At 36.4% G+C, this 67,988-nt stretch overlaps 1 protein-coding gene across 3 annotated transcripts; it reads right to left on the minus strand.

Annotated features, from left to right (window-relative positions):
- Positions 1–33,165: 33,165 nt before the first annotated feature.
- Positions 33,166–52,100, minus strand: LOC149775903 (uncharacterized). Of its 3 annotated transcripts, XM_089944521.1 has the most exons (6): positions 51,982–52,099; positions 51,376–51,419; positions 46,340–46,532; positions 41,128–41,399; positions 37,059–38,050; positions 33,166–35,704 (listed from the first exon to the last, which is right to left on the minus strand). In XM_089944521.1, the coding sequence occupies exons 3-6, from the start codon at positions 46,503–46,505 to the stop codon at positions 34,714–34,716; spliced, it is 2,421 nt and encodes an 806-aa protein (XP_089800647.1). In that variant the 5' UTR covers positions 46,506–46,532; positions 51,376–51,419; positions 51,982–52,099; the 3' UTR covers positions 33,166–34,713. The 3 variants fall into 3 exon arrangements, with proteins under 3 accessions (XP_089800647.1, XP_089800648.1, XP_089800649.1); XM_089944522.1 differs by lacking the exon at positions 51,376–51,419 and having other exon boundaries at positions 51,982–52,100; XM_089944523.1 differs by lacking the exons at positions 51,376–51,419; positions 51,982–52,099 and adding an exon at positions 48,529–51,347.
- Between the last annotated feature and the right edge of the window lie 15,888 nt (positions 52,101–67,988).

Here is a 67,988-nt window from a genome sequence, read left to right on the forward strand (position 1 = left end):
TATTACCTGAGGTTTACGTTACGGTTGCTTTATAAGAATCTAATCCTTTCATAAAGCACATGATTCAGTCAACATATGTAAAGGGTGGTGCGTTTCACATAGAAAGTGATGAAAATGTTATAAAATCATTTTGATATAAACAACTTATAATGATAGCTGGGGGAAATCGTTATAATAAATGGTAGTGTTAACTGTATTATGCTCTCTACAGTGATATTTAACAACGGTTGAATATTACGGTATATCATCATCCTGTATAAAGGCATGTATACACAGATTTCGATTAGAAGTTAATAAATAAACAAAGCACCTATCAAAAACTAAGGAAATCGCAAAATCGGATGTCCTAGATGTCCTTAACGAACCGAGTAATCAGCCAGGACTCCTGTCCTAGATGTCCTTAACGAACCGTGAAATCGGCTAGGACTCCGGTCTCTTGCTAAATAAAGTATAAATAACATTCAATCTCTAAAAACATTAATAAATAAATTACTTAAAGAGGCAATATCTAAAAACTTATAAATAACATAACGTAGGAAGCACACCCTAAACACCTCGACTAGTAATACCATAATAACCTTGAAAATCTCTCCTCATACATGATTTCTGCTAACAATCTCTATAAACAGCATAGAAAACTCCCCGCCCCCTTATTTTAGAACATTTTAAAAAAAAAATAAAAAATCGCAAGAAACACCAGGCAAATGCAACAAGAAACCAGCGATGTAAAGCAACCAGGACTGTTCCCGAGCTCTCCCTCCCACTAATGACAAGCCAACCATTCAACTGTAAGGGACCTTTATGGACCCACAGATTGAGGACAAACTAAAGGTCCCACAGATTGAGGACGAACTATCAGGGTTCCTTGAACCCATAAAAGCCTGGGGGAGGTGGCGCCATTCCCTTCCCCAGGAACAACTAGCAGGCTGCGGTGCAATCAGAAAAAGTGGCACATGCACAATTGTGCGCACGCCACTATAATTAAACTCAACAACAACAAAACAACAAGTGTGCATGACGTCATGACCTAACTTTGAACTTGTGAAAAGTTTCGTCAATTTTGACATCATGACATCGCATCTTAGAGTTTTTAATAAAAGCGTTTGACATTGACATAAATAATTACGAAGTCCATTGAAATACTTTCGATGTTTCATTTATATATAAACTCTGCATTCGGAATACGAGTATCCATTGCGAATGAAACACCTCGATGACTAACCTGAAAGACATCATCCATAAATTTGGATTTTTTAAAAGTTATTGACAGCTGTGTCAATTTTATTGTACTAAGCAGTGCCAAATACATTTAATAATGATGAAAAGTACATATCACAGTGATTATTCGTGGATTTTTGCACAAGTATCACCAAACAATGATACTTATTCTTTCAGTTCTATTTTTTTCTTTCTAAAAATCACCCTGAAGTTAATCGGCCACTGCGTCTTACCGTTTTATTGAGCTGTCGCATTCAAATCCTAAGAGGGAGAAACATTGCTTCTGTACGCAGTTATGGTTGGACAAGTCCACTAGGAAGAGATGGTTCGGTTGCTTTTGTAGCTATTTCATGCGATTACTGTGATGTAAATTTCATGCGATTACTGTGATGTAAATTTCATGCGATTACTGTGATGTAAATACTGACTACTGTACCTCTACGTATACATCCAAAGGCACATTTCGCAGAATCTGGCCTACCATCTTCGTTAGCCAGAGGTCATAGATCTACATCGATACTGGTCATATGTAGCAGCCAAAACGGCATCTGTAGTTTCGCTGCGTGAATGGATGAAGGTCAGAGAAACTGGCACAATCCGATTAAAAGATACATTTACTTATGAAAAAAACTATGGGAAAATTATAGCAGCATTTGTAGACCATGACACATGTCCCGTGCGAATTTCACCAATTTAAACCTGCCAGACACGATTTGTTTCTCAAATCAATCAAGTTGACATAATGGTAGTTATCATATTCAGAACCTGAAAGGACAAGTAACAATGTCTCTGATTAGTTAATTCGTTTCACTTTATATTGGCAGCATTGTTTCACTGGCGGGGTTGGGGTGGGGTAGTGGCGATTGTTCAAAACACTATTTTAGCTACGGCATGAACCAATGATTGATGTGGAACGAACTGGATTGATTATATATTGCATACATGTTGGTGTTGACTTGCTGTTGCTTGATGCTATGAAATCAGTTAAAATATATCACCATTTTCATATATAAGTTGTCAAGGCTTGTGAAGTAGCAAGAAAAGGTCCCTCTCAGACAAGTTAAAATTGAAATTAAGGTATGATAAAAATACAAAGGAAATGACTTTTCAGCCCGGTGATGGAATTCCGGCTCTCTTACCAAAAACCTCAAATTCCTATTCGGGCTAAATTGTATGGTCCTCGTACAATTAAAAGGAATGTAATTGACTTGATGCACATCATTACCACGCCTGGGAGGCGAAAACAGAAGCACTTTTGTCATATTAATATGTTAAATGAATATTTTTTTAGAGATACCCAGTTAATCATTCAATTAATTTAGTTGTACCTTCCCACGCAGAAAGGACGTCAACAATGAAATACAACCGGACAGTAGTGGATTTAGTGTAACCAATGCTCGTAATTCAGAAATATGAAACAATCTGGACCAGAAAACTGTCACGTCTTCAACCACAGGAAACTATAGAACTAAAACAGATATTAGATCAATATCAACGCTTGTTTCCTGATGTTCTAACACGAACAAATAAAATATACGAGACCTTGAGATTGTAGATCTTTTAGCATGATTTTATAGAATCAAGTAAAAGTAATCGATATTCACCATATATTATTGTGCCTAAACCAGATAATACATTCCGTGTGTATATTAACATTAGAAAAGTCATCGAAACAGATTCGTTTCCAATATCAAAGTTATATTACTGAAATGACATAATTAGAAATGCAAGTTCTACCTCTTCAAACATTTCTGGCAAATCTATAAAAAAAACAACAAATAGACAAGCTACAGAAAAAATATTCCACAATCGAGCATGAATGTTTGGCTTTGATACTGGATTTGCAACAGTTTCAATTGTATATTCAATTTTACTTTTTGTCCTGTTAATGATATTTAGTAATCATATCCTCAATACGTTAAATAACACAATGAAAAACAACAATAAGAGATTCTTTACGTGGATATTGATGCTCCAGGTATACAACATTGATATTAGGTACATCAAGGAAAAAGATAATGTAATTGCAAATGCACTGTCACGTGTATATAAGTACTATATTACTTTATTTGTGTTTAGACAGGAAAGAAACTAGCGATGTGACCTACATATTGTTTCCTCACATCTTATCTCTTAATAAGCTCTTCTCTCTCTCTCTCTCTCTCTCTCTCTCTCTCTCTCTCTCTCCATGTCTATGTGTGTGTGTGTGTGGGTGTGTGTGGGTGTGTGTAAAATCTCGATTGTCATTCTCAGCAGCCATGTGAAATTCTTTAAACATCAACGTCTCATAATCTCACTTAGCTTTCAAATTTTTATTTCTGAGTGTATCGCTAACATGCTTGTACAGACTACATAGATTTCATGATTCATTGTGCGTGGTCAACCTTTTTCAACTTGTACGGTTTTATATAGTACGGTACAAATGCTATTCTGGGGCCCCGAGTGGCCGAGTGGTCTAAAGCGCTTTCCGTTTCGGATCACTGCCATCTCACCTCTGTCTGCGTGGGTTCGAGTCTCGGATTCAGAAATTGTGGGTATGTGAGAAAGCTTGATAGTAGGTTCTCGTGGGTCGGTGGTTCTTTCTGGGGTTTTCCTGGGTTCTTCCACCACCATTAATAATGGCCGCCATGTCTAGCCTATCGTGTGCTGAAAAATGACGTTAAACCCTACAACAACAACAACAAATGCTATTGCAGGAACATACCATGTGGCTGTATGCAACTAATGTCATCACGTTTATAATCACTGTGAAGAAATGTTCAGTTTCATCGGGTGTACAAATTTGTATGTTTATGAAACTAACTACGGTACACATCTACGTACGGCTGATAACACATTAACGCTTGAATCAGTACTTTATGCTACGACCGTAAACTAATGTGTATTTGGGACTTTGTACCGCTCCGGTGGCAAAGCGATTAGAGCGTCCGCCTCGGGTGCGGGAGGTCGTGGGTTTGATCCCTGGCCGATTCATACCAAAGACTTATAAAATGGTACAAACAGCTGCCTCGCTTGGCGTTCAGCGTTAAGAGGTTAGTGTTAGGACTGGTCGGCCTGGTGTCGGGATAATGTGACTGGGTTGGACATCATGTTACATGTCTGCGGCATGATGCCTCAGTGCTAGACATCACTGTAAACTGCCACATTGCAGACATCGTAGCGATATGACTGAAACATTGTTAAAGCTACATTAAAAAAATCCAGATCCAAAATTTGGGACTTTATGTGTGACAACCGGTAGTTATGGCACTATATCCGTGTCTAAAGTTTTATAAGTTTGAAATCTTATATTTTATGAATATTTGGTTTCGTTTTAAAATAAAATGTTGACAGCTTTTTCAAAAGCATATGCGACCTCTCTAAATATTTCCGACACAATGAGACGAAGAAGACTCAACTCGTTATTAAAATTGCTAGATCATTCCGCACTGACATTTCTTGTGCATTGGATTTTAGAGATGTTCGTTTATATCGGGTGTTAATTCAGACATGAAAGTATGGTCATACTTTGGCGAGTATTCGTCCCATGTGACTAACAATGTCACGATACAACGTCTGTATTCGTATAAACATTGGCAGGGCTAATTAATAAGACCGCCTGAGTCGTGATGTAGCAGAAGTCTGGATTTTCAAACACACCGCATAACTATACTCAAAATACGAAATACACTTGTAGTTCAAAGATAGCGTTTTGAAGGCAATTATTGCAGCTCCTAGACTTTCCGTTTGCTTCTAGCAGGATTAAATTTTGAACGACTTTGAAATAAATAATAAATACCGTTTTAATGAGCCGTTTCAAGAATTTTAATTGAACTCCTAATACAACTGCTGTTTTCAGATCACTGCTTTGTCATTACCAGACTGTTGTGATATGATAATTAACAGAGGATGAAATTACACCTCCAACTTTCGGAAACATTATGCGGACTCGTAGTAAAAATAACAACGAAAATAAGTAATACTATTGTCTCTATCAGTATATGTTTATTTCTTTCTGGAGTACCGATAACAGTATTTACCCACCCACCCCAACCCTAACCCCCCAAAACATAAGATAATTGCAAAATTGCATTTTGGTTTATTTAACCAATTAAATATTGTTTTGGATGATTTGAAATAAAAGACACTATGAAATGCAAAGACTAGGTGTCAAGATTAATTTATTCTTAGACTCGACGTGAAACTAAAAGTAGCATAGTGTTTTCAATGTTATACAATATTTGAATGCAACACAAAAGAAACATGTTGGTGAAAGATAAATTGAAAAACAAAAATTAAAATACCGGACTATCTGAAACACAGACAACCACAAAATAGGTACAAACGCGTGTATATGGCCCAGAGTAGCTCACTCGACTGATGTCCATGGGCAATTCAGATATTGGATTAAAAGACATTTATGCCAAAATATTACACATTTCTACCACCATATGTATCATAGTCTTAAACCAACACATATTAAGCATGCGCAAGGGAAAACTTTGGTTTTCGAGTTAAAGAAGTCTAAAGATCGCACTGGGTTTGCCATTAAAAAGAGATAAATCGGATTAAAGAAAAAATTAGGGTTTTTGGTACATAATAAAATATGACATATGCGACACACTTTATAAAAGCTTTAAAGACCTAAAACACTGATGACATGCATATAGACCATGAAAGGGACACAATACCGTGCTTGCTTACACTTGGCGTGCCCTATAACATATTAGTTCTTCAAGAAAAAGAAATGAAAGATCCCCGTATAATCTAATAAACGGGCAAGTCTGGATGATGTAGTTACTTGTTGTAGGTAAGAAGTGGTCGGATAGTCTGGCTTATTCGACAATGACTTTATACTAGTTAGCGTTAACAATCTCAAGGAAAAAGGTGCTACATAGATTCAGCAAATAATTGTCTTGCAACCACCGGTCCAAGTGTAAGCGATCCATTATGTCTTAACTATCTTTTTGTTCGTCGTAAAATCCTACAGTGTGAAGATCGTTATCTTCTGTCAGTTATATGTTCCTGATCGAGTCAAGTCTTCGCAGCAAACAAGCATCTAAAGTAAGTTCTTTGCTTTTTTGTCGTGCGTCATTTAAAATTCTCTAGGTATATTATGATAGGCAAGCGGCGATATTGTTGCAGACTGAATTTCTTATCTGATAGAAATCCACTTGGTTGAACAAAAAATATATGAAAGTGTTCATGGACCAACTGTCTGGATTAGTACTGTGGCTTGTGACGGTCCCAATGCATCATCTCGTTGCTCTAGTCAAGAACTAGTGCATGGATTAGCGACAAAAAGCAGAACGCGGAGGGGGGGGTAGCTCACTTTTCTCAAGCATGTCAATTCCTTAGTCCTCGTATTGCTCAGAGACTTTACAATCGTCCTCGTTATCGAGACCCGTGAGCAGGATATCTTTAAACAAATGTTTAGATTCGGGCGGCTGTAATTCGTGGTTATGCACTATCTGGTCGAAGTCGAGAATGCTGGAGAAGTCTCAGGTCATGTCCAGGCCATAGCTACCTGTACCATTATTTCGTACCGTCTCCAGAAAAGGGAAGCATTTATTCTGTGGGAACGTCTTCCGTGTCAAGCTTAGCCAAACGAATGACTGTAGGATCGGATACATTGGGGAAATCACTTTGAGGATCTCCTGCATGTGCACGTTGGTGTTCATCAGTTAGAGTGAAGTCTCGTGGTTTTGGGTAAACGGCACTACCACTGCTGCCACTGTACGGCGCAGATGAAACGGTTCGGTTTCGACCAGCATTGATTCAGAATGTTGGACGTTCGGGTCTAGTTTGGACAAGCCAGAAGGTAACCCACTGCTAAATACTGAAAATCAGGTTCCCGTTTTACAGAAAGACGTGGATGGACGTGCGTTCACCCACGGAGACAAGCCCCATGATACATATTGTTGTGTAGATATCTAGACCATGATCGTCGAAACTTTGGAGGGGTGTATGCGCTTGGCAAATTCGTGTAAACAATGTTTGATATACTAAACCCTATTACTGTCTTATAAGATGTTTTGGACTACCTGAGTACGTTAGAAAAAGTAAGCAGCCAGCAACCGGAACGCACGTACGTATAGAAAGTGCCCTTCAGTTCCTGGATAGCAGGTAAGCTCTGTGTGTGAGATAGCTGAAAGGGATAGTGGAGATCTAAGGCAATTTATCAACTAATTTTCAGAAATACAGAAATACAGCTGCGTTCTGTGTTTTTGTTTTCTCGCTTCTTTAAGGACGATTGATGTTTTAGGGACTCCAAATGTGGATATCAGATGCATCATCAGATTTTATGGAGCTAAACTGGGGTGGTGGTGGAAATAGGGTATCCGCAGGGGTGTTGGAAGCCTCAGTGGACACTATAAAACGTGATAGATGACCATACAGTATACGTGCTTCAGTATATTCTTGCACGAAAGAGGCTGAGATCTGTTGCGGACCCTATAAATTGGTATGTACGCCCCCAACCACCGTGCTGCTCACACGTATTTGCTTGCTAAAATATTCCGAAACATCCAACTACATTTGCTAAATAAATAAATCAGAGAAAAATATATGACTGCATAAACTTTGTGTACAGATCTTCAAACGCTTTTGCCATTTTATTCTTAATCAGGTCAATGTGAATATGAACACTCTGAGTATTACAAGCCATTGTACCATCAGTTGTCGGAAGTCCTTGATGCATCAGAAATGGAAGAATATCTGAGATGGCAAAGAATCAACACCTGTTGGAAGATTCAACAATGGATGCAATGCTATCTAAAATGCTTGCAAAAGACAATTTGCTAATTGGTGAATTAAAGAGACTACAAGAAGAAGATTCTCCCCGTAACATAATATGCAGGTATGCAAAGGAGGAGTTCGTGCGGAGTTTGCCAGATGGTGAGGTAGAGTTCGTGCTGAAACGGGGTATCTTGTATCGATACGCCCGAAAAGGATCTGAGAGGCTAAGCAAGTGATTGTACCTCGATCTAAGAGAGAAGTGCTTACTTGGTAGTCACATAGGCGTGGCAAAGACGAGATATAGGTTAGTGAGGGAACTTTAATGGCCAGGTGTGTATGGGAATTAAGGAGGTTTTGCTGTCTGTGACAAGTGTCACCGGGTTTCACCTAAGACCTCACATCACCCAGTGCCGCTAGGAGCAACCCCACTGAGCAACCTTTCTCGAGGGTGGTGATGGACCTAATAGGTCCGATAAAGCCTGCGTCAGTAAGTGGTAATCGTTATGTGTTAATGATTGTTGATTATGCTACCCGATACCCTGAGGCCGTTGCGTTGAAAAACATTGATTCAGTTACGGTGGAGATGTGGCTTTGTTAGGAGTTATATTCAGAATTAGTGTTCCTGAAGAGATGCTAACTGACCAAGGGACGCAGTTGTTTAGCCAGGTAACGGAAGAAGTGAACCTGACTACTATCACGTGTCACCCACAGTGCAATGGTCAAATAGAGTGTTTCAGTGGGACGTTGTTCGAAGGTAGACCCAAGGACGGGGATCTATACCTTCCCGCGATACTTTTCGCGTACCGCGCCGTACCCCGAGCTAGTCTAGGATTTTCACCTTTCCAACTAATTTATGAGAGGGCATTGAGAGGACCCAGGGCTGTATTGAAACGGTTATGGACGGATGAAAAGGCATCCGAGATAGTATGAACAGCGTATCAGTTGATCTCCGTAACAAGCTGGAGGAAGTTTGCAACTTGACCTTGAAGAATATCCGTGACGCACGGGAACGTCAAGCCAAGTAGTACGACAAGAGGGCGAAGGAATGGAAGTTTGAAGTGGGTGACAAGGTGCTGTTGTTGTTACCGGTGGAGCACAACAAACTTCAAGTGTCCTGGAGGGGACGGTTCATTGTAACGGAAAAGGAGGGTGGACAGAACTACCGTATCCAGGTGGGAGATAAAGAGAAGTTGTACCACGTTAACCTTCTTAAACAGTATTGTGAAGGGGAGACACCCACTGGCTGCTACAATTGTGAATGAAGAACCCGACGATAACGGAGGAGTGGCGGAAGTACTTCCTAGTTGTCAGTTGACGATGGATGAAACTAACGTCGACTTTGTCCTTGACGCAACGTTAACGTCAGAACAATGTGAAGAGGTGGAGGAGATAATTCACGACTACTCAAGTGTCTTGACAGAAAGACCAGGCATGACGAACTTGGAAGTGTTCAGTTTAAAGTTGCTGGATGAAACGCCAGTAAAATTGAAATCCTATCCACTACCACATGCGAAGTTAGAAACTGTACGGGACGAAATTAGACCTTTGATTGACTTAGGGGTCGTTGAACCAGCCGAATATGCATACAGTTCACCAGTTGTTTTGGTCCAGAAGAAGGATGGTGAAAACCGCAATTGCGTCGACTATCGAAACTTAAACAGGATCACAGAAATTCAGATCGAAATGTTAACGGATCCTGAGTCCATATTTGCCGGAGTAAGGAACGCCAAATATATGCAAAATAGTCTTGTCCAAGGGATATTGGGAAATTCCAGTTCGTAGGAAAGACCGTCCAAAACTTGTCTTTGCAACAACAGATGGGACATACCAATGGGATCCAAAATGCACCCAGATTTTTCACCTGCAAAATGAGGAAACTGCTAGAACCTTTAAGAGCGACCGGAGTTTTAAATTTAATGGACGATTTGTTATTGGCGACACCTACTAAGGAAGAACACGTGGTCTTACTGAGAAAAGTCTTGGAACAATAGAGACAGACAGAGCTCACTGCTCGACCATCTAAATGTCACATAGGATTTCGGAGACTGACTTATTTAGGACACACACTCAGTGAAGGTACATTAACCCCAGACAATGCTAAATTCGACCAGCTTCGGAACGCCGCACGTCCAACTACGAAGACAACAGTTCGATCACTTTTAGGACTTGTAGGTTATTATCGCACGTATGTTGCAAACTAATGCTAGTCCGTTGACTGACTTGACAAGGAAGAAGGCTCCAACGAAGGTTATTTGGACAGGCGCTTGTGAAAGAGCATTTCAGACGTTGAAGGGTAGGTTGAGTCAGACGCCGTAGTGAGACAACCGAACGTGACAAAGGACTGCTTCTGACAGGGGTCTTGGTGCAGTTTTACTGCAGAAGCATGATTGGAACTTATTTCCGATTGCTTCGGTAGCAGGAAGTTGTCGTCAGCAGAGCGTAATTTATCTGTCACCGAAAGAGAATGCCTAGCGATTATCTTTGGGAGCTCTAAATTCCAGCGCTATCTGTATGGGTGAAAGTTTATTCTGGAAACTGATCAACAACCACTTGTTTATTTCGCCCCAGGCTAAATTGACAAATGCACGTTTAATGAGATGGCCATTATTTCTTCAGCAATATCAAGTTCAAATGCGTTACATTAAGGGAAGCGTCAACATAGAAGCAGATTGTTTGAGTAGACCAATTGATTCTGAGGTGAAGGGGTAAACAATAACTTAAAATGCAACTTCAAAATTCGGAGAGCAAAATCCCAGATTTTACTCTTATGGGGGGAGGGTATGTAGTGTGTCGAAGTTTGAATAGCATTAAACCTTAAAGTTGAATGCATTGAGTAATTTAATGTTATCACATTTAAGCCAGAAAAGTCTTTGTGAAAGGACCTTTCTTCTTTTCTCCCCCACCACCATGTCAGTGTTAAACTTGAAAGGCTAACATCAACGACTGATTGAGTTTGACCGGGGCATCGCAACGCTGTACTGAGAAAGTAAACATTTGAGTTACCAACCATTACCGCATGACAGGCACCCATGTAAAATAGTCATTTTCATAGGGAATTTGATAGACAACGTAGTCCCGAGATTCTAGGCTGTCCAAAATTTGACGAAAGAAATGATTATCTTGGGAAAATTTAGGAACCGTTACGTACGATTATCACAGTATATCAAAGGGTACACTTTAGAAGTAATACGAATTTAAAGTGACGACTTTGGTCGAAATTCTTTAGTCCGAAAATTACTGAGAGAGGAAGCCTACAAAGAATAGTGCTTTCCTCGTTAAACAAGAAAAAGGGACCAGGTTCTTGTAAGAAAAGACAGGTATTAGTGCTAGGACGCACAATTTATGAAAGAGAATAGTATTAAGGTACGAAAATTTAACTTTTTACATAATTTTCTATTTTCGAATTTTTGTTTTATGAAAATGCGTTTGATGACTAGGATCAATATTATGTATCGTTTATTCAATTTCATGGAAATCTTTTGATACTAGAGTTGTTTTGCAATTTATCTCCTTAAATTTACGGCTACTAGTTCATTGATAAATTTGACGGATTGCGTGCTATCCAAATTTTCATATGTGTAGGATTTCATAGGGTTATATGAAAGAATTTCCTTTATCTGTTAGGACAATACTGATTATCGTGAGTTAACGATTATCGTAAATTTGTATCTGATTCTATAATGATTAATTAATCTTGTAGGTTAAGGATTGCTGTGAATTAGAATTTTGTGAATTTTGTGCAATAGTAATATAGCTTGTGGTAGCGCAGGTAAAGAGATACGATAATGTTAGACAAACCGCTAAAGTGTTAATTTATGGTCGGTTGCTGTGAAACGAGAGTGATGATCTATCGAATTAGGTCAGAATTTATGCAGTGTTCGGATAGGTAGTTATACTTCTGAGTAACGTTAGTGAGAGAATCTTATGTACGTATCGAAAGTGATCCGTATAGAGATTTAGGGGTAATTTTGTCCTTTAAGGAAACAGCTTTCTAAGAGAGACGGGACAGTTCGAAGACGGAATTCTTGAAAGAGATGAAGTGTTCAGAATAGAAGACTAGGAAGTTCAGAAAGAGATGAAGCGTTCAGAATAGGACGACAAGAAAAAATAGGATGCCGTAAGGTGCACGAGTCAAGAGAGGAAGGTGATGCAGTCAATCGTGGACATTGTGCTCTTTTCTCCACCTGTTATTATGATGAGACAAATCCAAATTAGACACTGCTATTAAATTCCGTTGACGTAAGTTAGGATGAATTAAAGTTGCCGCTATTAATTGTTATTGATTAAGTTTTGTTATTTTTCATGTCTAGTGGGCTCGGACTGCATTATTTCTTCCCAATAGTCTTGCTGAGATATCTGTTGATGTTCTATCCACTCACACCGGGCTACAAAATTGAGGGAGGTCATCCCTTAGGTAACGCCAGCCAAATCCAACCAACCACCCCTCTTACTAAGAGGGCGACGTTACACACACACACACACACACACACACACACACACACACGAACTGTCGGGCATTTCTGTTCCCCTAAGGTTTCCGTCTCCAATATTGAAGCAAAACGCATACCTAATTCGTCCGATTGATGAAAATCAAATACTGCAATTCTTACCATTTGAAAACAGGCAATTGTCACAGAATATTCTGTTCAAAATAATATTCATTTTGGACACACGGGATACCTCCCCTGTGTTTTCACTACTCACAATATGTCGGCCTATTCTGCGCACAGCTTTGAAAAGATCGATGTTTATCCATCGGGCTACAGAAATAAAATATATTGGTTTGGACTGTTTCTGTCAGCATTTCAGTCGAGTAATTATGTCAGGTTTATAGCTAGTTTTACAAAATTCAACGTGACAATGTCAATAAGTGGCAAGAGGTATTAAGCAAACTAAACCGATCTTGTAAAAAAACAAAACAATTAGTAAAGTTCAACATTTTATAAAAAGTGGTTATGTGGAAGAGAAACAACAATGAATAGGATTTAATGTGTATACAACGTCTTGTTTATGGGGAAATATTTACTACAGAATCTAGAGACGGACTATACGCCGAGGAATTTCTTGAGAATTCCGGTCTAGCGGCAAGTTGACATGTTGTGTAGCAGACGATTTTGCACGTGTGGGACAGCTTCTTCTTGCAATGTATTTATTTGTATGATTCTTAAAGGTATATAGTATATAAGATTTTCTGGGTTAAAAGTTCAAAAGGTCATGGATAGGGTCTTCATGTTGACATTTAGAAATCACATTTTCGCATGCATTTTGAGTCGAAAAGTGGGATATTTTTGTTCACTTTATCAATATTACTTTCTTAATTAAAGTACGATCGTTATTTCTTGATTCAAAATGGATTGTGACCCAAAATATCACGTGATCCAATGTTTACAGAAATGAAGTATCGTTGCACAGAATTACCCAACGCGCAGAAGTGGCCGACAGGGTGGTATATATATATATATATATATATATATATATATATATATATATATATATATATATATATATATATATATATATATGTGTGTGTGTGTGTGTGTGTGTGTGTGTCTGTGTGTAGATGTATGCTTTATCATTGATATACCATGATACTGTAAATATATTTCTTTAAAAGGAAACGAGGCATACCGAGTTCGCTTTTTAATAAAGAAATATACAGCGAGTGGTATATCAATGATACGGCGTAATACTCTAAAGATAACTTATTTATATCACATATAATTGCAGTTGCATCAGTTGATAAATGTTGGGAATATTTTCATTGGTCAAAACATAAACATGTGATCATACCCAGTTTTGTTTATTTATGTATAAAACTGTAAGAAGGACTACTTTATACTTCTATAAATAGTGACACGTGCAAAGCACCTAATGTAAATACTGAATCGGAAGGCATACACACTGCAAACTTTTTAAAATGAAATAAAAACGGTGGGTTTAAATGTTATTTAGAACATTTACAAAATTTATTTAACAGAATCAGAAAAAAATCTTTGTAGTTTTTCTAAAGATAAATAATTCCTTTTTTGATTAGGTTTGAAATAAAGCTGGGGAACTCCAAATCTACCAAGAAGAAAATTGGGGCTATATTGTACACCACTTTCAAAGCGGCACGTTACAAATGAATTTTAAACTGTAGGTAAATAGATTTAGGGATTGGTTGGAGGGGGGTTCAAATACTAACATTATAATGATTGGGTTCACAGTACCAAAATGCAAGGCGGCAGACCTTGCTAGATATGATATGGTGGGTGGGGGTAGGGTAAAAACCCGCTACTCCGTGTGCTAACTGTCAATGCCAATGTCTTGCTCTGTTTGATTATTGGACCCCATCACTATAACCTTTTACCTGTAGGTAGCCTAAAATGTTAATGAACACAAAGATAGATTTAAAGAAGAAAATATTGGTTGCTCACGTGTCTGGCAATAAACGATTCGGCCAATGGACAATGTGCATCAAATCCAAGAGTCATTCATATGTGAAACAAAATAACTCATCATTTGCTCTAAATACAGAACGTCTCAGATCACATATGCCAATTTAAAGAAAAGATGAAGACCATGCCTGGAATGTTCAAAACCTTAGATCGTCTACCATTAGTAGAATTATTTTGTTTGCTGTTGACGTAGCTATTACGTTGCAGATGGAGAATTCCGTGTTCTATAAATAGCTACGTATTAGACGTCCTCAACAATAATTCATACGCTTAAACAAGACTCTAAAATTGATAGGAAATGTCTTTAAAGTCAACAAACAATAAAAAATAAATGACAATGGCAAAGAATTCTAATTATAAGAGTTTAACGTTGTTTACTCAAAGTTTTTCGCAGTATAAGCTGTCAGTTGTCGACTCACACGTCTTACACAACGCCCTTCTGACGTAATTTAATGTGTGAGTCGGCAACAAATAGTTTATACCACCAAAAACTCAGAAAAAACCTAACATTAAACTCTTAAATAAATATACATACTAGCACTTCCAAAGGAGTTAAGACGACTACAGCCAACTGTTTACTGACGGAGTTAATGCACTCTTTTTATTCCTGCTCAGTGAACCTGATTCAAAATGTTTTTCTTTGAGTTTTTCGGCTATACACAATTGTCTCTGCAAATTGTTAAATTGCTTCAGTTTTTCTAGTTTCATTGCTATTTATTAAAAGTAATATTAGACACACTAATTATTTAAATATGAAAGAAGTTTAAATAAAATAAGAAGAGCACTATAAATACAGCATGGTTAAATTACTGAACACTGAACATGCAACATTCTATTTACCAGCGAGTATATGGAAACGAATGGGGAAAACAATGAAGACGAACTGACGAACCATCCAGAGGTAATTTGAAAATTTAAATGTATGTACAGCTAACTGAAGTCATCATTATGACTTAATTAACATTGTTGCCAACCATAGTTGTTTTTATATTCCATTTCTCTCTTTCCCATTCTTTTGATCAGTTTATCCCTAAATTTTACCACGATATATCGGTCCAGAGATATTGTCGCAAGGCACAAGGAAAAATCTAATACGCTCATTTCTTTCTGTTTTCGTAGATTTTCGCACGTATCTCACTTAGATATAAGAGAGAGAGAGAGAGAGAGAGAGAGAGAGAGAGAGAGAGAGAGAGAGCAACCAACACAGTGAGTGAGACAGAGGTGGAAAAGCAAACATCTGAACTTGCAATATTTAAAAATAATGTTTCTAAACCTTTTAGGTTTTTACAGTATGGGTGTCCAATCTTGACAAGCTCTTGCAACTTTGCATTATTGGTATTGTGCAAACGTCTGATAAATCTCATTGAAGGTGTAGACATACCGTTATGTCTTCCTAGATTATTGTAGGTTACTTGATGTAAGTTTCAAATGTTTCATCAATGCCGAATTCTTTTCCTCTCTCACTCCACAAGTTTGCACTTAATTTTCCCTTACGCATCGGAGAGAGAGAGAGAGAGAGAGAGAGAGGGAGAGAGCAGGTGTATTTTCAATGAAATCGTGTAGCATATCTAACTCACGTAAAGAACGGGAGTTATTAATATTTTTCTCGTTTTTTTCTCTATGCCATTACCGATTAATCAGCGGACATTCATCAATGGTCTAGAGAGTATTGAAGCAATTGTCTACGGTTTAAATCATGTTTATATATGCATATCAATGCGCCATTGGTGTGCCTTGGTGTGACGTTGGACAGATCACTGACATTCTACAACCACCAAGAAAACTGCAGCAAAACTGAGCACTCAAAACAACATACTCCGCAAACTGGCTGGCTTAACCTGGGGCGCTAGTGCTCAGAGACTCAAGACATCAGCACTGGCCCTCTATTATTCGAGAGCCGAGTATTGCGTTCCTGTCTGGGCTCGATCGTCCCATACCAAATTAATTGACGTCCAACCCAATACAACAATGCGTATAATCTCAAGAACACTACGTCATACTCCTTTACCATGGTGGCCGGTACTCGGCAACATTCCTCCTCCACATCTCCATCGCCAGGAAGCAACTACAAAATTGCTGGCTAAGTTCTTTGCCACTGAGAAACATCCACTCTACGTGGACATCACTTCACATCCAGCAGTTCGCTATGCTTTGAGACATTCAATCTGGTAAGGACCGTTGTCGAAGGATATGACAGCTATTTTCGGCATGGAGTGATGAGTTTTCTTCAACAGATGTTGTAAACCACTACCTCGTAGCTGAGCCATATGTCTACCCTCCTGGCTTCAACCTTTCAAGACATATGTGGACCGCAGTGAACCGTTTCCGGGCAGGATAGAGGCGTTGAGCAGTCAACCTTGTATAATGGGGCCAGGCAAATGACTCTTCCTGCAGCTGTGGAGATCTGCAGACAACGTCACACATTGTGAACAACCCCCACTGGCAAAATTCCCTGATGGACTGCATGCTCAGCACCTTGCTGACGATGGTGACGTTCAATGACTGTGCATGCACTGCACACAATAAATAATATAGTAACAATAATGCGCCATGTGCTGATCACAATTTGATATACCAGCCGTATTGTCATATCATATTCCTTTATACCAACGCTTTAAAAGCCAAATTATGTTAACCTATGTGGTATAAATATGCATCATGCAAAGAAGACTGTGAATTGCCGAAGAAGATAGAAAAGTATGTTATGAAAACAATACAGGGAGCAGAATATAGTTCTGTAACGTTGGTGACTTTCTGATACTGTTACATTTGACATTCCGACAAAACGATAATCTATATCATAATTTTAAGTCCAGGAATGTTTGAATTTTGCCACAAAAGCTGTGCCATCAAGCGCTAGTAATACATTTACATTTACATTAAATTAATTGTATTCGTATTTTGAAAACCAAGCGAACAATATGATAATTTAATAATTTCCTTTTCGTGCTTTTATATTTATTCATGACGACTTTACGTTATTTCTATGCACTGATGCTTTGAAGAATAATATATTTTCAACAGAACAGCATTAGCTGTTGACATATTCTTCAATCTTTGTTTAATTCCTCCTTGTTTCTTGTTGTTATTTCTTTCTGTAGTCTGTATAGTCTACAGCTGTAACACTCTTGGTAATTTACTTTAATATTGCATAATGCGTTAAAGAGTTGTAGCACTCTTGGTAATTTGCTTTATTGATGCATAATGCGTTAAAGAGCTGTAACACTCTTGGTAATTTACTTTAATATTGCATAATGCGTTAAAGAGCTGTAACACTCTTGGTAATTTACTTTAATATTGCATAATGCGTTAAAGAGCTGTAACACTCTTGGTAATTTGCTTTAATATTGCATAATGCGTTAAAGAACTGTAACACTCTTGGTAATTTGCTTTAATATTGCATAATGCGTTAAAGAGATGTAACACTCTTGGTAATTTGCTTTAATATTTATAGGTTGCGTAAAAGAGTTGCAGCATGGAGATCAGCTCTTATAACCCTCCATTATAAAATGTCGTCCATTTGGCTGTCGTAATTCGTGCATTCCACAGCAAGAATTTATATTTACGAAAGAAAAAAAATCAATTTATCACATTTTATGTCACACAGAAAAAGTGTTAATATATACAACTTGAGATCCTAAGATAACTTCCATTTTATCATTAAATGAATCTGATTTTGTATAAAGTCACACTACATGTCTATAGTGATGAAAGATACAAAATATCCATTATCGTGTTTTCTACTTGTAGGAAACTTAACAAAATTCTTACCAAAAGCTGCAAGCATATAAGGGATTTTATACGTTTATTATTTCGTAATATATTATATAGAAGACAGAAACAAGAGATTATTAAGAATGAGAGAGAGAGAGAGAGAGACTTTGACATTAAAAAACATAAAACCATGCAGAAATAAGATTTGTAAGAATTACATAGGTTTATCAAATATATAATACAAAAAAGAACCAAATAAATATCGTCTTAAGATATACGCTGCACACGAGACATTGACAAAACATGTCAGCATTGCCATTTATGTGAAACGTTTTCCGTTCACCTTTTAATCTCTTTGCACTAGAACATGTCTTACTGCACATAAGCAAATATATCTGAATTAAGGAAGCCCCAATTGTACTTGTCATTAACAGAATTAATGATTAATTTATGCTAAAACACTTCAACCTTTGAACGTATATCTTAATTTGCTATAATTATGTCACTTAGTTCATGCGTTTGTCGTTGATTATAATTATGTCACTTAGTTTAAGCGTTTGTCGTTGCTTATAATTATTTCACTTTGTTCATGCATTTGTCGTTGATCATAATTATGTCACTTAGTTCATGCGTTTGTCGTTGCTTATAATCAGGTCACTTAGTTCATGCGTTTGTCGTTGCTTATAATTATGTCACTTAGTTCATGCATTTGTCGTTGCTTATAATTATGTCACTTAGTTCATGCGTTTGTAATTGCTTATAATCAGGTCACTTAGTTCATGCGTTTGTAGTTGCTTATAAACCCTTTTATCTAATTATGATTACCATTTCACACACGTTTGCAACAACTTGTTTTTGAATGCGAAAATTGCGATGGTATTGGTTTGCAAATGTGTCTTTTCGTTTATGGTGATCTAGCAAACAACAGTTATAAGTTTTATGTTCTCAGTACATCAGCAAATTTTAGAAATTTATAACGCTCCAATATCGCATAGTTCGAGTGTTAGTTGTGCTTAAAAGCAGAATGAATTCATTATGCTTTGTGAAGTGTTATTTTCTAAGCACGGCTTTTAACATAATTTGAAGTCTACTTACCATCTATTTACCCGACCGTCCACTTAGCTGTCGAGAATTATCTTACCATCAACATCATGTTTCATTTCACTTTTTAATCGATGTTATGTAACACGGCCATATTTTCGTTTGTGACATAACCACCTAGAATACGAATCACACATGATTTGTTACCATCATCTATTAACTCTTTGTTCTCTAGCATAATGAAGTAAGTACAATTTCATCTGCATCAGCTTGCTCAATAAAATAAACAGCTGTATCGTGATGTAAGATTTCAGTACCACCAGCCTAATTCATTATATTTTTGTCTCTTGCAGCATTTTTCTTTCTTTCAAGAAAAAGCAAGACAGCAAACCACGCACTGCATGGTTTCCAATAGTTCATATAATCAAATTTGAAGTAAAAAAAAATCTTTCCCATGACTTACCTGTCACGGAATAATTTCTTCTTAATGTACATTATACCAAAACTAAGATGTGCTCGTGTTTCGTTTTCGCGTACAGCGTCGCGCCATTGTAGCTTACTTACCTTTTAAGTTATTTCAGAATACTAAGTTATGTTCACCCAGTTCTTCATGAGTAACGTGCTTGCAACGAGAAAACTGATTACCTTAAGAACCGTTGCTATGGATTTACCATCAATAGGGTACGTATTGGGTCATGTCAGAAAGTAATATCACGACACAGTAAGTTTGTCAGGAAGCGGTCCACCTTTGGATGGATTCATGAAGAACAAAAATCTGTAAGACAAAACACTTAGCAAGCAAGCTCTGCCCATCCAAACCAGATATTGATTGTAGGTTGAGAAATACATACACAAAGAACCTTTACGAGAGCAGCCTTCAGCTGTATTGGTATGTGAATTGCACAATTGCATTTTTTCGATATCCGTATTATGTATTAAAATTCTTGATCCATTTGTATGTTCCAGTCTACTCGAATATATAGAAAATCCGCGTCTGCAGTATTCAGAGTTCACGATTTCTTCTTTACAGATTTAGTTCTTTATTAAATCAGCCAATATGCCACATATAAAACAGCACACATGAAGTGATAACGTCCACAATGTTTCTACATTGGTCCCAAAACAGAGATAAGTGAGGGCTAATGAGGCACTCTTTAGAAACGAAGAGGAGAGACAATTTTACACAAAACATCCTCTTTCTAATAAAGGTTAACCTGTATGGAAAATGGGCACATCACGTGATTTCACGACTTCTCCAAGACTTAAACACACTGACGACCACTCCAAGACTAACACATGCTGCTGATTAACTAAATCACGTAAAGCTTGGATGGAATTAAACTTGTTTTGCAGTAAAAGTAGGAAATGATTTCGAAGTATACAGCTAATATGTATATTCTATGTTATGACAATTATGTAGCAATTTCATTCATTACATACACATTGCCGTGGAGTTGAAGCACCAAGAAAAACAAAAACTCTCCTAAAACAGCACGTGAAACCCGTTATTGCAATACAACTTACTTTACAGAGGGAACAAGTCAAACCGGCTGGAACCTGTCCTTTTATGTAAGGCTATGGAGCAATATCTAGGCTGAGAGAATGTGTGAAATAAGTTACAGCAAATAAAGTGTCAAATAATTTCAGAAAAGAGTATAACGTTTAACGTTCTCACATGGCTGGCGTTAAAAAATATTCCGCATATTTAATTACAAAAGGCCTTGTGAAAACAGAGCAGTACATTTATAAATGAGTTTTAAGAACACGGAGAAAATAGTTAAATTTCGACGACTTAGATTAAATTATTCGAATACTCGGAATAATTGGAATGATATGCTCAGTGTTAGCATGATACACAAAATTTCCTACACCCTCAAACACAGTAAGCAAACAAAAACGTGAACAAAATACTTTGGACCCGAAGCACCTAGTTTATACCATATTTGATCTTGGTTCAAGTAAACGACAGCCTACACAAGTATAACATTTGAATGAGAAGAGTTTAGATTTCGTAGTCAGTAAGAAAAAAAAGAATATCTTGAACATCAAACACTAGGATCCTGCGTTCGTACAATCACAGAGATAAGACAATATTAGGACATGATTACCTATCGAACAGATCACATAAAACAGACATAAAAAGGGGAACAAAAATCAAAGCAAGACGACACCATATACCACAGGACATAAAATTAATCGCGTAAAAATTGTGTACTGGACACATTTTTTTGTTTAAAAAATGTGAAAGTTGGTTTGGATTGTGCATTGTTAGGAGATATTTGGATGCTCAGGACCGATATACATACATACATACATACATACATATATATATATATATATATATATATATATATATATATATATATATATATATATATATATATATATATATATATGTGTGTGTGTGTGTGTGTGTGTGTGCAGTTTTAATATTTATCTTGCACGGTGAGAGTTAATAAAGTCCTTTAATATGGATTGATATTAAGTGTTTGGATGTTAAGTTATACACAATATTCCAAATTAGGCATCATTTGTTATAGATAATTTGTACTGAAATACTTACAATTGAGATGACTGAATGCGGTAATACATTTTACAATTAGGTACATGCTGCGGTTTCTACTTTCTAAAGTCTATTGGTACAAGTCTTTGGAAGATTACACCAAATAATGAAACAACATTTTATACTTATATTAATGAATTATATAAGATTTTTACGTTATGATTGAAACGATAGAAGAAACATATTTCAGAATCTCAGTAGAGCTATTTAATTTGTCATTTACTTTTTTAATTATTGTTTGAATGTTAGTGTCTAAAGTAATGTTTAAATATCCTCATTACCTGACTGTCAAAACTTAAAGTAATACATACGTAGTCTCATTTATTGACTGTCAAAACTTAAAAGTAGTGCATACGTAGTCTCAGTTATTGACTCTCGAAACGCTATCTTTGCTGAGTATAATGAGATGGGTTACGTTCTAATAAGATATGGTTTTGTTTACTTGAAGATAGGAATAAAGAGTTGGTCTTGCAATGTGGGACTAAGGGCCACAACGTTGGGTGTTTGAGTATCCGTGAATGTCAGTAGGCATTTCATATACGAATTTATATATTTTATAAGCAACCATATAAAATCAACAAGCCCTTGTGATGTCGGTGAACGCTCGTGTACATGCAGTGCTTTAGCAACAATACGTCAACATATTGGTTCGTTCAGTTGAGCTTATAACGTCAGCGTTGAGTAAAATAGCGGCCACCGTCGAGTGGCAGAGCCACCAAGTAAATAATGAGCAACTGCATGCCCGAACGGGTCAAAATACAAAGATGTCGATGTTTCACCAAGTATGCGACGCAAAACGTCCCAGGTCCTATTGACAAATCCGTTTTGATGATACCGATTTCCCGGGTGTGGGCTATTATGACTTCAGGTTGATCACGCATAAAGACACTCCGGAAATTTTAACTGATTTTGTCATCGCGAGTAACTCAAAATTAGTCAATGGATGCGACAAGGGCTAAGTCACAGTCGAAAACCGCTTCCGCTCGGGAATGTTTGGCTCCGTCACTATAGCTGAAGAACTTTTTTCTTTTCAATACATATGCCCGGCCTGGTCCACAATCATCAACTGGGAACGTTTGCATGGAATATACCCTGGTGTGCTTTAGCAACAACACGTCATCATATTGGTTCGTCCAGCTGAGCTTATAACGTCAGCGTTGAGTAAAATAGCGGCCATCGTCGAGTGGCAGAGCCACCTAGTAAATAATGAGCAACTGCAAGCCCGAACGGGTCAAAATACAAAAGATCTCGATGTTTCACCAAGTATGCGATGCAAAACGTCCCAGGTCCTATTGACAAATCCATTTTGATGATGCCGATTTCCCGGGTGTGGGCTATTATGACTTCAGGTTGATCACGCATAAAGACACTCCGGAAATTTTAACTGATTTTATCATCGCGAGTAACTCAAAATTAGTCAATGGATGCGACAAGGGCTAGGCCACAGTCGAAAACCGCTTCCGCTCGGGAACATTTGGCTCCGTCAGTATAGCTGAAGAACTTTTTCTTTTCGATACATATGCCCGGCATGGTCCACAATCATCAACTGGGGACGTTTGCATGGAATATACCCTGGTGTGTTAGTAAATTGTATCAAATCACTCGGGAAACTCGGTCGATGAAAACCGAAAAAGTATATAACGCTACAACGCTTGCGTCGTTGACGCTGAGGATTCATAACTGCCACTGATATCATCACAGGTCAGAGGTAATCCAGACAAAATCTGGGGCGATAGTGCTTCCAGACCCTCCAGGTTCTGCGGGTAAAATTTGTTGGTTAGCGGAAATCTCATTATTATCTTGAGGCCAAAAGCAAACTGTTATCAGCGACAACTGTCCACTATCAATCGCGTACTCGCGTAGAGATTCAGTAGAGATGACAGTGTTGGCTATGAAGGTATACGTGTGTCTTTTTCGGTCACTAATGTGATCCTCCGTGGAATTTTATAATTGATCGATTCAATCCTACAACATTCCAGGATGCGACAGAGTCCGATGAGAATACAAGCGAGTTCGTAAAGTAGAAGCGCTCCCCCCCCCTTCCGGCCGCGATCGGATGTTTTGCTGAATGCAGTCAACGCGCAAAGGTACTAATGCAATCTCGAGTGTGCGGCATTATCCGATAGTAACTGGCGTCAGAAAACTACTAGAATTCTGGCTTTGTTGACGAGATGGTGATCATGTAGACGATACTCGAATACTCGGATTGAGTTTTTAACGACACTCTGCATCTCAGCACTAGCTTCGCGCAAATCGTCATCATTGTTGTATAAATCATCGATGTCTTTAACGAGTTCGTGTATCAACGAGCGAAACGTCCCTAGGTCACTGAAGTCGTTCGTGAACAAAGGCTGATAAATCGACGTGGTGTCATTGATAACTCATGATATGTCATTGCCCTTGCGAACGGAAACCGCTAGTGTTCACAGAAATTCCACGAGTTCATTTTTCTGACACGCATTTGAAACCTGTTTTCCCACGTTTGCATATGTAGAATGAGGACTTTGCATAGCGCCTAATCTTCTTTAGAAGCTTAAGTGCTTTATAACATGAAAACATATATATTATACGATTACAAAATAAAAACCACCATAAAATTAGAAAACAAAATCATGCTGAAAATATTTCAGGTAGGAAACATTACTAGATCTTTATATATATCACGTGGCTGCTACATTGCTTGATAAATTAGTGTTAAAACCCGAGCGATTATTACGTGATCTACCAGTGAATTCAATAGTGAAAAAGCTATGGTCATGTGTGACTACCGCGAATACATTCTCAAACTCATGCCACGAGTGCTCGATGGCATGCTAAGTCAAAAGCATGTTTGCAAGACGATGTCCGTCAGTGCGACGAAATCATTAGCATATTGTAGTTCCTCCGGGGCACATTAGGCAAGCATGCGCGTCGTTGTGTTTCCATAGGCTACGTCTGTATTTTTTGTCGGCCCCGGGAAAATATTCTCGCGGAATTATCTTTGTGATCTAGCATCACAGAGTCGTACACGGTAAGATTAGTTACGCTAGGGTAAAGGTGATCAATGGCAGTAGCTTCATCAAGCGTGGAAAAGAAATCAGTGATGGACGATGACGGAGTCTTCGATGACACAAGCACTTCTGTACAATCCTTGAATACATTGTAACACGACTGATCGTCTTCCAAAGGCCAAAGGCGTGTGTCAGTCACTTACATGCGATCCCACGCTACCCATCGCATGATCAGATTCAACAACAGTTGAGATTTCGTGGGTCTGGCCGGATCAGTTTTTAAATTACAACTGAGTCAGAATCCACCCCGAGTATACAAAAGCATTCGAGGGGATTTAACAACACCTCTGGTACTAGTGGATGATCATTATGAACTCGGTGATGTTCATTGGGGTATTTTAGGTCAAACTCGTAAAGTACCCGCTTTTGCTGTGTTATTATATTCGGGTATGCATTTTTCTACCTCTATGAGCAATAAATCAATCCATTCAAACCCACAAACAGGCATCCCTTCTCATTACATGATATAGCTCTTACGGGAGGTGGTGTCGTATCCGTTCACGAGCAGATTGTTCTCGCTAGCGTATCGGTGCCTTGCCGTAAAAATACCGGCAAAGCTACCACGTTCAATAAATATATACTGATAAAAGCGTATCCCAAGCCATTGTCAGGAGCGGAAAGTAATGTGCATTTTGAAGCTTGTACACGTCCATGGCGATGCAAGGTTGCTCATGCGTTTGGCGGGGTGGGTACGTTCAGAAACCGCATTGAGTCAATACAGTGTGGTTGTCCGAGTCTGAATGTCATATTTGTCCATATTATTGGCGATGACACTTATTGGTATATTCGATGCCATTGTAATGCATTATTAAGTGGCCATCCCACGCGCAAGTTATGAAGTACAACAGGTATGTTCTTGTTTAAATTCGTAATTGTATATTTCATGCGATGTGTGCGGCTCCTCTAGTGATTTGACAATGGTCGGGCACAGTTTCATCGGTGGAGCTACAAGTACCGTCATGGATCCAGCAATGAGTAGTCGTTTACAAAAATGCTATAAAAAATTTTTGAATCTCATCGCTGATCACAATCATGTATGCGGGTGGAGACAGCTGCTGTGTAATCCCTTTCGCTCTAACATCTAACGATTTAAAAAATCCTCTACTAAGTCCTGGCCTCGACAAGAGATCGATGTCTCTGTCAATCTATCACATCTGTCTACAGTGTAACAAAACCTGCATGGGACTTAATCGGCCATTTGCTTCATATTTGACGGAACTTCTTGGGCATGTTGAAGAGAATCTTCCACGGGAGTATTCAAACATTCGAAATCAACGTAGATAATATACGGTACCTTTCCACACGGTGAATTTAGATGGTTTTTTTTTCAGTGTTTCAGCATTAAAGTCCGATGTGCTTCCGTCACAGAAAAAGTCATGGTCCACGAGCACATGTTGCGTGTTAAATATACGTATGCAATGTCTGCATGGAAACATTTTACCCTTGTGCTTGCCATGTCGAAACACCTTTCGTGGAGGATCTTTTGTTCTCACATAATAATACCGCACCAGTGAACCACTGATGCCGCTCAACAAGAGGAATTCAATATTGTACCACGCGCTTCTCACCATGGATAGTCAAATCTGTTCAGGCCTTTATTCCAAACAAACAAATCAACAGCGATGTCAGGGCTGAGTTACTCAATCTTAGCAATATCGGTAACTTGTACAGGAAATCCAATGTAACCAAACTTAAGTTCTCCCGGGTGATATTTGTATTTTCAAGATTGGTCTTTATTATCGCTCGCTGGATGCAGCGTAAACAAGCGCGCCAATGCAGCAGTTTGAATGAAATAGTCGTTGGTGTTGGGGCATAACTCCCTCCGTGAAAGCGTTTGTAGGAGCAGCAGAGAGGGTGAACAGAGCACATGCTTTAAAGTCCATTTACGAAAAATAAAACATCATACGAAAAAATGAAAAATATAAGCGTAATAACACAAAACCGAAGCCTCTAACTAAAACCGAGAGTTTCTCTAATTGGGTTAGTTTATTTTGTTACTTCATTTTTGTCGGTCATGTTTTCCTAAAGTTTAACGCGTGTTTTTGTTTACCGGTCGGACACTTATTTGTGATCGCACCCTCTCTGCTGCTGTAATGTGTAATTAAATCATTATTATATCAGTCTCTCAACCAAAGATTTTATCAAGACCGAGGATCGTGTAAAGTTATTGTGATAAATCCGTGTAGGGTAGTTGTGCTTTTGAAAAGAAGTTTTTGAACTCAATCATGTCCATGTCCCCACTACACCAAGTCTGACGAATATTTCGAAGAGTATGAGTATGGAAACACAACTAAAATGTTAGAGTTATCTCTTATCACTTTAGGTATTTGTGTATATTGCTGAGTAACATAAATCACATCTATGTTTTTGTGTCTGCCTCGAGGAAATATCTGGATTTGATTGTTTGTCCAGCATTACATCATCGTATACTACGAGATTATTAATAAATCCATCGAGTTCATCTACAGATGGGGCTTCATCAATATCTATGATAAAATTAATAATATCATTGCCGTCCTCGTTCAACATTCATTCAATCAATAAATGCTGGACCAGTTGCACTGAAAAGATTATGGCTGATGGATGGATAGATGTGATTAGCATATATCATTATACAGAGGCAGTGAAATAGGATAGTTTGATAAATATGAAAGGGAAAAAACTAAAGATCATTGAAAGAATTAAAATGATTATATTGTTAAAAGTAAGTAAATGTAATTTATTAAGAAAATGTCAAAATAAAATACTTTGGATTTAAGTATGTTTATCATAAAAACATTAATCAGGCAACATTAATTCTGCTACCAAACAATAATCCAATGAAATCTAGATAACCTATAACTACTACAGTTATACCAATGCTCTTCAAGACAAATCAGATGCTTCATATGTTTGATATTGTGCTAAAAGTATTGAAAGAGCAATTATGGTTTAAGAGCACTGAACTGGTATTTTAAAATTATTGTAGGTTAAGAATTATTTGTGTGCCATTTATTACCATGGAAACTGTGAGGGGAATCTCTCCATGGAATTCAATAGTCATACATTTGTAGTTTCCAATATTAAAAAATGAGAAATTTTCCCTAAACATGAAAGTTCAAGTGATACTTAATAAAGACAGAAAGTTAAGCTTATGCAGAAGGAATGTAAATCTGTGACAGAAAACATTTCATTACAGAATATGAACAAAATATATATGTGATAACAGAGAAAGGATACAACAAGACAGAAAGTCTAGTTTTTTGGTGAATACAGTCACTAAATGATTCAAATTTTACGTTGGCCACAAAATATTAATATCTTAAATTGCCAAATATAATGACAATTAAAAGAGTAGTCACAAAACTAAATAAAAACAAAACAAAACATAAACAATATATGAATTTAGGACCTGCCCAGTATTGCTCCAATAGTAAATACCACAAATTCATTAAATTTCTGTGGTTGAATTTAATGATCTTCCTTTAGAAACAATAGAACAATTCCAAAATGTCTGAATTTACGTACATTGACCAACAAAATGTCTTTATTTCCTGCAAAACTATGAAAATTAATACCCACAAAAATAAACTTTCCAAACATCAAGAATAATAATAATAACAATAACAACAAAAGACTTTATTTATTTGGAACGGACTGTTGGGTTATATTTCATTTCACATATGGCTGAGATGTATTAAAATGTACAGTATTCACATTAGGTAGAACAAAATACATAAACCACATTACATAATATTGTCATAAACTAGAGGTAATTAAATATGATAGGTTTATAAAACAAGAGTCCCTCAAAGGGGCTGATGCTCAACTGCCCAAAAGAAAGGTCCAGGAATCCAAGATAAGACTTTTTCTTCTCTTTAACTGAAGATTGCTGCAACCATCTCTGATTTTCTTTAGCAGTAACAAGATGCAAGATTAGCACCATTTCCATTTTAGGACCAACTAGTCATCATAAAATGTCACTTGCTGAAAACTCCATGTTGAGATGACAATTCAGGAGGAATAGAAATAACAAGATATTTTGGATGGCCACCATGGAGGCCATATTAGATGTCAGATCAGCATAATTTTCATTTCGGACCATCCGGTGAAAACCCCATGTCAATATTACATTCCATTTAAAAGTAGCAAGAACAAGATTTTCAACATGGCTGCCATGGCAGCAATAATGGATGTCAAACCGGCACAACATTTAATTAGGACCAACTAGACAAGATATAAATTTTTTGGTGAAACCCCATGGCATTGTGGCCATCAATCACAGAGGAATAGCAACATTTGTGCTATGGCTGCCATAGGTTGACAATGTTTTCATTTTATGACCAACTAGACATCAACAGAAGTCTTATGGTAAAAGAAAACTTGTCAATATTATTTTCCAATTTGAAGTAGTGATAACAAAATTTTAAAGATGGTTACCATAGCAGCCATATTGGATGTCAGACCACTAATTTTATTAAGATCAAATCTTCATGTTGATATGACAAGGATCCATTCAGGAGGAGTGGCAATAACAAGATTTAAGATACAGATGCCATGGTGGCCATATTGGTAGTCAGATCAGAAACATTTTCAATAGGACAAACTAGACCCTCTAAGATGTATTCTGGTGAAACCTTGTGTTCATTTGACTGTCCATTTTAGGAGTAGTGATGACAATATTCTCAACATGGATTTCATAGTGCCTATAATGGATGTCACAATGTGGACAAAGCTTGATGAGTGCATACTCACATTAAGTAACGAATGCTGTGAGGTAAAGGATAAAAAGTGTTTTGGTGAAAACTCTATACTGGTATATCTTCCAAACAGGTGGAGCAGTAACAACAAAATTTTCATCAGGGCTATCATAGCAGTCAAAGTGGATATCAGATCAGGATTTGTTTTATTTCATTTAGAACAAACTAGATATCATAAAATGTCTTTTGCTGAAAACTCCATGTTGATATGACAATTCAGGAGGAGTGAAAATAACAAGATATTTTGGATGGCCACCATGGGGCCATGTTAGATGTCAGATAGGCATAATTTCCATTTAGGACCAACTGATGTAAATCCTTTGTCAATAAGACTTTCCATTTAGGAATAGTGATAACAAGATTTTCAAACATGGCTGTAATACTAAATGTTAGATTGGCAATGCAGGGCTCAGATTTAACACAAATTTCTTTGTAGCCAGAATGACTAGTATATTGAGAAATTTACTAGTCCTGCCAAATCTTTACTAGTCCTTTTCACAAAACAATGTCACACATCTTTCATGCACGTTTACCTATTCAATTTTAAAGTTCGAACAACCCGCAGCAAAACTGGATATTTTCTGTGTTTGTTTTTGCGAATTGCGTACACCAGTTACACCACATAACGTTCCGTTCCTTGTCATAATTCAGCCATTCCCTGTCTTTTGTCCATTTCTTCTGAAATTTTCCATTACGCTTTTCCCTATCATAATCATTTTTCCTCATCACTCTCATTTTGCTTTTTTTCCGGTGGCTGAACACCTTCTATCAAATGCCACATTTTGCCTGTCTTATGAGGAGGGAATTGTGCCTTGTTTTGAAATACGGGATGTTATAGTATAGCTGACGCTAATTATTTAAAGCAAGAAAAGGAATGGCACATTGTCCTTTATATAAGAAAGTCAGAACAAGAAACACGTTTCAAAACACGTGTCTTTGCCCCCTCCCACAATTAAATGGCCTCTCCCTAACAAAGACTTAACTTCAGTGGATGTTCTGCACGATCAAAGCAGTGGCTATTGTAAACACTGTTACAAAATATTAGCATCAGAAGAGAGTGTTAGTTTCAGCTTGGAAAACGTGTGTTCCGATCAAACGAAGCCATCTGACAATCGGCGTGTTGTATTTAACAGCTCCAATTACGGTATCACAAGTCATAAGTTTGGTAATTGTTCCTAATTAATCGAACCTCAATGTATTGTTGAAATTAATAATAAGGCGGCAAATTGTCAAATCTTAGATGCCCATGCTCAGAGATTTTAATTCCCAACAAAATGTACGGCTTTCTGCTTGGATATTTCCACATGTATTCAATTATTTGTTCATTCTTGTAAGGGAAAAATATAAAAACTATTCTTATCATCATAGAAAAAGTAGTTGTATGTAAAGGATGTGTCAATAACGTAATCGTAATAAATTGATCTAATTCTTATATAATGATTTCGATGGAAATGTAAAATATGAAGTTTCCTGTTTGTGACTGTTGGAGCGTTTGGGTAGCGAGCAAAAAAAAGCAAAAACAAAAAACCTTAAACAAAAAGACGTGCAAACTAATTTCTTTGAATAGTTTCTGCCGTGTTCTTTTGTGTGGTATACCGCTTTGTAGTTTGTTACTGTGGTCGAGTGAACAAAGTGTGATACCACGTCATTTTTTCATTTAATTCGTTATCAGATTAATTAGGATCAATTACCAAACTTCCGTTGTTAATGACGGGACCATAATTTGCGCTGTTAAGTGAAATGTACAAAATCGGATGGATTCTAAAATAGAAACGCACCTTTCCAAAGCAGAAATTGACTTCATCTTCTCATGCTAATATTTTATGACTGTGTTTGCAATGGCCACTGCTTTGATTCTACAGGACATCTGGTAAGTCAAGTCTTTATTAGGGAATGGCGTAAACAAACGCTGACTATTGATAAACGAAACTTACTAGCCCATCGGACTATTAACATTATCAAAGTTACTAGTCCGACTGGAAATCTGCTAGTCTCGGGCTAGCGGACTACCGCTAATTTCCAGCCCTGCAATGTTTTTATTTAGGATCATTTCAGTATGACCATCTGTCAAGGAGAGGTAGCTATAACAAGCTTTGTGCCATAGCTGCCATAAATTGACAGGATTTTTTATTTAATGACCAACAAGGCATAAAGAGACGTCTTCTAGTAAAACCCCATACGAGTGTCATTTTCCATTTATGATAAGTAGCATTACAGAGATTTTAAATATGGCCACCACATCAGCCATACTGGATGTCAGACTGACACGATTATCATTTAGAATCAATGAGATATCATAAAAAGTCTTTTGCTGAAAACCCCCATGTTGACATAATTAAGATCCATGCAGGAGGAGTAGCAATAACAAGATTTTCAAAGTATCTAGAACAGCAACATTTTCATTCTGGGTAAACTAGACAACAGAAGTCTTCTTGTGAAACCTTATGCTGATGTAACTGTCCATTTTGGAGTAGAGATAATAGATTTTCAACATGGAACCAATGGTGGCCATACTGGATATCACACTGATACCATTTTTATTTATGGCAAAGCTAGACATTTCAAGCAGCCTTTTGGTGAAAACCTCACCTGACCATCCATCCAAGACAAGCTGTGATAACAATTTCAAGAAAGTCCCCCATGGCAGCTATATTTGTTGTCTGATTGACACTATTTTGATTTCTGACCAGCTAGGCATTGTCAATACTCTTCTGGTAAAAAAAAAAAAAACCATGTTGATATGATTTTCTGTTCTGTGCTAACCAGGCTGTAAAGATGGCTGCTATGGCAGCCTAATTGGATTTCTGATCAGCACCAATTTTACTTAAGATCAACTAGACAACATAAAACGTCTTAATGTAAAAATGCTATGCTGATATGACCATCCATTCTTGGAGAATGATGATAAGATTTTCATGATGGTTATTGTTGAGGCCATATTTGATATCTAAGTGTAACTATTTTCATTTACAACCAAATAGGCCATAGGAAGAATGCATGTGTACAGTTTCATGGAAGTCTTGCATGTAGTTAAGGAGAAGTAACAATATAACAAACTTGTGCTAACGGATTGGCATCAGATGACATGCCATATGATGATACCATAAGCACTTATGGTCTATGGAAAACTTATAAATGCATTTAAAAGCAGCTAGGGTTGAACAGGATTTAACATCATTAGGTACTATATTCCACATTAAACCATCATGATGGCATGCAAGTCTCCTTTTAAAAAATAGTTTTATTTTTTGGGACAATTAGTTGATGTTTAGAAGAAAAGTGTACTATTTGACTATGAACTTCTAAGACTGGAATAAAAGTATTTAGCTTATCTGCTGCCAGGTTGCTCTGAATTTTGCACTGAGGACTGATTCACTGTTGTTGTTTTTGCTCCATCTTTAAAAAGTAACCATTTTAGCTTGTTAAATAAAATTTTACCAGGTGCTGAATATTTTTCGTTTAAAAAAATTCTAGCCACATTATTTTGCTGGCATCCAGTGTCCCCAAATAATAGAACAGTAATCAAAATCAGGTACCTGGAAAATATTACACAAATTAATTCTTGATTTTGGTGTTTCAAAAATTCTTAAATATTCTTTTCAAATGAAATAATTAAAGTAAATTTATATTTTTTAGGCTTTTTTTATTCCATTGAGATTAGAAAGAAAAGGAGTAATGAGCCAGAATAAATTTTTGAAAAAGGTTATTAAAAGTTAGTATAACCAGTTGTTGTCTTTTTTGGTTAAACACAATTTTTCAGCACAATATAGGCTATGGTGGCCAGTATAACAGGTGGACAAAGAACCTGGGAAACCCCAATAAGAACCATTGACCCACAGAAAACTAATGGTAAGCTTTCTCAAATACCCACAATGGCTGAGCCCAAAACCCAAACTCACTCGGACAGAGGTTAGATGGCAGTGATCAGTAAAGGTAAGTGTTTTGGACTACTTGGTCACGCATGGTCCCTTAGCATTGTTCTTGTTACATGAACAGCCCACCAGAAATAACCTCAACACAATACCTAACCAAGCATGATGGCTGTTAGTAAGGGTAATGCAATATGTCTCCACCACTATTGTCATGGGGTATCAAATGTGGAATTTATCTTCTGGCCTTCAGCAGCCACCCATGGAAACCCCCCTCCCCCAATGACCTTTGTACATAAGAAGCCTATTAATGCAAGTTTACCTTTCAAACTTGGTTCTTGATCAAATACTATGCACTGAATATCATTTATATTATTATTATTTTAGGTTATTGGCATAATTTAATATTCAAAGAATTCACTGCATAAAGTTATCATATACAAATTCAACATGGATTGATATTTAATGAAGATTTGGTATGTATATTGTAACTATCTGTTCATTTTTCATGGACCACAATGCATTTTGTGCATAAAGATTCATGCAGATATTTCCATATTACTATAATACCTTAGTTCTTGTTTTTTATTTACTTACAATAGTTACAATCCACTTACCTGTCTGAAAGGAACTGCATTTGAAGGCTGAATCAGACTTTCCATATTGTAAATAATACTGTGGAAAATCTTACCATGATCTTGATAAACAAACTATTATTATACAGCAAACATTTAGAGAAACTGTTGAATAGGTCAAATTTGGGGTAAATTTGTTTTCTCTTGATTTTTTCTGATAAATACAGTGCATTACATTAGTACAGCAATCAGTGCAAACCCTCAGAGAGATTAAGTAAGTTACACACAGATAAACTTGAGTATAGTAAATATAAGCAAGATAAGACATGTTTACACATCAATTCACATGAAATGTTTCTTCATTAAACACTGCATATCTTGGGAGAACAAACGTTTCATTTGCAAAGTTGACATAATCCAGTGACTGCTTTAAGCAGGAAGATTCCATTATTTGGTTAGGAAGCACCTGGTAATTGACCATGATTAGCAGGTAACTACTGAATACAGGACTTTTAGAGAGAACATTTCACAGGGTTAAATATAATGGACATTGAAAGCAGGTAACATCTATATTGATGGAGGCTGTGAGGACCAGCTGGAATGTAACTGGATGTCAAAGAAAGGTTTCATAAAGGGAACTTCATTAGCGCTGGCATGAATGGATTATACATACAACATATACACTCCAGAATATTATGATTTTTAAGTTTTCTAAATTTGTATTTGTGTTCTTAAAGTCATTATATTACGCTAATAAAACAACTTGAAGTAACATTTCTAGGTCTAATATTTATTCCTCCCTATAGCCTGGAACATTGTTTATCAGAACTTGCCAGCGCTTCTCTTCAGAGACTTGCAGAACTTGCCCAAGTTTCTCTTCAGAGAATGACACTGTTGTTAGGTTTAAATCTGACCTCTTGAGCAACTTATCAAGACCGCACCATAGATAGAATCCAAGGGTGTACTTCTCAAGTAGAGTACCATTTCTAATGTCCATATCTCCACCTTGGATCATAGCTATAGTCTGTATTTCATCTTCTACTTCAGCACAAACGATGGCCCCACTGTCACCTGGCATGGCAAAAGTCTCAATATTACCATTATCAACTGGAGGAGTCTCAATTAAAACATAAATGTATTTACAATCATTTAACTCACAAGCAGCAAAAAGTTCTTTGTTATAGTTTCCTGTATGCAAAAGTCCATGTGTTAGACCTGTGTTTGCTCCCCACTTGTAAATGTTATGGTATTCTCTCAATGAACAATCAAAAGCTTGAATCATAACACTTGGTCCAAAATTTCCATCTGCTGTTTTGAAAAAGGGAACGCATATGGATTTTTGATCTGCATTCACCTGTACAGCCATGATATCGGCACTATCAATCATGAAGCGATTTTTTGTTTCATTCTGCACTTCCACAGATTTTCCTATAGTTAAGAAAAAAGCCTCTTGTTGTTTAATCTCAACACGGACATCAGAATTGTCTGGAACAACATGAGCACATGTAATTAAATACAGATTTTCATCCATATCAACCATAAAACCACCAAGGGTACCATGTCTTTCAAGTGCAGGACAATGCAGTGATGCTCCAACTGAACAGTATTGTTGAGGTTTCCTTGTGATGATGCCAATCTTGTAGTTTTGCCAATATTTGTGTTTTACAATGACATCATCAATCTGCTTTAGGACTTCTTTTTCCTGCTTTACATCAGAAAAGTCTGTGATATGGACGTGAAGCTCCCCACAAATCATGGCCACTCCTTCAACACCTTCAATCCTGATAACAAAATTTATATTTATTTCAAATGTTCATGTAAAATTTTAGTGACTAGAATAGATTTTAGAATACTGCACTCATTTTATGTTTTGAAGCTTGTCAAGGTTTACAAGACTTAATAAATATTGTAATGTAATCGTCTACGATTATCTGAAAATAATTACGACACTTTTCCAAATCAGAATACAATTTTAATTTCCTGCCTTTCAAAGTTTTGAATGTTGGAAAAAATGTTTTGGATAAGTACTTGAAGAACTCAAGTTTCAATTTTTGGGGGAAATGAGTCAAATATATACTGCAAGCAAGCTGATCTATTCATGAGGAAACCTCCCTCTAATACTCCAATCAAGAGGACAATCGTCATGTTTGCATGACCCTTCTAAGTAAGCCTATACAAACATATTAACATTACATTTCATTAATTACCATATATCTGAGTCTGTGAACTGATGCAAACATACAGTGTGACCTTGCTATAGTACGCTCCATTATAACAAGAATAACACAGTTGTGGTGTGGCTCTCAAAAATTTCATATACATGTAATTTTCTCATACACAAATATTTTTTTCTTTCTTAAAAGTACCATAAGTAATGTGTAAAAAGTTTATTACCAATTTTTGGGGAAGAGATTGTGTATGAATTTTAATATAAGATGATTGTGCTGTGACTCCTGCAATTGCATATACATGTATTTTTCTCATACTCAAAAAGTTTTTTCTTCTTAAAAGTACAAAAAATAACGTGCAAAAAGTTTAGTCAGGGATCACGCTGGGATTTGCCAATGTTGCAAATTTTGATTTCTATTCCTAACTGGCAACAAAATATACCATCTGGTGATTTTTTTCCCCCCAACATTATTGACTGTTTAAACTAGTATATACAACCTCTAATTCATAGAATTATTATATAGAAATACAGCACTTAACAGATTATGGATCGTACCACACAAATGTAAGTTGTCAATATTCAACCCCCAGCCTGCCCTATTTTAGGTAAATGCATCATTTTCTACAGCTAACTGACTTGGTTGGTTATAACACGGTTTGGTCTATAACACAGTTGGGTTCTATAGACCCCAACTACTGTGTTATAGCAGGGTCACACTGTATTATCATAACAGGTTTTTATATTTGTGACAAGCAAAATTGCCAAACAGTCTTTGTCTGGATGTTACCTTGAGTCATTATATATAATGGTGAGTGACTCTTAATAGCTAGACAGTCATTCATACCTGAGGTATCCATTGTCCTATACTTAATGAATGCATGTAATTACTTAATTATTTGCACATAATGTGTACTTTCCTATCCAAAAGAAAAAATATCACTAACACAAAAGTTATTATTATTCACCTCAGCAGATCACCCTTCAGTCTTGATGTTAGAGGCAGCTGGTAAGATTTGAAGTTTGAAACCAAAGTTTGTTCCAGGATGCTTTCGATCTCAAACTTCTGCTTCTGTTGTATGGCCAAATTTTTCCCTGTAGGTTTAACCCTTTCTTCTAACTCTTTATGAACTCTCTCTGCAATTTCCTTCAAATCTATATCTGCAGTTTTATTCAGTGCATCCAAAAATGTTTTATGGATTTTGGAAAATAATTGAGAAAGTTTGTTTCTCTCCTTTTGCAAATTTTTACATTCATAACTGAAAAAGTCTGGTGGAAGTGACTGAAGGAAGTTTTCCCTTATGCAATGCCCTATGATGTTAATGCACTCATCTTTAAATACCATCCCTTCTAGCATTTCATGAAGATGATATTCTTTAATTCCATAGATTTTTGCCAGAACTTCAACCATAAGGCAATGCAGGACCCGGGCCAGATTTTCCAAGAGTACCTGTGCCATCTTTTCACGGTCCATTGTTCCATCCTGAAAGAAGAATTTACCAAGAAGTGAATCCACAATGTATCTTCGATTTTTTAAAAATGTCTCCAAGAACCTCTTTTTCAGGGACTCTTCAACTGCAACTGGACCCTGAAAGGTTTCCTCAGAATTCTTCCTGTATATTCTGGTATTGGATTCAATAAGTTCTCTCATGTCTAGCAATGGTTGAACCACCTTCCATTCAAGATGGATCTGGATCAGTTTGGGTAGTTCTCCCTCAGATGATATCAAATCTTCATAGGATGATGATCTGAAATAAACATGACACTCTTCTTCTGGTCCTTCTCTATGAATATTTTCTTTAGCGGTGTTATCGATGACATTTCTCAAGGCCTTCTCAAAACTTTTCATTGAAGAATCTTCTCTTTCATGGGAAGGATCTAGTCCAACCAGAAGCAGCAAGTTTTTGAAGGATGGAAGGCAAAGTGATGATATCTCTTTCAGAATGTCCTGGGCCAAATCCTACATAAAAGAAAAGAAGGCATTAAGCAGACCTCTTGGTAGTGAGGGTCCCTACTTTTAGGACCTTTAGATTTGGCCCTTGTCCGATATTCCTGAAACTTTCTGAGAAACTCATGCTCTATGTCCCAAAATGTTAACAGTCTGAACTTTTATTAGAACAAAAATAGAATCATAGAACTTTCAATATTTCCTTCACTTGAGTCCCTCTCTTTGATGGCCTAATTTCACTGACCTAGATATTCTCATGTATTTCTCTGATATAAGGGTTTTTGAACTTGATGTCAACATTTTTCTATAAATTGGAGCCAACAATTTGGAGAAATATGGCCAAGAACTTTCATTTTCAAATACCCACAGGGAACTCTGCATTCAGGGACATAATGCTTCATGTTTCTCTTCAACATCACTACACTTTTCCAAGAAGATTTTGGTACATTTATGTAGAGTTCTTCTCATCTATCCTTAATACTTCTTTCTTTTATTATTTTTGGGCAAACTTACATACACTTGTGTTATGTATATCTATATTTTTTTAAACTCATGGTACATGATTGTATCTAATTTGCATAATATTTATTTAGTGCTGTACAGAATATCCTCAGTTAGTTGTGCCTATGTGACCTGAGTTTCTTAAGAGTGTAGTAGTTACTTACGATTTATAAATAGATGCTTACATATTTGTTGAAAATTATTAATAATAATCATATGAATAAGACTTAAATGGTGCCTTTGGCTTCATTTCTCAGCAGCTGATGGGGTTTCAATGTTTTAGAATAATTCTGTAACTTCCCATTGATTGGGCTAGGTCACATGAATATGCCAAAGCAATGCAAAATGAGTAGTGTATAATGTCATGTGGGGTCTATTGTGAAGTACAGTCACAACAGACAGTGTATATAAAGACAGAACTGAGAAATAAGATTCATTTTCACCACATGTGTTCTTGTTACAAGTCTGCAGATTATTTTATGCTGTACTTACTGTTACTTACTTTGTGACCATAGAGTTGTAATACTTTGTACTATACTTGCATCTATGCTAATGAAGGGCAAGATAAAAGTTATTTTTGGCTTTTTTCAAAGATGATATATGAGAGGGATCAGATCTCCAAATGTACCAAAATACAAAATATGAGATCCTTTACATTTACATAATGCAAATTACTTACTGGGATTAATCAAATGCAAACTGCACTCTTTTTTTCAATCAATCTTCTGGGTCATGACCCTGATCTGTTGCTGTATCCACAAAGAAATAGGACTGAATAAAGGAGTGGTAATGCAAAAGCTGTTTTAAAACAAAAATAATAAAGCACTTTTCATAAAAGTTTTTGAGAAAAGTGTTCAAGACATAAGAGAATCTGACCCTGACGTCTAACATCTGGAAAGTATGAGGGTTTACGATAACGTTTCACTTACGTTATCACATGTAACAAAACAGCAGATTTTATACAAGTATATTTGAAATTGTATTTGTCAGTATATATACTGATTACTAACAAATGTTATAAAATGCCAGTCTGTTTGTACTGATTACTGACAACTGTTTTTATATATATATACAAAATGATAGCTTATGTACTATCCTGATTAATAACAACTGTTTCACAATGCCAGTCAATGTATACTGATTACTAACAACTGTTAGACATTGGAAACCTATATGTACAGATTACTAACAACTGTTACACAATGCCATTCTATGTATACTGATTACTGACAACTGTTAGACAATGCCAGTCTATTCATACTGATTACTGTTAAACAATGCCAGTCTATTCATAATGATTACTAACAACTGTTACACAATGCCAGTCTATGTATAGTGAATACTGACAAATGAACTGTTACACAATGCCATTCTATGTATACTGATTAATGACAACTGTTAGACAATGCCAGTCTATTCATACTGATTACTAACAACTGTTACAATATGCCAGTCTATGTGTATTGGTTACTAACTACTGTTATAAAATGCCAGTCTACGTATACTGATTACGAACTGTTACCCAATGCCAGTTTATATATATATATATATATATATATATATATATATATATATATATATATATATATATATATATATATATATTACTGTTACAGAATGACATTCTAGTCTATGTATACTGATTACTAATGATTGTTACAAAATGCCATATTATATATACTTACTATTAACAAATGTTACAAAATACCAGTCAATATATATTGATTGTTAACAACTGTTACAAAATGTGTCAATACACACTAATAAAAAAACTGTTTCAAAATGTGTCAATACATACTAATAACAACTGCTACAAAATGCCATTCTTTTAAGTTTCTTTGCCTACGTGCTCCATTTTGTCTCTGAATGGAAAAAATGTACACCATATATACATTATCAAGACAAGCTGTAAACTTTTCCAAACAAATTTATGTTGAAACATAATGAACTCTGGTACAGTGAGGAGAATGCATTTGAATACTGCCTGTCTGAGGTTAATATTGCCTGGACAATGCCTCTTGAACTCAAAGTTTTTCCTAGTTCTATGTAATAATAAATTTACAAGGATACATGTGAAAACATAATAATTATTTACTATTTTCCTATGTATCAGATTTCCTGGTTTGGTGAAAGATGGTACATGTATTTATCTTGTTAGTTCAATTTGTGGATTGTTGAAGTGATTATGTTCTTTCCATGGAAGGAACACTGATCATGTGGTTTTTAATTTGTCATTTGGTGCAACCACAAACTGTGCAAAAGTATGTACCACATCAACAGTAATAAATTCAATCAATTGTTTTTTGTTTTCCAAATTAATGAGTGCCTCCTAAAAAAGGTGCAGAAGTTTTCAAAATGAAACAAACCCAAGTTATGCATTAGATAAGTGTTCTGATTCTGAAACTGTAATCTGCATTAGTTTTTTCCCCCATGTGAATGGTAAATTTTCACTGTTAATCTCTTTATAAAGACAAAAAAAGATCCCACATAAATCCTTTACTAATACTATACTCTACCATATAATTTCTAGCCTCCAGCATGAAATTCTAATTCTAAAATGACTGTATATTCTGTAAACAAATTTTTACCTGCAATTTGTAATTTTTGTGCACATACACCACGTAGACATGAGCAACAGGCTTCCCCTCAGCATCACTGCATAGCACAGACTTAGTTATCCACTCATTTCTTTGAATCCTTGATGGGACACAGTCTGGTGTAAGATATTTGCTATCTTTCGCAGTAACCAAGTTACGGGATGATATTTCATCATGAAATTTTCCAAAGATGGTAACCTGCACTGCCTTGGCATCTGATATGTTTTTGATATTTTCTTTTATCTGCTGGAGATCTTCTGTCTCTGTAGGAAAGTAATAACAAAAGAACACTTGAAATGAGGGACAGATTAATAGGAAGCAAATCCTGGTTTTACCTTACACATATTTTGCATAAACAATACAAGAAATACTAAAAGAAAGTTACCAAAAAAGAAGATGTGTCAATGAAACATGCAAATCAATAATGATCCTACCAGAAAAGAAATTATTAATATACACTTAGAAGACAGCAGCATTTTCTCTTTCTATAACACACATCCAATAACGCTTGGATTAGGATTTGAGTACTTCCATCAGTTTAGCCCAGGCTAGCAATTGTTGTGTTGTCCATGAGTAGGCATTTTATTACAATTGTCTCAGCAGTCAATAACATATTTGTGCTGTAAAACACAAAAACCTCACTCACATGCATTCATACACACAAATCTGGGACACAATTTAGCCACATCACTCATATCACATATTCTGTCTGAGAGAAACCAAATGTGGCAGTGCATTGGAAGGATACAGCTATTTATAAAGAAACATGAATGTATTCCTTATTTTATCACAGCAGACAAATTTGGGAAGTAATTCCATCACAAACACAGGACATAACATCACTTCTTTTTTTCTTATTGTTCTTCTGTTAATGTTATGCATTTAACTGTGACTTTTTCAACTTTCTTTAATTTTTCCACTATAGTAAAGTCCTCTGCACTAAAATTTCATATCATGTTATTGAATTTTACCCCAAACTTTACATCCCAAGTGTCAGGTAATAAACTCCTGTAAGTGTTTGTGAGCATGAACAGAAATTAATGAAACAAAAAATCATTTGAGAAAATTCAATGAAAGTTGGTAAGTTTATAGAGAAAAATACAAGAAAAACTGACTAATTATGTTTTTTCTTCATCAATCACTTTGGAAGTATTAAATGACATAATATTACTACAGGGGTCAAGCTGGACTTGAATTTTAGGGAGAAGTGACTTCTCCTTTTGGACAGAATAGGGAGAAGTGAGAGCAAAGCAAGACACACAATATATGTGTGTGTTGTTTTAATTCTCTTATTTGAATTATGCCATCTATTTCCCAGTATGCATATTTAGATTTAAAACTGATTTTAAGCAAAACTTTATTTTCAAGTAGAAAATTTTCTGAGTTCTATCTATATTATAAACACATATGGTGCATGTTTCAAAACTATCATATTCATATACAGTGTATTTTGGCAATATGACTTAAAAAGAGAACAACAGAAGCTATACATTGTAATGAATTTTAACTGAGTAAGTAGATAATAGTATTGTAATTGCAAATTAGTACAAATGCTTAATCAACTACCCTTAACCATCTTTTTCTTTTTACTTTCTGAAAGTTCATTATAAAATGGCATTTGAAAAGATTTATAAACTTGTTTGAAACAACCACTGCACTCTGTACATGAGAGAAAATGCACACGTCTTTCAGATCATACTCTTCGTCCTAAATTCTTTGCTGCCCATAAAACTTTACCGTACACTGCAGACATCATAGCAATATGACGAAAAATTGTTAAAGCTACGTTAAATATCCAAATCACACACATGCTATTTACATAAAGTTAAGTTTGGAAACAAGTTTGTATGTTTTTATCATCAAAGGATAACTTGTGGAAATCGGGAAGCAATAGTTGCTACCTTAGTCAGGAAATGGTTAATGGTCAATCAGCTATCAAAACACATGCCTGTGAATGTGCAAAAGTTTGTTTGTCAGCGTAACTGATATCAACACCAACTATATTTGATGGCTTGAAGTGTACATTTTTCCTTAAGCTATATATAACATAACACTGGAACTAAGTGAGGGAGCATCTCAAAAGGGATGGTCATTCAATGTTTCTTGGAAAAAAAATCACAGGGCAGAGTAATTTTTGCTTTCCTAACAGAAGTAGGTGAAGTTTACACTTTTTAGGCAACTTAGTCGCCCACTTTGCCTGGTAGCATGACCCCTGTACTTTAATACAATATGCCACATAATTTTTCCTAAAGCGCTCTCCGTTATGGATCACTGCCATCTCACCTCTGTCTGCATGGGTTCGAGTCTCAGATTCAGCCAATGTGAGTATGTGAGAATGCTTGCCAGTAGCTTCTCATGGGTCGGTGGTTCTTTCTGGGGTTTTCCCGGGTTCTTCCTCCACCATTAATAATGGCCGCCATGTATAGCCTATCATGTGCTGAAAAATGGTGTTAAGCCCCACAACAACAACAACAACTACATAGTTTTTCAACCCCAGTTAACCAGTTGATGTGCAATGAAATCCTAAAGTAAAACCCAGATGCAGGCTAGAAGTGGTAAGGTGGCAGGGGATAGTTTAGTAAACTGACCCCTGTTAGATTTCTTAACTTAAGGCTATGGTGTGACTTTTTCAGCTATTATTATTTAATAATTAAAGATATGGATCTATTTGTGAATTAGGTGTTTCGGGCTTGTGTTGTTCTTGAAGTTGATGTGAGGCATGTACACCTCCCATAGTTACTTTACAGTATGTAGACGGTGAAATACCAATAGTGCACTATGAAGAAGAGCTAGACACAAGTAACAGTAGACATCTGGGTTTAAGGCAAGTAGAATACCTCAATAATGGTATGGATGCCAACTATGTGAATTGCATCAAGCTGTTTAGTACACAACGCTTTGCAAAATTATAACACTTAGTAAATGGGCTTGTGTTTGCACTGCGAGCATCACATGGTGTCAAAAATGACCTTTGGACATGAAAAATGCAGGTATAAATTTGGGGTTTCGGTGCATAAAGTTCTTTTGCTATGAACTGCCATTAACTTCTCTGGTCAAGTGAATAATATTCTTATGTTCTGTTATAATACAGCTATCCAAAATTATGGACCTTTCTGACCTCACTGGTGTATTTTATTTTTTATGATTTTTATTTTTATACTAGGCAGGTGAATGCTGTATTAAATTTGTGCATAAAAACTGTCCCTTGTACCCTACTGTGTGAATGGCAGAATGATGTTGTCTCCCCAAAGAAAATCAGTCACCTGTAACTTTTATATATACAGAAAACCACTAATGTATTTATGGCATGTGATGCACTTAATAATTAGGATTTGCATCAACAGATGCCCCCCTCCCCCACCCAGTTTTACAATGACTTTCGTATCTGTTTGGCTTTAAAGGTTAAATGTTTTTGCTTTTATAAAGGGATTCTATATTTCTAGCAAATGTTAACAATATCTGATGTATTGATGTTATTTTAAATAAAATTATTGGTCACTGATTCTTTTAGGTTCAAGAACCTAGTAAATTTGTTCTGTAATGATCAAGTATTTTTGTGAAAGGCACTTTAACAGTTTCTCTTGTTCAGTGAAAATGGTGTTCCTCTGTGCTCTGAGAGCAAATGGAGAAAGCAAGGAGACATAAATAGTAAAACCATGGTGTTTATTAAATCAAACACTTTTGGTATTATTTAATTCAGTATGAAGCTAATAACTAGATTGGACATTTATTTATTGTTGATTAGACATTTCAGTGGAATTGCATTAGGGAATTTCTAATGTGGACTACTTCATGATTTTACTGGCAATACGATTTCTTAATCTGATTGTCCAATGGGCAACAATGCTTTCTGAAGACTGTCTGGCAATATCTGTACAAGATACTTTTTTTCTCCACATTTAAACCCATTTATTACATCACATGGAACAAAAATGAGATATTTTGTTGAGAGGTGAAGCCACAAGTTAAAATATGTTTGGTTGTTTTTATTACAAGATGAAATATATATGGTATTTAAGCAGGAAAGAAAATTTTCTTGTTATTATATACCAAACTAACTCCTGAACTGAAGCCTACAAGATGAAGCTCACTATTCAGCATATGTCCTTACTCTCTTATTCATCAATTTGACTTTCAGGATATGATCATATAAATATCAATGATTGACATGTAAGACAGCAGTTGGATTAGGATGACCTAATATGTTGCTTTAAAATACACTTGTGACATTCCATAAACTATGTGACCCTGTCTCACTAAAATGCAAGTCAGCAAAGTATCACACTGTGCTTATCACTATTATCAAGGTAGTATAGGGAAATAATATGACAGAGATGTGAATGGCAATGAGTCAAATTTCTTTAGAAGATATGATTTCCACAAAGAGTAATGTAGTTTCCATTTAACTATTATAGCTCACAAAGTGCTTATTTTTCTTGCTCTGTGTATAACCATACACAATCAAACATTTTACTATTGATGGGAAATCTAAAATTTTCATTTGTGAAAATACAGAGACATAAGTTTCACTTGAAAATAAATGAGGGAAAAAAATATGATTTTTTTCACCCTTCATTTTCTATATTTCACATGCAAGCTTAATATTATATATATATATATATATATATATATATATATATATATATATATATATATATATATATATGTGTGTGTGTGTGTGTGTGTGTGTGTGTCTGTGTGTGTGTGTGTGTGAGAAAACTTGGTTAATAATTCTGATTTTGGGGCAACTGCAGTAATTTACTGATAAACAAGAAAAATCTTTTGGACAAACACCTTTTAAAAGCTGGTTATACAGGGACAACTATGGATTCTTAGAAAAAAATTTTTTTAAATTCTAATTTTAGTTTTTAGTGCTGACAGATTAAGTACAATTATAGCTAAAACAAACAGCAGTAAGTTTCATTGAGATGGGACAGATGATCCATAGCCAGTATGTTATAAGTACTGGCATTATTACAAACTGGATGTTTTAAGTAACCTCAAGCAACTCACCTGGCTCAACTCAATAGATTAGTTAACAGACTGAAAAACAGGGTCTTTTATTCTTAAAGAATATAGATGTATTGTCATATGCCTTAAAAACAGAGCTAAAATAAAATCAAATTCACAAAAGATAATTTGCATTATCATTGTCTGACTTTTAATATTAATGCATAGGTACAGATCCTTAAAGGGCAATAACCTTTAGTATGGGTCAACCTATGGAACTTCTCCACTGTGACTTGAAACCTTTGGCCAATCCTGATCAACTGTTGCTGGAAGTTGTTGAATCGTGAGTAGCATTTCTTTGGCAAGGAGAATTTTGAACAAATAAACTTTTCCATTTCCATGATTTCCACTGTTGTCATGGCCTAAAAATCTGTTGCCACAGACACCTGAATAAATAATGTACATCTATGGTTACATGTACATGTAATATTTGTATAATCATGAGAAATTGAAATGATTATTAGGTACATGAAAGCAAATGTTGTCCAAAAATATAAGTCAGCATTGTTATTTTAGTTGCTAATTGCCCAATGGATGACACAGATGGATTAACCGAAAGACATCAAATTTACAGTATTCCCTAAGCTTCTCACATACAATGTACAGTACATGTATTCCCTAAGCTTCTTACATACAATGTACAGTACATGTATTCCCTAAGCTTCTCACATACAATGTACAGTACATGTATTCCCTAAGCTTCTTACATACAATGTACAGTACATGTATTCCCTAAGCTTCTCACATACAATGTACAGTACATGTATTCCCTAAGCTTCTCACATACAATGTACAGTACATGTATTCCCTAAGCTTCTCACATACAATGTACAGTACATGTATTCCCTAAGCTTCTCACATACAATGTACAGTACATGTATTCCCTAAGCTTCTTACATACAATGTACAGTACATGTATTCCCTAAGCTTCTCACATACAATGTACAGTACATGTATTCCCTAAGCTTCTCACATACAATGTACAGTACATGTATTCCCTAAGCTGCTTACATACAATGTACAGTACATGTATTCCCTAAGCTTCTCACATACAATGTACAGTACATGTATTCCCTAAGCTTCTCACATACAATGTACAGTACATGTATTCCCTAAGCTTCTTACATACAATGTACAGTATTCCTAAATTTTCATAAGCTTTTTGTCAGTTTTCATAAACACGTAACAAGCAGCCTAGATTACATTAGGGGCATCTGCCTAATCAAATGCAAGCTAGAGCAGTTGCCATGATGTCTGGACTGGCAAGATGCTTTTGCTGAAATTTCTGCCAAAGTTACTTACTGCATATGTTACATAAGTTTTTGTATTACTCATTTCATTTAACAGCATAACAACATCATCTCTCCAATACTGAAAGATCTTTTTGCCAGAACAATTTCAAATTGCTTAAATTCTATTCAGCTGTAACAGTTCTTTTTTTCTGATTAAAATGTGTCAATGTTTATTTATTTTGTTTTCCTACATTTAATAAAGGCAGCCATATTTGATGGCATAAAAGAAACATTTGCATAAATCTGATAGATGTATAAGCTAGGACACTTTCCAACAACTCTGATCAGTATCCTGACTTGGTTTTTTGGAATAAGTTATTTAAATGTTTTTCTATTTTTAGCAAAAGTGGCCATATTTGATGGCTTTAGAGAACCATTTACATCAATCTGAAAGGTGTTCATTACACAATGTTTCTCTCAAGTTTGGTCAAATTATATTCAGCACAGCTGAAGTGGAAGTCATTAAAAAAAATTCTATTTTTAGTAATGATTGCCATATCTGATGGAAGATTAGAAAAATCTATTACTTTACATTCAACACACCGGTTGCAAGGCTGGAAATGAGCCTGATCTTACCAGATTGGCTGACAGAAAGTAGTTTATATATCTAATTTTGATAAAGAAGATAAAATGTCTATGAGAGAGAGGTCTCTGTGAAATAAATCATGGAAAAGCTTATTTCCCATCGGCCACAAAATGAGAAAACAATGGGGCAATATTAGCTGTCTATATGGTTGTATATGATCATGCAGAAACATTCAATTGTAATCCATGGAATACTAACAAAAGTAAACATTCACTAGACATGAGGTCTCAAAGATAATTTATTTGCTATTGTGAACCTAAACTTGCTGAAGAGTTAAAATTTGTTTCAGAAAAGCTAATTTGTTGATGGGGGATGCGTAGATTTTTCATGGGGACCATGAACCCGGAGGATTCAGCCAGTTCTTCCAGCTGTAGATAGGTGTCCCACCTTGAATCTGATGTGTCTGTGAACAGGTACAATGCCAGTTACGTTCTGGAAAAAATGTCATATATAAGATCTGATATTTTAAAAATATATGTAAACAAATTTTATCATAATACTAACATAAGTTTTCCTGTAAACTTTTCAATGTGCTGCTTCTGTTGCTCTGTGATATATTTTAAAGGACCATGTGCACAATGGTGCCACAAGAAGAAAAAGACTTCTGTGAAGTGCATCAAAATGGGTGACATAATACAGCCTAGGCTATTTGCAGGCCACCAGGTGGCCACTCTTGAAAAGACTATCCGCACGGCCACCATGTAACTTATAAAATGTGCCTTATCTGAACTGAGAAAGACTAATCGCAAAGCTGCTTGCTGCATATATAATTTATTTAAAGCTGTTGGTAGGCATGTATGTCTTTTACCTGATCTTCCATTTATTTTGTGTGTTTTTTTCAAGTGATTGTTTAAGTAAAACTGGTACAATATTACACTCTGGTATGCACATAATCTAGCATAACGTAATGATCATGCAGCAGATGGTAGAGGCCATCACCCTTACATCATAAAGTGTTCATAAAATAGCCTTCAGTTTATAACACAAAAGGAACTGACAACTTAGTTTTTCCAGGGGTGGGGGGAGGGGTGTGCATAGAAATCTCTTTTGAACCAGAATAATTTTTAAACAAATATAATGGGTAAACAATATAAACAATATAATGATTTCCTTTCTTCTATTAATCAACACAAGAATATTTCTTTCAAGCTGTTGGGGTGGGGTGTGCAGATTTTTTTTAAACAGAAAAATCTGCACTGTGGGGGTGGGATAAAAAATTAAATGGTCTGTCTGCAAGTTTAGCTTTTAGTTTTGGAATTGAAAGTAGCTTTATTACCGTTGAATCATAGCTATTCAGGAACATAATATTATGCTACTAATCCAGCTACTATTATTTTTCATAATTGTCACAAAAAACAACACGGGTCCCATTATTAATATGTAATGTGGGGGTGTAAATGGCAGTGATTTTCGTCATTTTTATTTGGAAACAATAATTGGAACAGAGAGCAGACTGACTTTTTACATCTTTACATCTAAAAAAATTCTTCTTTCTATGCAAATGACAGATTTTTCTGAAAAAAATCAAAGGCTGGATTTTGTTTCCACAGCATATCCAGGTTAATATTTGTGCATGTGTTATGTATATTTGTTTGTTTGTTAGTTTAAAAAAAAATTTTTATTTCATTACATGCTATTGTAATGTAACACTGTATGCTGGACTTGACGTTGTCCAAAATTGAGTTCATTTCTGCTTGACCTGATTGACTTTTTTTATTTCATTTTGTGTATTAAATAACTAATATATAGCTAAATTATTTTCTCTGTGTATGGGATCATTATTAATAAAAATAAATAACTATGTTTATTTGGGTCTAAGTTTTGGAATTTCCTGAGTGTAATCCAGGTTATGGTTTTGATTTTGTCAACATCATGATCATTCTAGAGGGTCATTTTCCATTATGTGATGCTTTTTTTTATTTAGAAACTGCTAATTGTGACCTGAGGACTTGGTCATTTGTGCTTTAACATCTAGCACTTTCAAGTTGTATTATGTGGTGTCCAGTTGGGATTAATATTTTCTTCAAATTATTGAATTCAAGTGATTATTTTCTCTGCAAATAAAGAAGTGCTCTGATAAAATTCTTGGATAGAGACATCCATAGGAATTTATACTGAATTCAAACCTGGAATTATATTACAGTGATTCAACAAAAGACTGTTGGCAGATCAGCACACTAGGAGCTATAACAGACACGTCATCGCCTTTAGTTTTTGTATTTCTTTGGTACTTGTACTGAGTTTTACTCAGGACTTTACATTACTAGGACTTGTGTCTGTAATTCTTGGATTATTCTGGGATTTAATTTGCAATATCGTTGTTTTTTCTCATTTTCATTTTGTATTCATGGGAAATAAATTGTTTGTTACATTTTTTCAAAGCTTGTTTTTAACTCTTTTCTGTTACTTATTTTAAGAGCATGGACTCATAACAGTATGTTTCTATGTGAACATTGATGCAGTTGTGAGAAACAGAATACACATATAGTAGCACAGTCTACATTTGTGGTTGTGGTTGGCTATGATAGGATATACAAAAATTGGAAGCCGGTATATTTGGTGGAGGAAGAATCCAAAAGAAAACCTTGGAAGAACCACTGACCCATACAAGTACCTGATAAGAGTTCTCACATTCCCATGTTGACCAGAGTTGCAATATGTCCCCTTTTTCCAAGACATGTCCTACTTTACTATATAACACATTAATAAAGTTAAGGCTGGTAAATAATGATACTCTTCAGCGTGTTTTCTTAGAAAATTCAAATATACCTTGCACTGACCGAGCCAGAGACTCAAACCAATGCAGGTAGGTGAGATGTCAAGTGATCCAATATTTGTTTCAGTTTTTGACAAGTTTTCAGTTTACTGAGGTTTATGCAGATGTGGAAAAAGTCCTTTCCTATGAGAAAGAGAGAGAGAGAGAGCTGTTGTTGTAGGGTTTAACACTATTTTTCAGCACAAGATAGGCCATATATGGCAGCCAGAATAAACGGTGATGGAAGAACCTGGGAAACCCCAGAAAGAACCACAGACCCACGAAAAGCTACTGGCAATGATTTCTCACATACCCACATTGGTCGAACCTGAGACGCGAACCCACTCAGAGGCAATGATCCATAACGGTGAGCACTTTAGACCACTTGGCCGCTCGCAGCCATGAGAGAGAGAGAGAGAGAGTGCAATTATTAGAGTGTCAATGTGTGTGTAAGAGTGTACAAAATTCAGAAAGCTATTTTTTTTTTTTTTTAAAGATATGTATTTAATCATTAATTATCTTAACAATCCATTTGATTTGGACTATTTTGGACTCGTCCCTTATGTATTAACTTATTGCTGTGTAAACAGTCTTACCAAAAGTAGCCACATGGCAGCCGTGTGAAGAGCGGGTCGTCTGGCTGAAAATAAGTCAAGAAGAGTTCATCGGAATATGTCATTGTCATTTGTTATCCATACTTTGAAAGAAAAAAAAAGTTTCTAAAGAAACGAGAGACATGACTATCAAAGGAGTATATTTTTGAAAAAGTGAAAATAAAGTTGTTGTTGATGTTGTAGGGTTTAAAGCCATTTTTCAGCACAAGATAGGCTATACATGGCGGCCAGTATTAATGGTGGAGGAAGAACCCGGCTCAAGTGTGTAACTCAGTTACTGTCAAAACCGAGGATACTACTGACACGTCCCTATCGTAAATATCAGGGTTACAGTTTAACATTATAGTACTAGTAGTAATCCAAACAAAATATAAATCAACAATCGATGGATTATTCGGCATCTTCCTAAATAAAAGGAATGTAAGTCTGCATTGTACGTAAGCCTAAAGTGCGTCACGTAAGATTGGGGTGGGAAGGTGCTCAACTACTGCATAATAAAGAAAGAAGCACCAATACAGAAAAAGATCCAGCGAAAAAAAAACTCACAAAACTAAATCTTTCTATTTGAGCGCATTTCTTCGCATGTACCTTAATTTTTCCAACTCTTTTCATTAGTCCAGTAATGAGGTGGATTTCTTTGTTGGATATTTTTTCCGTCATTCAAATGGAAAACCCACTGGCTTACTATTTTTAGGAGGTATGCTATTAAACATAGATTGGTCCCCAGCCATGTTTATGCATATAGGCACAGGAGTTCATTTATATTACCGATAAGGTGATTTCATGTTGTCAGAGATTTCGCCGTACTTTATTGATAAAATGTCAGACTCCTGTGATGTAGGAAACGCTCTGAAGAGATTATGAACTTGTAAGAAAGTAGACATGTTTAAGGTGAAGTTGTTTGCATTTGCAACATGCACAGCGAGTAAAATGCTGGCATACTAATGTGTTACTTTCATGTAATGTGGCTGAATTTTTTTTTTTTTTTTTTTTGACATCGTACTTGTGGAAATTATACATGATTGAAGAACACCTCTAACTAAACTGATCGCTCCCGTGTGCAAAAAAAAAAAAAAAAAAAAAAGAAAATAAACAAGGAGTCTATTTCCCTGCTTCGTATGCCCCTTGAGGTGCTATACGACTAGCTGAGTACAATACATAGAGGATACAAAGCAGGGAACCCGACTACCTGGATTAGTCTAAAGTCCACTACTCTTAGCAGTTGATAATAATAATAATGAAGACTTTATTTAGAGTAGGTAACTGAATTAGTTACAGAACTAATTTGCCTTGAGGCCTTCTATATGTCATGTACAATATATGCAGTATATACAACATGATGTGAAGAATCTGGCTTGACATTAAATAATTAAGTGATTTTAAAAGTCAAATTATCAAGCCTGGAACACATGCACCGGCATCTACGAACACATAAACATATTAAAATAGTGACATAAATTTTGCCAGACTAGACAGTACCAATTCTGAAAGTGCAATGCATGAGTTACCGAATATATAAAATTGTAAATAAAAAAGTTATCAGCTCTTTTATTTTCTATATCGCAATTTACCTCTGAAGTCGAGTAAGTGAAAATGGCTTAGGTAGAGCTAGCAGTTTTTTTTATAGATGAACATTTCAAGTGGGGCCATGCTATATACTCACCAACATATTATACCATCAATCATACACCAAAGTAAAGGGAATTAAAAGTTCTTCTAACAACACATACGATGTACAAAGTTTTTATTAAATAACCAGTGAAACTAGTCAGGAAAACCGGTGAAATTATATTACTTTTTAAACAAAAGCCTATGCAAAATACGAAACTAAAGAGAGCCACCTTGTGGGCCGTAGCTAAATAGGGGTCGGGAACCAGGATAGTAGTATTGGATTGGGCGTTTTGTCTTTTTTTATACCCTTTTGGGCCCACTGATACGTCGCAGCCTCTATCCTCCATGACTTTAGCAAGCATGAAGCATACGATGCGCAACCTATTTCTGATCAGCATTGAGAATTCACGAAAGTGAACACTCATGGGGGTATAGACTGTGACGTGTATCAGCGGGCCCAAAAACGCAAAAATGTCAAACCCGACCAGATTAACACTACTCATACTATGTACAACCCATGGAATGATTGACCTATCACCACTTGTCAATCATGCTGATGAATTAACTAATCGGCGAACGTAAATTAGACATACCTCCAGGCATTGCTTTCGTCCGCCATTTTCCTCCAAGCTGCTTGTGGCAATAAGGAATTATGATAAGTATTTACAAATTTTGCAATGATTTGTTGGTTTCTCCATCGAAAAGGGTGAAAAGAAGTCAGTGGGAGCCTTGTAATTTTGACAGTCGATACTCAGATTGTCTAAATGGAGGAATTAGATTTATTCCTTTCCCGAAACATAAACAAAACTTCGATTGATAAAACCTTTTTGTGGTCGCATGTACGATCAGCTTGCATAAAAGTATGTAGAAAGAATTCCTCGTCGATGGCTTGAAGAAAAAGAAAAGAAACTGAAATTGAAAAATATATGTAAAAATAAACGTTTCTAGAATATGGGTGGAGAACCCCCTAACTTGCGGATTTTGATGTAAATTATTTTATAGGATTTGACTGAACCCCAGACTGTATTATTTTAAAGTTTGAAAAATTACATTTTAATGTTTGATTGTCCCAAAAATAATAATTTATCGTCTCGATCTTTCAGACACTTGAGTGACTTTTTACTTTCTCATGGGGCTGAAGGAGGGATGGGGATACACACATGTCATAATAAAGAAATACCAAAACAATGGTTTCAGATAAATATCGTCCGATATATTAAACACTCATTTACATGTTTACATCAACAGACATCACTGATCAAAATTCCGTCTGACAAACACAGTAGAACCTTAAAATTATTCTGTATAACAGTATACTTCTAAACGATTAAAATTTGCGATTTTGTTATTAATTTTTAATTCATTTACTTGTCTTCCAAGGCAACATAAACATAAGCCAGATAAAATTAATAAGGATAAGATTATTTACTAAATACATTAGCATCTCTTGCAGCGAATTCCCGTTTGCATGAATAAGTTCTCGAGTAGCTTTGAAATTTATTTTTTATTATTTACTGAAATAAAACACTTAGTTATTAATATACGAACTTGAACTACAAATATAAATATTGTCCACTGCAGTATAATTTATGTAACTTTGTAATTTTCATTTTTAAGAATAATGCAAATAATTTTTAATAAATATATCACTCAAACTAAAACATATTTCCTTGCCAAATACTGCATGCTTGTCGGAGGTTAACAGGTTGTCTTGTCATGTGATTTGGTAGGCGGAGTGATCTATCGTCTCGCGTAAGGTCAGTTAGCACAAAGAGCAGACTTTACGGTCAGGTTGCTAGGAAGAAGCCAGTACTGGATTGATCAATACTGGCCAGAACTATGCAAATCTTGTTCTGTGATTACAACTGAGGCAGATTTTATTTGAATCTGATTTGGTCTGCGCACATTAGTTGACTGTACAACCTTACAATCATTCGCATGCCAACGTATTGAGAAATACAAACACTGCTGCATCTGTAGAATCACTGGGTTCGATGTTCCAAATTTTGGTATGCGAGCAATACTCAGTGATGGATCATTTGAGCTTATTTGGGCCGAGGTGAATTTAAGACACATTCTACACGAGTTTATGGATTTATTTTAATATTGAGATAACGCGCCGGTTTTATTTACAAAACCATCGTGTAGTATTTCAGATTAAGATCAATGACGATCTCTCTTTCTTGACATTGGGATAGAAAGAAACGCAAAGGAGAATACCTTGGAAAATATGAACTATGCGGCTAACACGCCACTATGAATGCTGAAAAACACATATGGTAGTGTTACGCACTGGGCCAGGCACTTGACTATACGGATGAAAAGACCGTCGTCGCAATGAAGAAACCCATTTTACAGCTGTTATTGCTACTAAGCATCTTCATTAGCGAGCACAAACATCACTCGTACCTAAATCTGAATTTCACAAGAGTAGTATTGGGTTAGAAAACCATGCAGGAATTATCCCACCCATCTACAAACCATGCAAAGGCGCTAGACAACTGTGGAGAGAAAAAAAAAAACATGATTTCTGGAATCACATCTGTGTTACAAAACTTTGGCCACTCTGGAGTTAAAACAGATATTGTTCTTAATGCGCATCTGGTCATGACAAGGAAGGATTTAAAGTGACAACACTGTGGATTCACAGCGGTGCGCATACAATCCCGAACAATACCAGCGCCATCAATGAAGCAATTAACAAAGGTATTGAAAAGATTCTAGAGCTTTTGAGAAATATGCAGAAACGGGATGGACTATCGAAATCTATGCTCAAGTCCAGGTACTTCTCTCACCAAGGTCAGAGATAAACGTAAATAATTTTGACAACATATGTTTTGAATGGGCAGTTTTGTCAGCCTTACATCCGGCTAGTGAAAACCAAGAGATGCTTCGAAAATACAGGCAGCATCTTGTTGAACTAAACTTTGGCAATATCGGATTTCCTGTTCAGGTTACTAAGGCCACACTGAACAAATCTGAAACACTTAACCCATGTATCGCTGGTAATATGTTCATTTATGATAAAGTCTTTTTTATCCGCTTGCACTATCGTGACATGTGTAACATGGAAGAACTCAGATGGAATTGTTGTTGGTGAGTGGTTTAGAATTGATATCGAACTACGAATGGATAAAGAATCTTGCTCAGTTGCTTAACCAACACAGCAATCATCACGGTAAGAAATATCCATGAAGACGTTCAATACATGTACTTAGCACCCGACAAGTGCTCACCAACCATGACGTATGTTGTGGTGGAATTAGTGAAAAACCTGAGCAGACAATAATGCCAGAACCAGGTAAATTCATTCTCAAATTCACTGCGGTACAACGAAATATGAAAGTTTCTTATATCGTACACGCATACAGTGGTAAACGTGACCGTGTCCAGCTCTGCGTCCAACCAAACAGCACCAGTCGCTGACCAAGAACCATGCGGATTTTGTTACACAGTAGTTAGGTGTGACGGAAGAACTGAGTCACCAGTATTGTATTATGGCAAGGACACGGTTAAAGTATTTTTTAAATTATTCGAGATTAACGCGGACTGTATTCATTAACATCTCTCTTCACCCACATTCTTGAATATGACTTGTGATAACATTCGTGAATTTTCCTCAGCCACTCACTGCTGGATCTGTGATCATCCCTTTACCAAAAGGCAAAGCACTTCCACCGATGGAACTTCCGGTTACAAAGTTCGTGATCATTGTCACATCATTCGCTCGTGCAGAGGACCATATCGGGTCCATAGCAAGAAGTTGTCCACCTTGTAACTCTCAAACCTGTCTCCGAGTGGTTGTAGCGGTGCCAGCTGTGAGATCATCTTATGAATAACAGTGACTGTCTTTTGTCGAATCTCATTCACTGATTTTAATCCAATCGTGTGTATGACTTCATTGCTCAATGAACCTGTGAATAATGGAAGTTCTGTTCCACATTCCTAAGACCGCTCTGGTATCAACTGCAATTCCTGCGTGTACTGATGACCGAATAACTGTTCTGCAAGAGTGCGATTAAATCGTTCCATTATAGCTTGGTCATGATGAATTTTGACATGTCCATGAACTCTCACACGGTGTTTGGTAAACAACGCAACCACAGATCCAATATATTCTTTACCGGGAGAAACTTGTAATAATCATGACCATGTGAGTGGTCCGCGTGCGTAAGTGCGCTTGAGTGCATCTGCGACACATGCAGAATCTTTCGATGTCAACTGAAGACAATGGTTAACTTGTATTAGGTGTGCAATCGACCTTGTCGATCACGGACACGATGGTGTGGAAGAAACAACAGATCAGCCTGATGAACCTCATTTGGTATTAGAACATCAAACCAAGCACATGATATTTTTCTTTTCACTGGTAAATAAATTCGCCAGAGCGATTGTTTGGCCAAACATGTTCGAGCAATCCATGAGCGACCTTTGCCGCACTGGCCAACTTTTCCACGGCGGCTTCACCTCTCCAATACACACACTGAGTGAAGTATATTTTTCATAATGTACGGTTTTTTGTATCCATTGTTCATTCGTATTAATTTTATTTTACCTTTTCATTATTATTTTATTTTTATTATTTTACCTTCAATAAGAACCACGAGAGGAAGAACCTCCAAATGCAATCATAGCCTTCATACTTCCTTTGATGACCCATCTTTGCGATTTTTTTTCCAGCAACTGGTCACGCGATCGCATTATGTCATTGAATAAGATCCATGTCATCACGTTGATGTGCCCGGATATATTTTGATGTCGTATTAGCAAGGTCCTGTTGGTAACACCCAGCACCAACACTATTCACAGGTACTTCACCTGGCTTCGGTTGATTTGTAGAATCAAGTTGAATCTTCAGCAACGATAATTGTATCCAGGAATGTGTTTTTAACCTGAATATTCATTCCATGGTGTTCCCGTAACTCTTTTTAATGCAGGTGTTATATCACAACAGACGTTTTTTGAAACCAAAACCTTCGCGTCCACGGCTATCCACTTCGAGCACACGTTTCAGCAATAGCTGCTCGTCCATTTTAAACTCGTGTTGGATTTGCGGTATAAGTTACTACCCGACATCGTATACAATATGAAGACAATATTGTATTTTTTTACTGTATTATTAAATGTCATCGCGACAGAGGGAATTCGCAGAAGCTCAAAGCTTTTTGGTCGTTGACTTCTCTGCACATGCAAGACCCAAACCGTCCTAGCATGTTAATGAAACTTGAAGTTCCTTATTTCCAAGCTCAGTTCGTGCACTCATAATTGGTCCCGCTGCATCAGGTAAAAGATAACTGTTGCTGAATACGATGGCTGAAGTGGGATCGGTTATACTTGATTGTTCTTTAGACTGATTATCTACCGTGTTGTGGTGTTTTGAAAGACTTTCAAAAAGTGCGTAGCAGAGGTGGTAACACCACCATAATCGATTTCTTTTCCGCCATTAATGAAGCACCTAATATTGACGATTTGAATGCAAACGAAAACAACAATGGTGCGTACGACAATGCGATGCTTGATCACCAAGTCAATTCGGCACAAATATTTTCGCGAGGCCGACACAAAAACATCGATGTCATCTGTTTAACTAAATGATATACACTTATGCATAAAATAATTCATGACAACTGTAATATGTTAATGATACTTCATGGCATTGACGAGCATGGTCTTGGAAATATTCAGTGGACCACATGTGGGATGAATTTCGTGATGTGTTTGCACCGATCACAAAGGACCCACATAGTTTTCTTACCATTGATTTGACTGGAACTTGCACGGGTACATATCGTGCGGGTGTGGACGCGGATAATTTAACAATAAAATCAATCATATAAAATGTCTGCCATTGACGTCATATAAAATTATGGGAATCGACGCCGTGAAGCCTAGTATGAACAGCAGAAATTGATTCAAAATGTTAAAGATGGACGCATAAAGGTAAAAAAAAATGTTTATTGGAACGAAACAATGTACCGGTGAACGGTGGGCTAAGTGTTAAAAACGTTTAATGAAATTGTGAGCGGAAGAGCAGAAGAAGGTGAAGACTTTATGGAGAGCATATTTGACACTATGCACACCTCATCCAGTAATGCAATTACAAGAAGAATAGCCTGGATGACAACAAAGTTCTAGGTCGCGAACAGCTCAACCAATCACTGAAACACCTGAATTTGCTGAACAAAAAGAAGAACATGATCAAGAACAACATCAACACGAAGTAATAAAATATCAAAGAATTTAAACAACAACCAAAATAAAGACCTGTTGCACCCGAACCGGAAGAAAGACCTGCTGAACCAGCACCGGAACGACAACCAAAACAAGGCGAAGGTTTGGGTGAACTATTTGACCCTAACGATCTCTTTCGGGATCTGTTGGAAACAGATGTGTGATCAGATCGCGCAGCAATGGACCCGAAGTCATTAATGAGGTCACACCGACCTGTCAGCGACTAGCCACCAATGACTTCATTGACAGAAACACATATCGTACGCTGATGCATGAACTTGTTGAAGATATCCATGATGTATACGACAAGCAAAGTTCGTACACCAATGATGAGTTCTGAAATAATTGTGACACTCCAAGTCTTGCGTGAAACATTTGCTGTGATGCAACGAGTTCTTGTAAATACAACACCCAAAGCGTTACCTCGATGATCACAATCTTATCAACGAAACCAGAATTCAGTGTGACTTTTTCCGCACCTGCTACCGCTGGTGAGTCACACACATTTGAGATCACGCTAGCATTGCTGCGAGTTTATTACAGTTGTCCTAATATTTGCTCACAGCCGTTTCTTCGTCTGCCCTTAATAACTCGTCTGTGTTTTCAGCAGACAATGGCGCAACCTGTAATAATATTGAACTTCCAGCTAACGCATACATCACAGAAACGACCAATGAAGAAATTCGACGACGAATCACACTGGAGACCGCAAAAAATCTAAAATTTCTATATGTGCCAATAAGTCCATATTCAGTTCGGCCATCTCAATAGAATCTCAGACGTATGTGGTTGATATTGCACAATCATCAATAAGATCAGTTTTAAGGTTTCTTAAGACATCATTTCAGATGATAAACGATTTTTACGTGTAGGATATCACATCGCGCCTGACATTGTGAGGATTACCTCAACGACGCAGATAATTTAACCGGTGACGTTGTCAGTGGTAGTTATGAAAGAAGGTCGGAAACGACAGGCGTAGTTGTTCATGGGTATATTATTTTTCGGTTTAAAGCTACCGTGGAACAAAGTAATTTGATATCGATTGCTTCCGCATCATCTGTATATGTTCCATGTCATAATAATAGGATGATACTTATTTGTTTAACTCATGTGGATCAAAACGGCATGTTTTCAACGTTACTGCTGAACATTAGAAATCGACTTGACATTTAATTGTAATAATTACAGTCGTAAGTGCACATGTGAGACCCGTGCGCCTTGTGAACGCGTGAAAGCACGTTTGCGCTACATATGATAGAACTTGCCTCGGTGGTGTCATTCGTGGATTGCTTACAGGTGCACAAAAAGTGATCGGACCTCTGCACTAATCGCTAAACAAGTTGCAATGCGAGTCGTTGATAGCATCAAAAGTGCCGTTGTGGATCGGATAAAACATTTGGGATTGCAATCGACTCAATCACTTCGAGATCGACTACGGCAATTAGCGACTTGGGCACCACGAAAAAGCTGAAGCAAATATTTCGATTACATTACATAAACAGAAACTATGCCGCCTGCGGGTACTAAAATCATTACTGAAGCCGCTCACCAATGATTGGCAGATTTAGTGATTGAAAATCTGTCAATGGGGAGTGGATTACGGTTGAGGACCTGAGTGGTGAAGTTACCAAAGCCGTCACGCACAAGCATTAGACAAGATCATTAATATATAAGTGGAAACTAAAATTTCACCATGGCTCATTTCAAAGATATTTCTAATATTCCATTTGATATGGACTCACATGTGTTGGTGGATCGAGGTAAAAGAGATATTCAGTATTACTCATATCCGGCAAGTGACCCGATTCAATTAAAAATAGAATTGCAAGTGCAGGGCACGTCTAGGTTTTTCCTTCCATGTGAAGCATTCTTGGAGGTTGAGGGAAAACTTGTGCAGACCGATGATGCTGATTAGTCAATGCTCAAGTGCGATTTGTCACAAAGTTGTCAGCGATGTCGAATAGTGCACGCTATTGCATCGATAGAGAAGAAATCGAGTAAATTCTTGACAACGTTGATGTAGCCACAACAATTTTTGGACTCGCCAGATACAGTGATGATTACACGAGAACACCTGGCTAAACAATGATGTTTGTCTAAGATGCAACAAAAAATGCGGAACATAGACCATACACAACTCTTGTTATTGGTCGTAATAATTTTGAGCCGTACGCTGCAGCTAACACCGCCGTGTTGACAAGTCCCAACCCGACTTTTAGCCCTGAATTTGGATAGCGTTGATCACGTACTAATGGCGGTTCATTGAGGTTTTTGTGCTCAATTCCCCTCAGTCACATATTTCGTTTTGGCAGGGATGTTCGCAAGGCTATTTTTTGAGCTAAACACACATTCATTTTATTCCGTAATAATAACACCAACGACGCATTTTGATGAACAAGAGGCGCTGCCGGTAAAGTTGTTTTATCAACATTAACTTTGTGGATGCCTGTGCTAAACCCTTCACTGACTAAAGAATTACGTTCGTTATCGTTTATGTGGTCGGGTACCACGTCAACGCTGTCGTTTCTCGAACATACCACACACGCACACCCATCAACTGGTATTAAGGGGCAATTTACTTGGCAAGTAAGTACCCAACACGATTTTACTGCACCAAAGCATATGTTGATTTCGTTTCAAAATTTAAAACGAGATAATGACCAGACACAGAGCAAGATGATATTTGACACCTTAGGAGTGAATGAAGTTTGCGATTAAACGGTCGTCAGGAATCCTCCTAAGAAATTTGGCTTGACTGTGCTGCAGACACTCTTCTTATTGCACGTGCGCATCACAATCTGTGGTCGTATATGGACTGACATAAAAAAATCTACACGGGTCTTCAGATTTCCCTTGAAGACTTTAGTAGGTTGTATCCGATTTATTACTTTCATTGGAACACTTGGAGTTGTTCAGACGCTCCGTCGGTGACATGTGATTTCATATACAGGTGACTCTCGCTGGTGATAATTACAGATGTTATGATAGTATACTCTCTGACAAGATTCTCTTGCTGGAGGACACTGGTGGACGAGTAAGGGTCATCGACGCGTCTGTGTAAAATGCATAATTGAACGTGTTACATATTTAAATAATGTCCTATCCCGAAGTGAAGGTCGGCCTTAGTGAAAATCAGCTAGGGAAAATAAAAACTCAATTAAAAACAATTGTGGGGTCACACTAAAACTTTCTTTAACAAAATTCACTGGAAATGTCCCAGAGTGGTTTACTCAAACACAGTTCGCTCATCTGAATGCCTCCAGGCGAATAAATCCCTCAGTGACATTAAAATTATCCAAGTCAAAGGTGACACAAATGCAAAAGTCTGGTGGAATCTTTCCATTCCTTAAAGCAATTCCTGCATTGTTATCAGCAGAGGCTCAAGCGATTGCAAATGTTGCGGTGTTAGGAACTGTCCGAACTGTGTCTGGGATGGCAGTTAAGAAGGCAGGTGGCGGTCGTATAAAAATAAGAAGAGGCCTTCTATTACCAGGAACAAGTGTCCTATACCATCGGTCAGAGGCTTTCGATTACCCAGTCGCAGAGATCACTCCGTTGACACATCAATTACCCAAATCAATCAAATATTTTCTTGGTGTCTTTATGCGAAATGGACTTGAATCGATGGTGCCACGAGGTCGTGAAGCTGGTATTGTCAACCTGGATCTGACAACAGGACCTGGCACTCATTGGGTGGCATACGTGGCAACACGTCAATATCGATTGTGTTTTGACTGGTATGGACTTACACTAGTTGAAGTTGTGAATTATTTAACCAGGCACGGACAACGGCCGTTGTTGTATTTCTGGGCCAGTATTCGGTGATCTTGTCGTTGAATCGTTGCGTGTTTAAAGCGTTTGCCTACATCTCAAACACTTCTTATTTTCACATTAAAGTACGTTTAATTTTCTACAAATGTCAGTTAACATTTAAGGACGGAACTCCGCCCGACGAAGTGATGTTGATGTAGATCTAAGCAGGTTTGTCCTCTAAAGCGGATCTGTTCGAGTTTACTAGTTGTGTTGTTGTTGGCGTTGATGCAGGTGTGCTTCTGATTTTTGGAGATCAAACTAGTAAATTTTAAAGATGCTGTTTGTGGTCGTGCATCAACAACAACTATTGGTCTTGGTGTGGATGGAATCACAGCCACGACAATCATCGTAGGTGCTCGAATAGTTATTACTGTGGTAGCAATATTGACAGTAATCGGTGTCTCTGGTGGTGCTAGCTAATTACGAAACGATTACATTCACGAGTATTTGTCTTTGCACAGCTGCTTGGAGTGGCATGAAACAACCTTAACACGATCAGTAAACTGTATTCGGTGTTTATCGAGGATAAAATAATTAGCATAGCTGAATTCGATATTGTATCGGCGGAAATGGAAACTCACCTACAACTCCGAACACAGATAAGAAATCATGCGGTTGAGGATTTACAAATAATAAAAGTCAAGAAAGATCAGCCGCTTTGATACAGTCTATCTCAGCTGTAATCGCACAGTAGGCTTCGTATAGCCTGGCAAGTATTGATCGATCCAGTAAGGCTTCCTCGCAATCTGACTGATGTGTGCAGATATCGTACGCCGTCTGCTCTGAGTGCTAGTCATTCCATGCATTGTCAATACTATGAGTGGTGTTAATCTGGTCTGGTTTGGCATTTTTTGCCCTTTTGACTGGTCATTTTCGTGGATTATAGTATGCTGCATGCTTGCCAAAGTCATGGGGGGGGGGGGGGGAGAAGCTGTGACGTGTATCAGTGGGCTCCAAAGTATGAAAAGGCAAAACGCCCAAGCTAACACTACTAGGCTATACAAGCACCAGAATAAAGAACCGGATTCTCACTGGCTGGTTCCGCAGGAAATTCGATCAGCGAATTCCCACTTATTCTCTAGAAAACGATAAATAGAAACATTGACCGAAATATTTAGTGAATGGACTTTTTCCTTTATTCGATTCATATCCTTAACACGATCGAAACTCTAATTTGATCTTTGTTCTTACCAAAAGTCATCGTAAACGTGATTCGTTTTTTCATATTTTCAGGTCAATGAATATGAAATGCTGGTTTTTTTTTTTTTTTTAAGCAGTGAAGATCAGGTGTATAGAAGCACCGAAATACACCAGAACACCGGAACGAATTGAAAACACCAATACGCACGTCAATTATACCGAATATAACATGGTATATCATTGTTTGTGTATTATAATTCGTAACGGATAATTTAATATTAGTTATTTAATAAAGTAGCAGGTAGTTTTGTTACTGCAGACAAGTGATGCGGAAGTAAATTTTTACCGGCAGAAATTGGAGAGCAAATGAAAAAGAAGCTGGAAATTACGCATGTTGGAGACAGTTTTCAAGGTAAATAATTTTATTATTAGCATCAATCACAACGTATATGTTAGTTTAATGCGTAAGTCATTAATAATAAATTAATATTAGTAATGAGTTATTAAGTTGATTATTATATTATGATTATTAATAACTATTTTTTTTATTTTATTTTAGGTTCCGGGATGTGAGAGACGTACGTAAACCATCAAGAAAACTGTTGTACAGTTTAAGTATAACTATCAGGAATTATGCGAGGACAATTATTTTAATGGTTCAAATGTAAAGATACATGTGATAATGGTGTGTCAATTCATTTATTTCAGCATTTACATCACAGCAAAAGTTATTTGGTCATGATATACTATTTGTCTGAGTATGATATTGCTATTGTTAGATTTATGAGAATGCATCTTCATCATGAATATTGTACTATATACTAATACTACGAAATAAAATTCACGCACTGAAAATTGAAACTTGGGTCAATATCGTACATATGATTTAGTTCAATATATTATCTTACGTATATTTCCGTTAATCTTGTGGGCTTCGTATTAATTATAATAAAGACACTGTACACGTAATAAAAATGGTGGTGTTATCTCTGCTGATATATTTTGAGAATGATGACGAAAGTTTGTCTTCTACGTGTTAAAAGAAATGATTGTTTAATTAATCAGCTATAATTAAACATCATAGTATCACTGTCATTTTAATACTTTGTTTGATCAGCACATCCTTAATTAATTTAAATATCTGTCGAAAATTTAAGAGCTGCAAACCAGCCTTTAGAAAAACGTTAGTACTCATTCTCGCATTGTATTGGAGATTAGATAATCGGCAGCCATCAGCTATGATTGGATTAAGATAAATTTTAATTTTAATTTTAATTACTAAGATATAGAAATCTGCATGATATAATAACTTAAAGGAAAGTTTTATGACTCTTAAAGTTATTGTGGGCAAGGCATCAAGGAGTCGTATAAAAAGTAAATTGATTTAAAAGGTATGGGAATGCTTCGTTTCATATCAAGAAATTTCTGAAACGTATTAGCCATAATTCTGAAAACATAAAGTGTGAGTGAAATATCAGCTAAAAGTGTATCATCAAAGAATTGACTTAATTCTCCAGTTGCAGCAATCACCAAATAAAGTATACTTAGTAAACACAATTATTTCATTTAGTATCTATTATCAAAGCAAATAGAAAATTTATCATCTTAAATTAAACTGACTTTTCATAAATAAACTTTCCTAGTCCACGCACTTGGTCTTATATGGAGGTTTTAAGTAGAGTCCAGCATACTTGGGCACTTGTGTATTAAGACAACCTGAGTATAAAGATTTTCTTCAAAATTTCAGATTGCATTATTTGTAAATTGGGACCACTTGCGCCAAAAACCGCCACATGTTTTCTTCATTGGACGTTATACACACGATTTAATTGTATGGGATGTACATGTTATGTAAAACTATATCAGTGTGCAACAGTTAGAAGCTAGTCAAGTTAAGTATAGTCTAAATCTGCCTGTCACGCTGAAAGAGAACAAGACAATCCTCCTCCAAGTAGTTTACTAGGAGTAGCAATATGTGTTATTTACATTCAGTTTGTATTTTTTGTTGGCTTTTCTCCATCATTATATATTTTGTACATATGTGTTTTGTAACTGACCTTACTCCAAAATCAAGTTAATGGTCTACCTGGCAAATGACATTTATTTTGTAAGCAAAATAATACATATCTAATATTTGTCTATCATTGCATGTTACATATTAAGGTGATTATTAATTGCAAGCACGTTTACATCAGTTGGAGTTATAGATACAGTCTCAATTCTGAGCCTAGAATGTTCCAGAAATGAAGTGTTCCATTAAGATAACAGAGTATTTCCATAAAATAGTAATTTCCACATAGGTAAACGGAGCATATATAAACTTGTTTAATTCATAATTACTCATTCCTATGTTAACCTCCGAAGTGAAGTCAGTCTTACTCTTGTTTTCAATTTCAGTTTTGGTGGAAGTGTTTGTTTAAATTATTCACCGGAATCGCAAAGTGCTCATTAATACTTTCATGACTATATCGTTAATTACGAATTATAGTGACTTTATTCAAGTACATTTTCAATTATATTACTGTGATACATCAAGATACTGTTAACAGATCGGCACATTCCAGGCCATTGGCACATTAGCTCATTTGAGACTACAGACAATCAACACATTCAATATTGGAACTTATTTGGAACACAATTGAAATTCGATTAAAACTCTATACATTTGGACTTGTGATAGTACTTTTACGACTATTTGGGATTTAATGCACAACATTGTAAGTTCTTTTGAAATTTTAACTTTGTATCCGCGGGGAAATACATTATTTGTTAAATTTATAAACTTAGTTGGTTTTCACTCTGTTACTTACTTTAACACAACAAACGGACGGACTACAGGCAACAGATCATGCCATAAGCTTTTCTGCTGTATGACGATGAATACAATGAAGGTTGAAGCAAACAATTCAACATTATTTATTAAAAAACGACGCACCAGTACTATGTGGCTATTTAGCCCCCCCCCCCCCATAAATCAAGAAGTAGACAACTGTTAAGAAGTAGACAAATGAGATGTCGATATCTGGGAGTTGTGCACGCCCAATGATTAAATGTGACAGGCAGACATGTCCAGCCCAAAGGTCAGGTAAGTATATTCAATGTCAAGATTAGGGAAGTAGATATGTCCTGTGTCAAAGTTAGAGAGACATATCCTGTCCTAAGGCCAGGACAGTATATATTTACGTTGCTAAGGTTAGATGTTCTAATGTCCAAAAAGTAGGTATATGTGATGCGGAGGTCTTCGAGGGAGATGTCTTTGATGCTGATGTTAGAGAGGTATATATAAAGTGTGGCACAGTGGCATGTATCATGATTCGGTCTGGCATGTCGATGTGCTCAGTGCTGAAGTCTGGGATGTAGATATGTACAGTGCTAGGATCAGGGAGATAGATACTGTCGGCAATAAGGCCTGACAGGTCCATATTTATGAAGCTAGCCTGCTGCAGAAAGGCAGGTAAACATTAATCAGGTGTTTGGCTCATGGAAATATATGTGTCTGGGACTAAGGTCAGTGCTAAGGTCAACGCTGTATATATGTCCAGTGCTAAGGGCAGATATATATATATATATATATATATATATATATATATATATATATATATATATATATATATATATATATATATATGTATATATATATATATATATATATATATATATATATATATATATATATATATATATATATATATATATATATATATATATCTGGTATTACGGTGAGGGACTTTGATAAGTCAGGTGTCAGGGCCAAGGAAATAGATATGACTGGTAATAAGGTCAGTGAAGTTTCTGTG

The sequence above is a fragment of the Sinohyriopsis cumingii genome, chromosome 19 (assembly GCF_028554795.1).
Source record: "Sinohyriopsis cumingii isolate HCF-2022 chromosome 19, ASM2855479v2, whole genome shotgun sequence".
Lineage (NCBI taxonomy): Eukaryota > Metazoa > Mollusca > Bivalvia > Unionida > Unionidae > Sinohyriopsis > Sinohyriopsis cumingii.

Excerpts from the sequence above, each read along its gene's own strand:
- LOC149775903 (XM_089944522.1), bottom strand. The coding sequence starts at position 46,505 with ATGACAACAGTGGAAATCATGGAAATGGAAAAGTTTATTTGTTCAAAA. Across the intron at positions 41,400-46,339 it reads TAGGTTGACCCATACTAAAG|AGACAGAAGATCTCCAGCAG; the intron begins GTTATTGCCCTT and ends ACTTTCCTACAG. Across the intron at positions 38,051-41,127 it reads ACAAAAATTACAAATTGCAG|GATTTGGCCCAGGACATTCT; the intron begins GTAAAAATTTGT and ends TCTTTTATGTAG.